Below are 72,089 nucleotides of genomic sequence, written 5' to 3'. Positions count from 1 at the left end.
CAAAGTGAAATTCCTTTATTTCCCAAGCATTGCTTGCTTTAAACATTTCTCTGCTATGCTGTGAGCTGTGACACACCAAACTGTTTCTAAAACATTATTTTGGTCTTTAGAAGGATCATCAAATCATAGCAAAGGATCAGCATGCCATTCTGCTTGGGGTATTTGAATGTTATTACTTCATTCTACCAAATTTAATCGTCAAATTTATTCATCTCATGAGACGTTAATTTTCTTGCAAGTGCAATTATATTTCACAGCAGGCCTGCTGATTAGGCAGACGCAGGGAAATAATTCATCAGGAAATTACAAAAAGAATTAATCACCAACAACTTGTATAGCAAAAAGCACTAAATGTGGGAGTTTTGCTAAATAATTTAACATCTCCATCCTTACCCAAACCCTAACGGGGAACATGCACATATTCACCAGCAAAATAGGAAGTACGTAACCCATAATTAAAGTTTACATTTCTAATTGTGCTGGAAATAAATTATTATTTAAATATATTAAATGACTGAGTTGAAGATGTCACTGATGGTAAACATGATGTCCCATAAGTTGCAACTTTAAAATCCTATAAAAAACACAAAGAAAAAAAATGTTATGTTACATAGATTATTGTTATTAGCTTGTACCATTTTGTAACTGGCACAGATTTAACTGCCATACATCATACCAGTCTGCTTAATTAGAGGAAGCTGTTGTGGTGCCCTAGGACTGTCCTGCAATGATTGTCAAATAATTGTTTCTCTTCATCCTTTTATCTATGGTAATATAACTTTGCAAAGTTTAACAGAACAAAATAATTGTTTTAAGAACAAGAGGACATGCAGAAAAATCAATACAAGAACTATGCCCTGTATTTTGATAGTAACAATTTAATCCTATACTTCCCAAAGGTAAATTCCTGGGGATGGAATGGTGCCTACTCTCAGATAAGGATGCATAGAATTGTAACCTAAGGCTCTGATCCTGGTCCCTCTGTACTTAATAGTATATAACCTCTAAGTAGAAATAGAAAGTGCTGCAGCTCACTTGCGATATTAGAAATACCTTACTATGTCTTATATTAGTTAAATCTTGTAACTTCTAAACCCTTTCTACAAGGTGTTAGAGTTCTATAAGTGCAACAGAATGAATATGCATTAAATACCAAAGCATTATAATACCTTTATAAAAACAGCTGGCTTGATCTTCAAAATAGTCCCTTCAGTCATAATCATATGCATCAAAAAATTCATTGTCTGCAGAATAAGGCTTTGTCTGTTTCTTTGCATGTTGTTCAATTTTATCGCCTTCTTTTGAATCTACAAAGTAGGTACATTTATTTATACATTAAATCAAGAGCTACACATTTGTATCACGGTAAAACAATATATCTTATATGGACAAAGCTTGAACAGTTATTTTGAAAGAATAACATGTCAGCCATTAGCAGCTGATCTTACAATACAACCTATTAACCATTACACCAATTGTGTCTTTAACTTCACAAAACAGTTCCATTGTATGGAACCTAATTGCTTCAGTGTTAACTAAAATAAATAAAATTTTCTATAATTTTAAATCAGATCAAATGTAAAAATAGTATATAACCCAGCACAAGCAGTCCTAATAAAATATGGAATTAGTTTTATGCAGTAGGAGCCTTGTTTACTGCTATCCAAAAACAATGGCCTTAAATACACTGTGGCATTGCATAGCAATATCTTTCCAACAATTAGAGTTTCAAACACTCAGCACTACAGAAAGTTAGGTATACATTTCTGTGGTTTAGGCCGAGAAGACTTGAATTAAATTATCATGGTTTCCTTTTATTCCTTCCTTTCCTCCAGGGACCTTGATGGTGGATGGGATGGACCTATTTAAATCTCAAGGCTGTTGACAGGGTAACCTAAACTGGGAGATGGTTGATGGATCAAGAGTAATAACAAAAGCAGCTTTTAATGTTCTTTGTAACAGTGAGACTGCCACTAGAAACATTAGCTTTATCTTTAGATTACTCTTTCCCTATTAAATCTAGTGCATCTTATCCCAACTTCCCATGCCCTGACACTGTAGATTTTCCTAGCCCTGAATCTATTTATGGTAGAGGAAAGCAGTGTAAGTAAACAAGGAATAACATGCCATGGCAAGAGAAAACTCAACATAGGGCTTTCATTTTCAGCCAGAGGCTAAAAGGAATATTCCTAATAGTTAATTCCACCCAGAAATACAAGAATGGCAAGAAATTTAAGCCTGGACCTTTATAGAGCAACACTGTGTTCACTATGCCATACTGTTTTCCAACAACGCTATGGAGTAGGGATTTTAATCAAGTTCTCCATAATTTCATTCCTATCCTTACTGTTTGCTCTGTACAAGTGTCTTATTTCTAATAAGCCTTCTAATAAATAATACATGATACAGAATCCTCAGAATCCTAGAACTGACAGCTCATTCATTATCCAACACTAATTCATTTCCAGGTTATTGTCTCCACTTTTCCAAATATTTCCGTGTCCCCACAATTAAAAACATAATCACACAATCCTTTTTTTAAGGTCAAAGACATTGATTCTTCCTTCCCCTATGCTACAAATTAGCATTCTTTACATTCTGATCCCTATGTATATTTACTTGGTAGTAAAATCTCATATGTCCGAATGGGACTTATTCTGCAATATGCATAGAATTACAACTATGGGGTACACTGTCACAAGAACCCAAATAGAAAAAGATAGAAGTTGTCTTATTTTTAAAATTGCACTATGCTCTAGGGATTGCATAAGATAGACAGCTGAAAGAAAGAAATGATATTTCTGATCTAATATGTGGAAGAGCTCAGTGAAAGAAGGCATATGCCCATCAGGAGAAATGTGATTGTATACATAATCATATTCTGAGATATGGCATAACTATTATTGCTGAAGTTCTCAGCCTGAGGCAGACTTGAAAATGGTCCTAGAACATAGCAATGGAAATGAAAATAGGATCTTCTAATGGAGAGTGTTAGGCAATTCTACTGGCACAGTACTACTGAGATATTGGCAATATAAAGAGAATAATAATACATAGGAGGTACCTTTTAGGCCCTGTGATTGCACCTTTTCCCTAAGAAAAGTAATTGAAAGCACAATGCATTTTTTCTCATTACCTTCATGATACTCAATTATCTACCTAAAGTTAATCAGCCAAGAAATGAAAACTATATGTGAGAGAAAGAATAAATAGGCTGTTGTCATTATTTCATGAATTCTAATATAGCAATGGAAATTTGGGTATTATAAAATTAACTTTGGGGTATTTTCGCATTTTTGCCTAAGCTACAGAACCAAATGCACTGACTAAAAGCAGAGAAATTTTAACAAATGCAATAATAATAATAATAATAATAATAATAATAATAATCACCTGTGCCAGAAGACTTCTACATGGAGTACATATGTGAATATATGTATGTAGTCCAATATATAAATATACAAAGGGACAGAGTGATAGAGACAGAAATAGACAGAGGTCAGAACATTTGTTTTCTGGAACAATTTAAGCGAGATCCATTGTTAGTAGCTCAATAAAAGTCTTATAGATTTACCAAGTTACTGTAAATGGAGACGAAACTGTAGCATGAAGGCATAAGCAGAAGTGCAAGGAATGGGGCAGTTAAGAAAGATAGGAGTCTACTCAAGATTCGATATAGTAAAAATATTGGATCTAGTGAGGTAACACTTGTGTTTAACTATTTATATAGTTAAGCATGTAAGCAGTATCATCTGATGTGATAATAACCCCAATGACTCTAAAATATCTCATTTTTCATTGGAAAGTGGACATAACAGATTGGAGGTACTGCAGGAACTGGCCTTGACAGTATTACTTCACATGCTATTCTTGAAAGAGTCAAGTTTCATATCAATGCCAGCACAAGAAAAACTTGTGACTACCCCAGCCTATGCTAGGAATGATGGGGATCTGCAGTCTCATAGCAGACACTGGATATGGCTCACCAGCCACCTATTGGCTGTTGTTTTATGAAATCATTAGACTATTTTGATTAATGAATCATATATACATTTTATCATTAGCAACAAGAGAGTGAGTGAACAATAAAATAATTCTGCCTCAAAAGCAATTAGCTAGCAGGTCATAAGCCAGCAATATTTAAGCAAGTGATGAAGAATATATTAATATAACCAAAGATCAGAGTTGCATTTCAATTCACCCATCAGATGGCACATGAGGCACAGCAGCATGTGTCTACTCCACAGATACTTCAAAAGATTACTACACAAGAGGGGGGGGGAAGGAAAATGACTGTCACCACTCAGAGGCTCCAAGTAGTGGGGCACAGGAAGACAGGTCCATGGAACAATATGCATAATACAAGCAGGAGGAAGCATAGTGTAGTGCTGACTAGAAGAGAGTTTATCTTCCATTTCTGAGTGAGGTACGATATGGTGAAGGCAAAGACAGCTGAACAACAGGGCATGTTTGTCTGGAATAACTTTACATATTTACTATATGAACAACTGAACCCAAACCTGGAAACCAATGCCAGCTGACCTTCTAACAATATCACAAATCACAAATGATTAGATCCAATAATTCTGTACATTTCCTTTTCACAGTTTGCATCACAGGCCTTTACATAAAGCATTCTAAAAGCCTAGTTCCATTAGGCAAGCATGAACCATACATACAAACCAGGTTTACTAAGTAAGGGACTAGATGGGAGAGTAGGGAGCAAAAAAGAAAAAAAAAAGAAAGAAAGAAAGAAAAAGACAGAGACAATATTAGCCAAATGGGACTGAACATATGAGGTTTCAGGGATGTACAAACCACTTGATCAGTTGGGCAATTATACAATGAGTCCAACATCAGTCATCACTGTCCTTATTGGGGTGGAGGTCCTGGCCCAAAGTATGGGGATTGGGTGGTTTTAAAACATAGGAGAATTACACTGTTCCACCTTACTTTCTCACTAGTTCCAAATTAACCCACATGGAACCTAATGTTGCAGCAGATCATCATCAGGGAAGAGTTTTCCCTTTCCCGTAAGGATATTGTCCCTGCAGGGCATAGATGCACAACATCCAAACTTCAAATTAAAGTCAACAGCACCCCTAGTCTCTCTATAGCAGTCAAGGACAGATTTAGCAGACGGTGCCAACCCAGGTAGCAAACAACACAGTGTAACATCTTGTGCATGCTATTCAACATCCTGAATGACCAATTCTTTATCTCCAACTCGATTCTGTATTATAGCACGTCCAGAAAGGCAACAATAGTCCATATGGTGCTCTGATTGACCACTATCTTTTTTTTCCAGATAGACACTATGAGTGTTGCATCCTTTTTCTCGAAAGAGGCAATTTTTCTACAGCTCCCTCAATTTCTTTACCATCCATTCTTGAAGAGGAAGTCTGAGGTACCTTAGCTGTGGAGACAAAGGTGGAGTAGGATTATTGATACTGCTTGAGCTCCTCTCAGTTTTTGCTAGGGATCCAACTACACTAACTGTTATCTCATGCTCACGTGCAAAGAAATGCAAACAGGTACATGAAATGGTGTCCAGGCCAAATGGCTGAGCCACTTAAAAGGTACAATGATGCATCTCACTGGGATACTCAACTCATCAGGTCATGATGAAGGACTGGCATTGCTCAGCAGCCTTTCTGAGGCTCCTGTTAATATGGAGGCAGATCAGTAGAAGGTATTATCATTTCCAGATGAATCTAAGATGGCTCTGTGGAACCAGTTCTGTTTATACCTATATAGAAGATGATCATCTAGTAGAACCAAGCCTTATTCAGAAAAGTTATGAAAAATGTTCAGCTGCTGAGCACCATTGCTCTTAAACAGTCCAATCCATGTACTCAGTGGATTTCTCTAAACCTGATACTCCTCTTGGCATAAATCTTAAGGATGGACTTGACACTGATGTACAGAACTGGTAGTTGCTGTGAACTCTTCATTATTTCATAACAGAGAAACATTTTCAATATCCAGTGGCAAAGAACAGACTAGACAGATATTTTTCTCAGGAATGAAGTCAGTAGTAGAGCCGACGCTGGAACCATATCTTCAGTTTGCCTAATGATTTTTTCATGATGTTGCATTTTCATCGTTGACTCAGCATAGATCTGATTATATATGTAGGATGTTCTTGATGTTCCTGAACAAATCTATCCTATCCCAGTGACAATGCTGAAATTGTCTCCCATATCTTCTCCTATTCATCTAGCTATTTCACAGAAGCAAATAGCATTTTTCTTTTTTCCCCCATAATATTTATTAGTTTCAATCTACAAACAATCAGCAAGCAATATAGAAATTTTAAATACACCAAAAAACAACAAAGATTAAAAATTACACTCCTCACATTGTGAGTGTGTGTATATTATCTTATGTCCAAAAAACACATATCTTCACGTCTTCTTCTGGTTTCTTGCTTCCTTCGACTCAACCAATAAAATGACTTCCTTCTTTATTTGGGGTTTTGAGTCTATTCACTTCTTCTACATATTCCGTTTCCCATGCTTCCATAACATTATGCTTATACATTAATATATTACAATAATTTATAACAATTACTTTCCATATTCTTTGCTTGCTTATATGTTATAATTAAACACAATCAAAAGTTATCAAAAGAATTCCAAAATATTTCTCATTTAATAATTATGTCTGTAGCATTTCCTCTTCTAGCACGCCTATATTCACTTTCCTTCTTAAATTCAAACATAACGTCAATTTCAATTCATGTTTTCCCTTTACAAATTAGCTATGGCAGGAGTTTCTTCCATTCTTCATCTGCTTACCTATTTTATAGCCGAGATAACAATTTTAAATGAAGGAGTAGTCATGTAATTACTCGTAATAAATCCTTTTTCCAAATCTCTTATTTTCCCTTCAAATTTCAATATATGATACATTTAGCAAATAGCATTTTTCAATGTTCAGAGGCATGAAGGTCTTAGAACATGGCGCCTTATTCATCTGCATCTTCAGGTTCTATTCCAGCTGTGTTCAGCAAGGTGGGAGAAGAGATATCCTATTATTATCTCAGTGGTCCAATAAACTGAATCCGATTAGATGAGTAACAGATGCATATATAATTATTTAGAAATTGCTAGTAGCTTGACTCAGCTTTTCAAATGATGGAGGAAGTTTGGCTGTGTTATGTCCTACAGGTTTTTCAGTGACCAGTAATGTTATGCAGAGCTTGGAAAGCTACTTTAAAAATAATTAATAACAGTTGTACTTCCAAAGCCCACCCAAGGTTGCCATCATATTTATAGCTTCCTTTAAAAAAAGTCTGGTTGCAGCAGCACAAGACAGAGGAGCTTAGTATAGCCAGGACTTGAAGCATGCAATATTCCTCCTCTACCATTTAGTGAAACCACATACTCCATTACTATTAATGTTATGACTTAAAGGCTACAGTCACACACTAAAAGTGAAGTTGTCTCTTATTAACAATTCTAATGTAATGAAGATATTACTTAGTTGAAATAGGAATTTATTTATAATTAACTACTTATTTCTAAGCTCTGGTGCTATGCAGCCTCATATCCACTTTGGCAACTACATAATATATCCTTGACTGATGGAATTTGAAGCAAATGACTGATTAAAATTATCTGGGACACAGAGTGAATAATCATTATGATTGTCATGCGAATCCATATGAGTCTGATTTTCTCTCATGTTCACTGACAGTGATTTCGGTTTGGGTGTAAGGCCTCACTTTATGATTCGCTTCCTGCTGATATCATTGCCCACTTTCTTGTAAGGATTTCAACATTCATCTTCTGTCCTTGCTTCTTTTGGTTATGATGTACTGCCTCATTGGAGAATGAAGGAGACAATGTTCTTTCAGTGTTCAAAACCCAGCAATTCAGTAATTGACAAAATGTGGCAATACTTCAGGGAGAAGACATATGGCCAGTGAAACAACTCCATGGCTTACATAGAAGTTTATCACACCAGGCGCTTCCATCTTCCAAACGTCATCAAAACGGGGCAGAAGCGTCCATGGTGTGACTGAAGGAAAACTGAAGAGTTTTCGTCATGGAATCTCCAGGGAATGTCAGGAAAACAGCCCTTTTCTTATTAACGGATTAAATCATTAATAAGAAAAAGACTGTTTTCCTGATGATTCCCTGGTGATTCAGTTATGAAAATGCTTCCGTTTCCCTTCGGTAGCACTAGGCGCGATCACACCATGGATGCTTCCGCTCCAATTTGATGACGTTTGGGCAACGGAAGCATCTGGTGTGATAAACTCCATGGCAATGGTACTTAAGAGTACTGTCTTGCTCCTGGGGTGTGTTGCTGATGCAAGCTGCTGCCTTTAATTGTCACCTCTACACTTGTGCTATCAAAGCCAGAAGTTAATTCACATACAAACCAGAACCTAACTGGTGTTAAGCCCTTCTGCCTTAAACCTATATGTAGTAATTATGTTTAATACTTACATACAATCTCTGTTACATCCAAAGCAGCTAACAGTTGAATGTTACTACAAAGTGCCCTACCCTTCAAGTTCTATTAAAAAGAGATTTCACTTACCAGATATATATTGATTCAGGCCATGGTTTCTCCCCAAGGACATTTACACAGCACTTCCTCCATTATCTTAGAGGCATCTCTCCACCCCCCCCCCCCAGACTTTAATTGAAGTGTTCCATTTATGATCTCTTGCTATTTTTACTATTACTATATTTTTTGCTGTTTCATTACTGTTCTCTTTTTTCTTCTCCTGTTATTTTATTAAGAATTCTTGTTTAATTTTGCACTTTGAAATGTTTTAATTAATGTTTTTATTTTTTTACTGCTGTTAAACAACTTGAATTTTGTATGCTAGGAGTCAGGATGTATTTTAAATACACTAACATTTGTTATTGTTCAGTCGCTGGAATGTTCCTGCTAACAAGCAGTACAAGAAAGAAAAGAACAAAACACAGAAAACTGAAGTTCCAGTATATGAATATCTGCTACTCATTAAGCCCTAGCCTGGGGAAAAATAACAACCAAACCGCATCAGACAAAAAGGCACATGGATGTACAAAAATGGCAGGTACAAGGCAACCAGAAGTTTTTTGACAGAAAAGCTTACTTCACTTTCTTCATCCACTCTTTGTCCTGGTTTGGAAATCCTAATTTGTCAAGCTAGCCCACTCATTCAGCCAGCCCACTCTATGGCAGAACATAGATGGGCCAAACTGAATCTTCTCCTAAATTCTCTAATGTCATCAAAACCTTGACTTGAATAATGTTGTAGGCAACAGTAAGTACCTCAGAAGCAGCTGAAAAGTTCCTGACTCTCCATAGGCAGCATTATGAAACCAGACATTGCCTACACTGTAAGAGGATGTTCCACATGGTCCTTCTTAGTAGTATAAGAGGAATGCATCAGACTATCTAATAATGTTTGTGCCTATTACCATGATAGACTCTTCTGCAGATTTACTGTTAAATTTCTACCTCTTGCTTTTGGTTGTGAAGAGTGGCTTCCAGCCAAAAGCATTTTCCCCACAGTCTTTCCCTTTATGCAGGTACATATCATCTCATGTATTGATGACAGAGTTCTCTCACCAAAAAGAGTTCCAAGAATGTCAAGCATGCAATGGTGCCAGGAGGAATTTGATATTAGATGATATAATGGAGTGCCATTGTTTAGCATCTACATGAAATCAATGGGAGAGATCATCCAGAGGCATGGGATAGGGTGCTATCAGTATGCCAATGACACCCAAATAAACTTCTCCATGCCTTCAAAATGCTAAAGATAGCATGTCTCCTCTGAATGAATACCTGAAGGAGGTAATGGGTTGGATGAGGAAATGAATTGGCAGCCAGTGAAAGTATTTTAATATAGGTGTGATCCTCTAGGGATAATTGTTGACTGAAACTGAATCCAGGCAAGACAGAGGTACTTACTGTTAACAGTCCTAAACTGGGATTGGACGTGGGTCAACAGGTCTTGGATGGGGTTACACTAAACCTGAAAAGGGTATTCACAGCTTGGGAGTGCTTCAAGATCCATTGCTCCCTACAGATGATAGTGCGCATATTGGTAACCTCAAGGCACTTCCACAATTGACTACACGTTTGGCTACCTCTGTACCAAATCTGGAAGCTTCAGTTAATGTAAAACATGGCAGCCAGAATAGTTACTGGTGCATTTATGAGTGATCACATCACACCTATATTAAAATACTTCTACTGACTGCCAATTAGTTTTGGGCAAGGCACAAAGTGTTGATTACAGTCCACTCTCAGTATTGACGGACTTGCTCTGAGGATTCAAGCATCCGTGGACAGCAAACTCGGGGAGAGGAGGAGGAAGTGGCAGAGGAAGAGCAGGAAGTGGTGGTGGAGGAGGAGGAGGCACCAGCTGCCCACCGGCTGCAAAATATACCATGTATAAGGATGCTGTGGAAGGTACCTGCTGCTCAGAGCCCCCCAATCTGGAGCCTTGCTTCCCCAATGACTGGCTGTGGCACCCAGGGGGATGGGAAGGAGGGGGTGGCTGGGCGACCCCTGGGACATGGTCAGTCAGGAGTACCATTGAGTACTATGGGACTTGAACATCTGTGGATTGTGGTATGCACGGGGGGGGGGGCATTTTATTACCTTTAAAGTCCTACGTGGTTTGGTTCCAGCTTACTTCTAGGACTGCCTTCTCCCATATTACCCACCCTGTACACTCAGGACTTCTCCATGGCATTTAATTAAATAAGCTAAGACTAGGCTGGCAACTGTTAGCCAGAGGACTTTTTCTTCAGACAACAATGAATTGCTGGAAGAAATTCAGCAGCTGGGAACACTGTCTGAGTTTAAAACAGCATTTACAGGCCTATCTCTTTCAGCAGGCCTATCCAGATGGTTCTTAAAGTATGAGTTTTTAAATTATGTGTTGATTTTTTTAAAATTATGAATGTACATCCTTTTTAAGCTGATGTTATGTTGTTTCAAATGAATATGTATTTTACTTGTTGTTCATGTTTTTAACTGTTGTACCTATTGCCTTATTTTAATCTGTTGCTCCCTGCCTTGAACCATAAGGAGAGTAAGAAGTAATAGTAGTAGTAGTAATTATTGTTGTTGTTGTTGTTATTATTTACTGAAATGCAATGCATTTGTCAAAGACAAATATTTCCCAAATTAATTTCTTAAGCTTTTGTTTTCAGAAAATGGAAGAAAACCACAACATAGTGCTCCTTAATGAACACAGCTTCACTCCCACCACCATTATATCATTTCTTCTGCTTGCAAGTGGGTGTTCACTATCTTCCAGACTGACAAAATGGGTTTTAATAGCCATGACAGGAACAAAGATAATCATTTTTGAGAATGAATGAGATAACTGGTGTTAGATTTATGTTGAATGGGTCACCAGATTTTAATACATAGCTGGAAAAGATTTCAGAAGAAATAACAAGCATTTAGCACTGTCTGAAACAATATGAAAAGTACATGTCCACTTACAAAAATACTTTTAAACAAGAACTGCTCTACAGTGCTTTTTAAAATCATGACACTACAAGTTCTTCCTCTCACAGTGGTTGACAATTTTTAGCAGGGTATCTCTAGGTGTTAAGCTAGCTCTTATTAAAAATGAGGGGGGGGGAATGCAAATGTTCTAAACAGTTCTCACTGGTACATATTGCAAGGGACCAGACCTGCCATATATGCTGTATGAAAGGCTTATAAATTTATGGGTGTACAGGCCCCTATTATACCAACTTCTAGGAAGTCATACACATCCCTATAATACTAACATCTCTGTTTTGTAGTTTCTAATTGTTGTATGTAAACATGGTGAAGATGATGTTACTGAGGTGTGCCTTCAAGTCATTTCTTGGCAAAATATGTTCAGGGAAGTTTGTCATTGCCTTCCCCTGATGCTGAGAGACTTTACCAATGTCACCCAGTGAATTTCATGTCCAAGCTGGGAATCGAACCCTGGTCTCCAGAGTTGCAGTCCAACACTCAAACCACTACACCATGCTTGCTCCTGGTACTGAAGATGGTATATAAATCCTAAAAGACTCGAACAACTTCCCTCAAATAATATGAGATCAAAAGTTTTTCGTGTAAAATTAGAGTGTTATAACCACCCGCCTTGAGTCTAGAATGTGTCTACACTCCTAGTGAATTCTTTTTTTCATTATTATATTACTAAAATTTCCATACTGAATTTTGAATTTAATTGCTAGGCACCTTGAAAGGATTTGTATTCTGAAAGATGACATACAAATAATTTAAAGAAATAAAAAACCTCACAGTCCAAGTCACTTGTATGGGTTATTGCTATTTCCCTTTCAGTTTCCTTTGTCTGAATGTATGTGTTGGCAGTTGACCCAGAAAAAAAAAACTTCTAGTAATCTTGTTTGGATTATTTACATTTCTTTGGTCTGATGCCATGAAGGAGGTGATAAACTCCAGTGTGTGGTTGTATCTTTAGTTTAAACTAGGGATTTCTAAAATAAAAAAAGGCAAGATCTCCTTCTAGACCAGGGTTCCTCTTCCTGCAGCACTTGAGTTCCTGCTATCTTATGAGAAGGAGAGATTAGACAGGAGACAAATGCCCCACACTGTATATAATACAGTAGTTGTTTCCTACTGCGGCTAAATGGCTAGGGAATTGTTCTCTGATGTTCGTAGTGTAGGTTCAAGTTCCAGCTAAGAACCTCCTCACTTTTGCCCATAACATGAATTTTGCTGGTATGACAATGTTAAAAAGGTGAGGGAGCCATTTCCTCATTGCTCTCTTACAAGGGTCTAACTCCCACTTCCTAGTTCCCAGTCTGCTGTCCTATTCAGTGAGCTATTAGTGACTTTTAGTGAGAACTGTCTCTGTTAGATACTGTGTCTGTTGTCTGAAACAGCTCTAGTGGGATGCCATCTGTTCCTGGTGATCTATTTCTCCCGAGTGCTCTGAGTGCAGTTTCTGCTTCATTTGCTAAAAATTCTAGGTTCATCATCATCTTTTTATTTCTTCTATATATTCCATGTATTGTTACCATTGTCTTTTCTGTTTGGTCACATAATGTGTTCCCCTCCTGATCCTATAGCATCCCTGCTCTTGGTTTAAATTCCCCTTTGAGTTTTCAGATATTGTGGAAGACATCTATTGTTCTTTTTTTTTTGGTTGTCATCTTCTATTTCTCTGCATTGATTATTATAGTACTTCTCTTTGTCCCTGTGTACAAGCCTCTGAACAGTTGCATTCAGGGTTCTGACCCTATTATTATTCCCTTTTACTTTTGCTTTTCATCTATCCTTAACTGCTTGAAGAGTTTCATCTGTCACTGAGACTTCTATTTCTTTTTGGCTGCAGATAGTGTCTTTTTGTATTCTTCTCTGACAATGGTTCTGGCTTCATTGTGCAAAACTTATCTTTAAAGTGTAAATTTATGTTCTTCAGGTTGTATTATGGTGTAATGGCTGGTTTAGTGTTCTTCAAGGGTCAACAACATTCATAATATGGAAGAATATGTTCCCTCATTGCCAATCTTGAGAGGGGGCATGCCTTAACAGAGTAGTTTCAGTAGACTTCTAGGTACCATTTCCACACTGTCTCTGTTAGGTTCAGCTGTGCTTGCAAAGAATGATTCTGCAAATTCTGCACAAATAATCAAAGATTGTACACTATCGGTGCTTGACTCGCTACATGCTTTATCAATAAAGATTAAATGCTGACTAATGGAGCTCTAAACACCTTGAAGGCACTAGATCCTGTCTGATCTTAGAAATTAAGCCAAGGAACTCCAAGTGCTGTAGGCTACATTTCCAAGAAAAACAATGGCAAACCATCCCTGATTTTTCCTTGCCATAAGTCAACAGGTAACATATACACATACAATGAAGTATTCTTTTTTAAAAAAGATGGCAAAATGAGTAAATTTATAATTCACTGCAAAAGAAAACATGTTTATTATAGCAAGCTCAGATACTATCTAAAGACAGTAGTGTGGTGTAGTTTCCTTCTTTTGAGGTTTTTAAACAGAGGCTGGATGAATTGCTTTGATTGTGTCTTCCTGCATGGCAGGGGGTTGGACCGGATGACCCTTGGGGTCTCTTCCAACTCTATAGTTCTACGATTCTACAGTACTTTTACATGGAAATTCAGAGCAAAGTTCAGATCAAAATTTAAATCTGCTGATTAAAGAAAATGTATCACTTTCAAGTTATCATCCTCAACACCTAAACACTCAGAACTACTTCACAATCACATTGCACAGGTCACTGCATAACTAAAATGTTTTAAAATGTACACATTACTACAAAAATAGTGAAAACAAAAATATGCATTGCACACATATACCTATCATCTAAACATCACTGGCTACACGACCATGCTTAATGTGCACTCCCTAGCAAATATGAGTTTGAGTTTATGTTGAGATAGGGAATGTGTCACCCTCCCAAAGGTTTAGGACTACAACTTTTATCAGCCATTGGCAAAGTATGAGAGCTGCAGACCAAGAGGACCATTTCTCCCTGCTCTGCTCTATGTAAACTCTGAAACTACCCCAAGAAAGACATAATAGAGGTTTATAATAAATTAAGTGTAATGCAGAAAGGTAAGAAACTGGAGAAAGGGAAGAAATTTTTAAAATGATGAAACTAGATTTGAGATAAAACAATGCATATAAAATGTACAGCCAGGCATACAGAACCTATTACCAAAGAATGCTGTGATGATTACTACTACAAACTACTTACTAACCCAGAGAGCTAAGACCATAATTTCCATATTAAAAAAATTGTAAACTTCTGTCCACCAGATGTTGGAGATTAAATGAGCAAGGATGATTACTGGCATTTTGCCCCACTTGTGAAATTTATCCTTAGTATTTCTCTCGTTGCCCATTGTTGGTGAAAAGAAAGCAAAGCTAGACAGATACTGATCTGACCAAGCAGGGTCATTTTTATGTTCTTAAAAAATAAATAACAAAAAACTTCAATAATCCTAAAATAATGACAGAACTGATTAGCTGCACAATATCTATCATCTTTCGTGTTTATCTTGCAAAGATTTTGTGGTACTGAAACAGAAGGGATAACATACCTTTCTTCTTTGATTTAATGAAAAAGAATCCAAACATTTTTTTGAAAATGCCTTTTTTCTCCTGAAATAGAAATCATCATTAGTTAGGGTATCAAAATTATTGCAGTTCACAGAAAACAAGAGTATTGCTAAAGAACTACAATGTTTTCCAAAGACTATAGATTGGATCTTAGCTTCTCTAAGCTTCTCTCCTTCCCCTGCCTGCCGAAGCCCCTAATGTACTTGAGAACGTGTTTTGAAGGGGGCTTGAAGACCTTCCAGAAGAATATGGGATTGTGGTGGTGGGGTTGCAGCAAGAATGGTAAACTGGCAAAAACTAGTGACTCAGTGTCAGTCTTTCTGGTCAAAAGGGGCAATATCCAGGGGCAGATCCAAATCTTTAATGTTATTGGACAAGTGCAAGAACAAAACATTGTTATAAATCATCAAGAAAAAAATCACCAATATTCTAAAACCCTGGATCATCTGTCTGCATTTCAATTGAAGCCAAAGGGTTTATTTATTTATTTACTTCATTTGTATGCTGCCTTTCTCTCAGAAGGGACCCAAGGCGTTCCCAAGGCAGACAAAAGAAAGTTAAAAACATCACAATATAATTCAAAATAATTAAAACAATCTAAAAACATTATAAAATTGCATAAAAGATATACAAAAGCTAAAACACTCATGCTCCATAAAAGTGATGGTGGTGGAACCGAGAGAAAGCCTTCCCCCAAATATCTTAATGATTTGGCAGGTTCATATGGGGAGGTATAGGTCTTCAAATAATAAATAAAAGGTACTCATTTATATTTTCACAATAGAAGAATAATCCAACTAAAAATCTTAATTACTTACTGATAGGTACTATTTGGTTTCAATAGATCCATCATCCATGCTATGCATGCTAGAGAACAAAGTATCAGCCAAACTGGGATGCTCACTGTAGTGCCATTATCTGAGAGTGTTTTAGCGAGTTTAGTATGAGCTCTGTCTTTATTTTGTTCAAAATCCCCCATAGCTCAGGCCAAGATTACTCACACAATGGTGGAAAGGGAAAGAAAGGAAATATATCACTGGCTGAAGAGACTGCTAAAATATGGACAGCTTGTCCATAAGCCAAATGTCTGTTCTCTCTCTCGGAGTGATGAGTTGGACAGCAGAAAAGCATGTGCCTTATCTGGAGAGAAGGGACATAGGAATAACACAGTATAGGCACAGCATATGAATGAGATGACCATGTGGTCCAAGAGTGAGGTCAATATATATATTTTAAAACTGTGTGAAACAACAATCATCCGTAAGATATGGATTTTATGTCTAACTTTTTAAGCAGGATAAAAGTTGACAGACGGTACCACAGGCTAGAAAAATCAAGCAATCTAAATCCCTATGAAATTTCAGTATATTTCACAGATGTCAGCGTAGTAATTGCTATAATAAATCTGCTTTCATAATGTGTTAAACAAAGTGCACCTGCAGTTAAAAGTTATAAGATTTATAACAGTGCTGGATTTATTGAAGCATTCTCTCTCAGAAGACGACAAATTGCTAATGCATGTTTATTATGTAATAGCTAGTCTCTGTTCTTCAGAGCCCAACTGACTAATTCAAAGTGAAGTACTCTGAATAGGGGACACAGAAGATTGATAGTACTGTGATTGACTCAGAACAACTCAGTTTAAAGGGATAATTATTTAAAAGACTGTGTGGTGCATTCTTCACTGCAAGGGGTTAAGGTTAGCTATAAACTTTGCTTTAATGATTATATTTTGACACACCTTTTTTTTGAGCCAACAGAACAAACATTACAAGCATACACTATCCAGCGTTCTCTGAAACAAGTATATAACTACTCTCAATCCGAAGCATATGGGAAGTATTGGGCACACTCCATCTAAGAATAAATAGTACTTTTTAAACTGATGTAATCTTTCCATTATGTAAAAGTGTCATGTAAACATTACTATAATCATTTTACTTAACTTTTACTCAGGCACGAGATACAAGTATGAGATAAAAGTCTGAAGTGGCTATCTGACACACAGCTGGCTTAAATCCTATTGTCTTCTGAGTAAAGTAAGACAATTTAAGATTATAATCCTGTCACCTACACTTCTGAATATATCCCACTGAACGAGCTTTCTTCTGGGTACATATGCATAGAACTATGAATCCTCCTATGTGTACAACTGGAGCCTAAGATCACAGATGTTACCACTGCAGACTTTCCCAACTCATTCTTCTCCAATAATTGCTGATGCTAATAGCTCAGCCTTGATCAATATCAATCCCATCTTCAAGGGAAGATTTAAAATACTTAATTGTAGCCATAGAATACTATCAAGGAAGTAAAGACATGTTGTAACCAAAGAAGGGAAAACAATCAGTAAATCAATCCAGATTGGGTTGTGTTTTTTTTAATAAGTTATAATATTTCAGTGAGAAAGAAAATACTTCATCAAGCAATATACACTGTATCGACAGTTTTGGCATTATTAATTAAAGAAACTCCTTTGCTCATAATAGATTGCTAAAGTAAAGAATGATAATAAATTATTCCTATAGATCTTGGCAAACATTTTAACCCCATAGCTAATGCTTCATAATGTTTTCAGAGTCATTATCTTGCATGCTCTACAAATATTATTTACCGAACAGAAAGGTGTTGCTTTTTACCACTACCCTCCAGCATTTTTTAGCCACGGCATCATGATTTTCTCCCCTTAAAATTGACTCAAGTCTTTATGTTTCCCATAGTTTAATTTTCTTCATGTGATGATGTGTGGAATCTGCTATTACTCTGAAGCATGGCATACAGGTACATCACCAAAATGAGACTGGCCCCATCTGTGTAGTTTCAGTATTCATACAAATATCCAGGGATGTCACTAGGGGAGTGCAGGGGATATGCGCCATACCAGGTGATGTGTGGCGCATATCCTGAATAGGGTGACACCGCTGCTTCCCAAATGTATCTTGGCAGAAATGGGCTGTGGTATTCACCCACATCCCTTTAATACCCAAGAGCTCAGTAGAAGAGAAGGTGTGAGTGGGGCGAAGCACAATGAGCAGAGAAAGGAGACGTCTCAGGTTTTTAAAAATGTTCTTACACTTTTAAATTTTTCTTTTAGAAAAACAAGTTTTTTGGAGGCAATAAAGGAGGAGAGAGAAGCTATGACAAAGCAATTCCAACAACAGATGGAACTGGAAAGGAAAAGTTCAGATGGAAAATTCAGGGATCTACAGGAAAGCATTAAACAAATTCAACAAGATATACAAATATAATTTTAATTGTTTATGTCACATAACATTCAGCGATATATGGAAATTACAATTTACAAATAATATTAGTACCACAAACATTACTAAGGATTGGTGTGGTATGGGAAGAGGTCATTGGGAGTGGGTGGGTTGCACCATGAGTTACCACACTGGATGACACCAACCCTAAGGATAGGAAATATCACAACCACATGCAACTTGGAAGGAAAAGGGATTTATATTTGGCTAAATAACATACAGTATATACAGTAATATTTTATGCTGGGAGCCCTCCTGGGGGAAATTATGATTACTACCTTTATTTATTTATTGCCTTTCCCCCAAATCAGGGTCTCTAGTGGTTTACAAAAATTAAATCAAATACAGATAAAATCACTTGTTTTACTGGACATCAACCAAAATAAATATATGTAATGTAATGTAAAATCACTTGCTAATATTATTTTACTATGTTTTATTTTGATTGTAACCCGCCCCGATCCTTTGGGGAGAGGCGGGCTATAAATAAATATTCTTATTCTTATTAATGCATAAATAAAAATAAATAAAACATTACTGTTAAAATGCATTGAATTCATTGAATTAAAATGGGTATTCATGGAACCGAAACCATGTCAGTAAGCCTTAAAAGAAAAAAACAACCACATGGAAGTTTTGCACAGAATAAGTCCTGAAATCAGAATAGTTTTTGAAACTATTCAGTTTTCAAAGACCTTCTCACAGTGGGAAAAATTATTCATTACTTCCTTTAAGAAGAAAGTTAGCACAAAATTGCATCCCTAGTAAGAAGCATATAACCTTCAAAGTAGCAGAGAAAACTCAGGAGGCACAATTCCACTTTGAGATATATAGGTCTTCCCCCTTAATTCTACCATGGCATTCATTTCAGTCTGGCATTAAGAAATGATACATATTAGTTGCAAAGGAAAACACTTTTGCAATAGCATCTAACATTTATTCTTTATGAATTACTAAACTAGCTGCAGATGTTTCTTCTAATTACATATAAATCAAAGGAATATTGAATTGATCAGATCAGATTGCAAGCAGCCTTTCCTCTAGACATCTTTCTTTCCACTGTGAAGTTAACCCAGGATAATGTGAATCTGTGCACAGAAAAAAAGATATCTGAAAAAGATAATTCCATTGCTTCAGTGCAAGAGAGGGACAAAAGTAATGATTTTTTTCTTTCATTTGTAATTATAAATAAACACTTCTGAATAAATGCTTGCTATAAAGAAATAGGGTGACACTAATTTCTTCTACATATTACTTCAATTTTTGCTGTTTCATAGTTGTTATATACTGAAATGTCTGGATTCTGCACAGACCGTTTTCTCCTCAGCTGTTTCTTCTCCCTCTTCTTCTGTTTCTTCTTCCACATAATAACTTCCTTTGTCCTCTTCTGCAGACTACACAAAAAAATAAAATAAATAAAGTTTAATTCTTTATGCCTTCATTATTTAAAAAAACCTGCTAAGATGCACAACATTTTCTAATCTTAAATGGGGCTAGTTACACAGATCATACAATCCCCTGCTCCAAAACATCCACTGGGTGGTGGTCCATTTCTTGGCACAATTCAAACTGCTGGTTATGACCTATAAAACCCTATACAGCTTAGATCCAGTCTATCTGACAGACTGTATGTCCCCTCCCAGACCCTAAAAGCCACAGGAGAAGCTCTTCCTTCAGTTCCACCACCTTCACAGATACAGTTGGTGGGAACACAAGAAAGGGCATTCTCAGAGAGGTTAGAATAGCCCCCTCCTTGCTATCCTTCCATCAGCAGGCAAAGGTTTTTTTTATTCAGACAGGCTTTTAGACCTTTTGTGGAAAGGCATGTAAGAGGGTGTTTTAAGTGTTCTTTATCTTTTTAAAGTGTGCACTTTACATTCTTTTAATATTGTTAACAGTTTAATTCTATTTAATTTGTAAGACAATTTGATCCCAATCTTAGGACAGGGCTGTAAAAGTATGCGTTATTGTTTTCAGTTGTACTTTAAATTTCTCTATCTTTAAAAACATAAAGAATTTTAAATTGTTTTAATACTGCTAATAGTTTAATTCTATTTAATTTATAACCCACACTGAATCCCAATCTTGGGGAAAGAGTGGGATATACATAAACTTAGATCTAATTGCACTGCAGAAATAATGCAGTTTGACACCTCTTTAACTACCATGGGTTCATTCTATGGAATCCTGATGTTTGTAGTTAGTTGTGGCAGCAGAGCTCTCTGATAGAGAAGGTGAAATATCCACAGCATTGACCCATGGCAGTCAAAGTAGTGTCAAAGTGCATAATTTCTGCAGTGCAGATTAAATAATAATAAATAATAATAATTTAATTTATGCATAAACAGAATGTAAGAATTCATATTTCGATATTATTACTACAGGCTCTCATTTATGAACAAGCCACTCTTTACCTTCATTTTGGGCAGCGCCTTTTAAACGAGTACTAATTAAAGGGAAACTTACAAAGAAGCAATTAATAATAGTTATGGATATTCTTTAAAAAGTGAGGCACAGGGAACCCCAATCATGTGGGTCAGGAGCCACCCATGTTGGTTTCCCATCCAAAAATGCCTTCCTTCCTCACTGTGGAACAGGGAACCTCCTTCAACTGATTTGCATAAGTAAGCTAAAGGTGGTGGAATAGGAAGCATGTCTGTGTGTTTCTGAATGAATGGTGGGAGGATATGAATGAATGAATGTTGCAGACACAGGTTCACACATGAGTAAATGGATGGTGTGCACATCTGTGTGAATGCTTGTGGGAGAGTGGGCAACCATGCCTAGTTTTAGTTCTGTCTATTCTCTCTACTGGCATGTGGCTCCAAGGAGGTTTCCCACATGACAATCTGGACTCCATGATGGCTAAAGAGAATCTCCATGTCCACAAGCCAAAAAACAAAAACAAAAAAGCAATGTGAAGTCAAAGGCTTTCATGGCAAGCATTCATAGTTTTTTTGTGGGTTTTTTGGGTTATGTCGCCATGTTCTGGAAGAGTTTGTTTCTGGGGGGGAAACAACCAAATCTCCTCTGAATACTACATGCTAGGAACAGTGAAACACATTTATCTTCAGAAATGAGTATCTAGCCAATGTTAGAACTGACAGACCCTTGATCCACTAAACTAAGGTTATTCTTGTCAAATTCGTGTTCAAATTAACTACAGTGGACCCTTGGTATCCACTGGGGTTTGGTTCCAGGACCCCCCCCCCAATGGATACCACAGTACTATTACTTACAGTGGCGTAGTGGAAAGGTTTGCTTTTGGGGATTTCTATAATTTTGGATGGTTGAATCTATGGATAAAGGATCAGTGGATATTGAGGGTCAACTGTACAAATGTCAAGTTACAATAAACAGAGAGCTTTATACTTCCAAACCTGCTATTTGCACCCTAATAGTTTGAACTGGTGTGTCAAGAAGCTAATGCATAAGATGGGGCAATGACTCTTACTCTTCCGAAACATCACTCTATAATTTTTTCATCACTTTGTGATCTGATGAAGATCACACTGTCCTGAGGCTACTGGATGATCTTCAGGACCCCAACTGCTGTGTACAAAGCAGTACTACAAAAACAATTTATGAGTCAGAGAAAGGGGTGAGGAAGAAGGAAAGGACTAAGGAATACCACAGATTCACCTTCACTGTCAAAAATTTATCTATGTTTTATATGGTGGGATTTCTCTATTTCTTTTGATTAGTAATTACACTGTAAAAAAGAAAGTCCCTGTATTTATTATTTACTATTTTTAATTATTTTAAATGTCAAATAGAAATATATTTTAAACCAGAAAGAAAAATCTCACAACTGTGCCTCTTTAGCACAGCCTGAGCGTCAACCTTTAATAAGTGTATTGATCTCAGTCCATCTGAAGCTATGCTGATTCCTTCATTGGACTCAGCACTGAGGGCTTTGCTACAGGTCTTCTTACAAGTAGTAATGGCTACTGTCAGAATGGCTTGGTTTATTAGGGCGTGTTGCTTTTTTTCCTTTACAAAAACTGTCTAGGTCAAGATACCAATTTAATCTTCAAATATTGTTCTGCAGCACTGTAAACACAAAACACCTCTTCTCTCAGCCTCACATTTGAATAAATGTCTCTTCTTGGACAACCTCAGCTGGAACCTTGGGTAAAATAAATTCCAGTTAAAATTGCAAAACAGATGGAAATTTTTTTTAAAAAAAAAAGCCTTCTCACATACTTATCATTAAAAAAATTATAAAGATCCATCAATGAATTCTGATTATGTACAATATAATCTATAACACATAAACATACATACACACACACACAAACATACATAAACATACATGTTAAGGAAAATGCAACATGGGACATACAGTAGAAGAAAAAAACATGTATGTGAAAGTCACACCACTAGCAAGACAATTAAGAGCCACAAGGTGATAAGCAGTAATAATTAGAAGTCCTGAATGTCAAGGACAGAATTATAAAAGTACAATTGGAAACACTGAGATTATTAAGTGTACAAGGGAATGAAGATGAATTCTTAAGTATGGGTGAACTATGGAACCAATCAAAATGCATGTCACACTCACTGGGTAGAATGACTAGTGGGTGGTGTTTACAAGGCTATAATAATTGCTATGTTTGCCAATGTATTTTGTGGAGTGAGTGGGTAGTTAGTAGTATGGAGATTGTAGAGATGTGATTTGTGAGGGCATATATATTTTGTATATAGTAGATAGAAGATCTTTTATATAAGACTACTGAGTTGTCTGGTGTCTTGAGTGAGATACAAGAGCCAGCAGATCCTAGAGAGTTTGGGAACATCTCAGGAAGAAGAGTGAAAGGTTGGAGAGTTTGTCAGGTCTTCAGCTGTTCTCTGAAACTCTGCTGCTTGGAAGAAAAGCATTAGCCAATGACCAAAGCTGGTCAGCTCCGTGCATAACAAAGTGGGAGTTAAAGCCAGAGGTGAAGCTACACTCCCATCATCCCTGACTATGATCTCCGTCCATCTGAAGCTATGCTGTTCTTCATTTGGATAAAGCACTGAGTGGCTTGGGATCAGTCTTTCTTACAATAGATTAGATGCTACTGTCAGAATGGCTTGGTTTATTGGCTTGTTGCTTTTTTCCCCCTTTTAACAAACTGATCTTAGGCTCAAGTACCAATTTAATCTTCAATGTTTTTGCAGACTTAAACACAATACTACTCTTTTCTCTAGCCCAACATTTGAATAAATGTCTTCTTCTTGGACAACCTCGCTGGAACCTTGGAAATTAATTCCAGTTAAGATTTGCAAACAGATGGATTTTTTTTTTAAAAAGCCTTCTCACATAACTTTATAATTTAAAAAAATATTATAAAGATCCATACAATGAATTCTGATTACTGTACAATATTATTCTATACACCCACACACAAACACACATTTCTTACATTCTATGACATTTGTCTAAATACTTTAATAGCCACCAACCACTCTTTTCATTTCGCCTGGAAACAGCCGTGTACTTGAAAGCTTGAAAGCCAATCTCTTTTTGTTCTAAAGATATAAGCACAAATGGTTTTGTAAATTTAACTGGGAAGCTTATATGAATATGAAGGCTCCCCTGACTGACACCTCTTTTACAAAAAAGCACCCGCTGATTAAAAAAAAAGCTAATAAAAAGGGTCTGAACACATATACTCAAGGCACCATAATAATAATAATAATAATATAATAAAACTAATAATAAATAATAATAATAATATATTTTTTATTATACCGCTATTCCAAGATCATAGCGGTGAACATCAAGTAAGCTAATTTGCCCCCAACAGTCTGGTACTCATTTTAGCTCCCTCCTGGAAGGTGCAAGCTGAGTCGAGCTTGGGCCCTTTGTGGTCTTGAACTGCAACTGTGGTTTGAGTGAAGGCTGCAGTACAAGCATTTAACCACTGGCGCCACTTGTCAAAGATGGTCCTATTCTGTGAATCCCCCCCTCCATTTTTCGGACTTTGTTGAAAAAAATGTGCAAAAGCAAAGAACAAAAACGTTTGCGCTAACCCAATGTTTTACATTGAAACAGCATCTTAGCACAAATAAAAGGTTGTTGTTTTGGCACAAAATGTTTTCACAAAACAGGGTCAGAATGCAAAAATAATAATATGAGAAACTCTGATTTGCCGGCAGAGAGAAAACTTTCTAAATTCATCATTCTTGCATGCAGGGGGAAAAGAGAAATGATTTAATTCCTCGCTGACTTACATATTATCATGTATAACTTGCAAACCTAAACCAGGATCTCATTATCATTTGTGTGAATTGTGAAAAGAAAGTGCTAAAAATTCTAATAGATTGGGTTTTGTTTCTGTTTTTTGCAGAATTTGGCAGAAAAGCAAGTCAGTTAAAGTAGTGCTATCACTGGAATGGATTATCTAGCATCAAGAAAGTCCAGTGAGTTACCGTAAGTAAAACATTAACCCGAGATTTGCAAGACAATATAACAGAAAAGACATCAGAGGAAAATAAAGTTTCAGGCAAGCATGCAATAGCATACTTGCACTGCATTCCTCTGCTTCCATCATAATCTACAATGACCTCAGGCTGCAAGAAGATCAGGAGAGGAAGAAGATACCAGTTCCACTTGTGATAGATTCTAAAGTGCACAATTAGATCTTTGTCATTTATGTTAAATATTTTATATAGACCTGTGCTAAATGTTTGGGAACAAATCATTTTCAGTGCAAAAAGGGGTGGGGGCAGTACTTTTGGATGCCCCAACACCAAAAACGTACCATTTTTGAAGTGGCTTGTTGTCATTTTCAATCTGGAGGATATCATCTTTAGTAAATACAGTAGTTCTTAATCCAATTGACAATGGGCCTATCCAAACTATTAAAAAAAAGTAATATTTCTCACTACCCAAAGCCTTTTTTACTACCATTTGGGACTTCCTGGGTGATGTTTTTGATTCTACACAGACATCTCCAGACTTATAAGTCGGGGGTGGGGGGGGTGTTAAAGGAAACTGGTAGGCAATTTGGCCAATAAAGATTCAGATTTTATAAGGCTATAGACAATTGGCTAAGCATAGAACTCTTTGGTATCTTTGCTCACTGTTAGGTCTGGAGCCCTGAATGGGCATGTCTTCTTTTTTAAAGGTACAATATTCCAAAACTTTTACTGTTCTGACATGAAGATCCTGTGCTCCCCATCCCATGTAGAAAAGAGAAAGCACTTGAGCACTGTGTACTACAAGTGAAACTGAAGTTAAAGGCACTTTGGTTACTTTTTCTAATGATCTAGGAATAAAATTATTCTGTGGAAAACCTTTGGGTACAACCATCCCTGATTCTAACTGTGTGGTTAAAAGGGCCAATTAAACCTCTGTTATCAAATATCAAAGAGCACTGTTTAAAATTAATAAGTTGGTAGTATTGAAACCCATGAAATTGAAAGCATTTTCGAAAGCTTCATGTGGATATTACAGATGACAATGTGGTGAGCTGGAGTCTTACCACCATATGTGGTGGTGATGCCCACAAGTACTTCATTTCTGAAATTTTTCAGAAATCAGTAAAATTATGTCACAAACAATTTAATCACCGGAGTTGGGACTACTGTCTCTTTTTCATCATGCAAATGAGGAGCTGTGAAGACTGCCCCTAAGGGGTGGCCTGCAGCCGCCTCCATCTTTGTCAGATAACAACCGTACACCATGGCCCCGATCTGGCCTTTCTGATCTGGCCTTTCTGTGCCTCCAAAAAGCAGCTCCTTTTTGCTCCCTAGAAAGGGTGCCATAGCCACTGCACCACAGCTTTACGGCACTCCTTTGGTGCCATCTAAACACAGCGCCAGAGGAGCACCGTGACATCGTGTGCCATATGACAGCACGTGGCGTCATACTACCATGAGGCAGAGTCAGGTCATGTGTCATATGGGTGCTCCGCCCCAACTCCACCCCTAGGCTGGCCTTAATGGCTGGACTGCACAGCCCCTGAGTCTCTTTCTTATCTAGAGGTGATCGTGCATTTATGTTTGGCAGCACACTTAGAGACTGCACATAACTGGAAAGGCTTAAATACCCTGTCACTTTCTCAGGGGTTACATTGAGTCTAGAATAACATGCTAATGGAGAAATTAACTGAAAAAAGTAAGAGCTACTAGAGCTAGCCAAGAACAGTCTAAATTCTATGAGAATTAGTACGGGTTTATTAGTTATGCCAATGAAAATGCCAGTCTTCTCATTTCTCCTTCTTCACATGTTGATTTTTGGAAAAATACTCTAATATAATTGTCATGTCAGCTGGAGATTTCTTACTTGGATAGTCAAGAAACATCAGTTCAGTATACTATACCACATTGTACTGCATCTGAAATGCATTTTTGTTGGCTATGTTTACTTCATTGTTTCTGTAAAATCTTTTAAAAAAACAATTAAAAAACAACAACATCTGAAATTCAAATGGTTTTGCCTGGTACCAAACCTACTTCACTTCTCTCTCATCCCCAATTCCTTCTGCAGCCTCTCACTCCCCCCCCCCCCCCCCCCCCCAATTAATATTAATAGTTGGATGAATCTCAGGAGAGGAACTCCTGAAGACTGCAGCTAGGAGTGGAAATTCCCATCAGCAGTGTTTGGGTACACAGAATCATTTTCTGCTCTTGCACAGGGCAGTTTGGAGTCTGGTTAATGGAAGTGAAATGCAACTAGGTTTGGGTGAATGTCATTCTATCATTCCTGTCTGCTTTTTGTTTGTAATCACAGCCGGATAGAAAAGTTATTCTAAATCAGAAAAAAAGGCATTTACATTGAATCTACCTGGTCCAGAGGTACTTCCACTTGTATATTTTTGTCATCTTGTATCTGTTGAGCCCCTTCAATTTCTTTGGGGGACTGCTGAGCTTTATAGACACTAGATTCTGAAAATAAATGGCATTTGTTTTAAATTAACTACTATCTACCAATTAACTACTCTTAGCAAAATAATTACAATAAATACATTATATCAACCCTTAAGGAAGAGAGCAATTATTTTATTATGAACATTATTTGTATAAAGGCAAATTGTTGTTCAATTTTTGAGTAATGATGGCCTAATAAAGTTTATAATGTTGAAAGGTTTTATTTATATATTAAAGAACTTCAGTATTCATAAACAATACAGAAGAAATTGTTATTCAAAGTTTTAAGTACTGTATGAATTGATACAAACATAAACAATGGCTAAAATTCAGCCTCCATAAAGAGAAATGGCAATTGTGATGTAACTAATTTTTAAAAACACCTGATTTCTAAACATTAGACTGCTGTTAAGGACAAGAAGGAAATAACAGTTTTCTCATTGGTTGCTAATCCATCCTGCATGGGGCAACACAAAACAAAATGGACTGAAGCAAAATCGCTTTCAATGAGAAACTAATACTGTAAAGATTTACTGACTATAAACAACTTACTTCAAATCATCTTGAACAGCAAACATTACCCTCATTATTTATTTTATACTGAGATTATCAGGTGTTTTTTCCTATGTTGTATTCTGATACCATCATTTACCCTAGGGAGTAGCCAAAAGCATGGAAAATGATACAATTTAATGAAAAAACTATGACAGCCCATTCTACACTACCTACTCAGTACAATTAAACATGTCTCTGTGATGATACAACTCCTTAGATTGTATCTTTCTCTGGCCTTTGTCTGACAAGAAATCCTTGATTCCCTAACAGATTATTCAAGAATTCAATGTGTGCCTCCCACCTGACAAAAGTTGACAAAAGTTATTCCTGCTGAAATTTTGCTTGTTACATTGCTTTTACAAATGCTGGAGCTCCAATAGAAAATGGACTCCTGATGCTGAAAAAACCCACTATATTAATGCTGTCTGCTCCTCTTTTTGAGTCCTGGCATAGACTATAACTTCCAGTTTTAATATAAGTTTTTACCTTAATGCTAAGGGCGGGTCTACACCAGCCAGAATACTCTGGGCTGCTCCCCACAGTTCCCTGAGATCCCCCTCCCATTACCTCTGCACTCCAGGAGGCTGCCTACACGTGTGTCCTGCTGTGCTGGCCAGTACTGCTGCCATGAGTCATTCTCTCTGAGGTCAAGTACAAGGCATCTAGAGTCAATCACATAGCTGGGCAACTTGAAATGTCAGAGGGAGTGACTTGTGCCAGCAGTGGTGGCATCAGGTGGTACAGGACACATGTGTACACAGCTGCCCAGTGTCTCTCCAAGGTGCTCTGAACATTCCTGGAAAATCCAGAGCAAAGATATGTTTTTTAAATATAGTTTAAGTTTAAGGGATTGGCAGGCTGAATTCAGTACAGAACTAACTGCCTGTCATGAAGACAGTCCACACTGAAATTGGGGCTTTGTTCCTGCATCATGAAGATGGAGTACCATGAAGGCAGGGGAAACTAGTTCATTTGGCCCATTTAGACATGCCCTATGACTCTATCTCTCCAGGCCCATCGCATTTCCCCTTATTTCCCTTATTCTACCACTTCTTCTAAGCTCCCAGCTTTGCAAATCAGATGGCTGAACTCAGATTCTAGCCAGATGTTACCTCGGATGCATCTGCCTGGCAGTGTCAGCAGAAAAAACATGTGCTATAAAATCCTGATGTATCCCAAATTTGGAATGAATTCGGCAGCGGTAAGTCAGTTTTTTAAATTGTGTAATAATCTCCAAAGTTTTGTCACCTTGGATTCCAGGGAGATTTCTGGCTTGATCTGCTCTAAGACCCATTTATTTGTCTTTTTGGCTGTCCATGGCTTCCTCAGAACTCTTCTCCAGAAGCACATCTCGAATGAATTGATTTTCTTCCCATCTTGTTTCTTAACTGTCTGGGTCTCACATCCATAGATGGTAATAGGAAATAAAATGGCTTGTCGGATTCTAACTTTTGTGCTCAATTGTATATCTTTGCATTTTAGAATCTTTTCTCATTCTTTCATAGCCACCCTCCCCATTCTTAATATTCTGATTTCTTGGCTGCTGTCCCCACTGCTATCAATGTTTGATTCCAGGTATGAGAACTCTTTTACTATTTCTATTTCTTCATTGTCTAGGTCGAAATTGTTTAGATTCTCCATGGTCATTTTCTTAAATTTTCTTTATGTTCAACAGAAAGCCTGCTTTTTCACTATCTTCCTTGATCTTCCTTAATAACTGTCCCAGGTCTGGGGGGTTTTCTGCTAGTATTATGGTGTCATCTGCGTATCTAGATTGCTGATATTCCTTCCTCCTATTTTCACTCCGCCTTCTTCTGTGTCCAAGCCCGCTTTCCTTACAATATGTTCTGCATTTAAGTTGAACAGGATAAGATGCAGCCCTTCTGACCCCTTTGCCATTTGGAAACCATTCTGTTTCTCCATGCTCTGTTCTGATAATAGCCTCTTGTCATAAGTACAGATTTCTCATCAGGACTATCAGATGTGTTGGCACTCCCATGGCTTTAAAGACATTCCATTGCCTTTCATGATCTATGCTGTCAAAGGCTTTGTTATAGTCTATACAGCACATGCTGACTGTCTTTTGGTATTCCCTGGTGCACTCCATTATTCATTGTATGTTTGCAATGTGGCGCTTTGTGCCTCTTCTTTTTCTGAACACCACTTGGACCTCTGGGATTTCTCTCTCCATTTTGGTTGGAGTCTATGTTGCAGAATTTTGAGCATAATTTTGCTCATGTTGGAGATTAGTGCTATGGTCCTTTAGATGCTGCAGTCTTTTGCATCTCTTTTTTTGTGGATGGGGATGTACATTGATCGTTTTCAGTTTGTTGGCCATCGTTTGGTTTTCATATCTGTTGACATATGTCAATGTGGATTGAAACAGTTCGATTGAGATATCATCTGTTCCTGGTGATTTCTTTTTTTGCCACTTCCCTTATTGCAGCTTCCACCTCGCTTTTTAAAATTTCAGGTTCATCTTCATATGGCTCTTTGTTCCAAATGTTGTTCATGTTATCATCTCTTAAGAAGTGCCTCATTCATTTTAAGTTGTGCTTGGGCTTTCTGTCATGCCATCTTTTACACCCTTTATAGCCTCCTCTTCTATTTTGTTATTTTGCACAAACCTATCTGACAACCATAGCCTTGCCTTAAGACCCTAAATAGGAAGTAAACTCCACTGAATAGGGTTCAGGACAGGAATAAGATCATAAAAGGTCCAAGTAGCTACTATGTTATTTTTGTACTCTGTACAGTATACAAACAACTCCAGTGTTAAATAAATCTTAACATGTCATAAATAGCACCAAAGGTAGCCTATTACTTATTGTTTGTGAACAAAGGCCTGACAATTAAATATCACACAGTCTGTAGTCACTATTACTGCAATTCTAAAATCCTATTTAGGTATACAGTCTACAAAGATACAGTAATTACAACAATTTCAGAGCCAGGATACTGCCTGCTTAGGCTCATGTATTAACTGCCCTAGTCCAATATAATCTATGATTCTCCCTCCTGACAGAACTGGCTCCACAGTTTACTAGATCCTTGCTATTAATAAGAAAATAAATACCTACTAAGGAAAATAAAACTCAAATTGGTTTGCAAACACTTCATAAGAAGCAATTAAATAGCCTTGGTTGCTCTGATGCACGGGTTACACTGAGTACAAATATTATGGTGAAAGCAGTCATTGTGTACATTTTAGAATCAAAGAAAGATCAGTGGAGTATACAAAACAGTACACTAAATTCTAGCCTAAGTCCCAACTAGAGCAGTCCCAATGAATCTATGGGAACTTGATACATCAACATACATCTACATATGCATTCTACAAATCCAAAGGGTCTATTCTAGTGATGACTAAGAACTAGCTTTAGGCCAGTACATCAGTACCAAATCTGATCATGCAAATATGGAGTTTTTTTGTGTTACCATTATCAGATGACAGCAGTCTAGGAGCCTTTTCACGACTTGCCTTCTCAGGTTTTGCATGATATACTGAAGGCCTATCTCCTTCTCCTTCTCCTTTCAAAGGCTGAATGGGCGGGCGAGCACTGCCTTCTTTCTTAGATGGTTCTATGAGGGGCTGAAAGAAAGAAAAAACAATATGATCATATATTGGATCCATTTCTTTAGAGCTGGAATGAACTCTCAAATGTTAGAGAGGTTAAAATTAGAGGTTCAAAAATTAATACACTTTCACACTGCAAATGTAACTTTTGAAAAGTACATCTTTCTCACTGTAACGAGCATTAGATGTTGATGATTTTGCTTCTGCAATATGACCTGGACTAGTCTCAATGGAACACTGTTGCCTACTGAACTATGGTTATTAATTGGGAGTAGGTTAGGATCATAATACCTTTTAGCCTACATTAGGGATGTGGAACTAAAGGTTGGACTCTTGATCCCCTTCAGCTCCTGCAAACATGGCCAGTGGTATGGAAAGATGGAAGCAGAAGTTCATCAGCATCTGGAAGGCTGCAGGTTCCCTACCTCTGGTAAGAAGTAGACAGTAGAGCTCTTTCCTCTGTGGGAAATTAAGGGATCAGGATGGAGAGGTTTTCATCATAGGCATAGCTTCACATACACACCTGCAAGGGTCTTAATATCTTCAGGAGAAGGGTTTCTTTTAGTCCTGCCACCATCTCAGGTTCACTTAGTGAGGACACAAGAGAGAGCTCCCACCCTCTGAAATGCCCTTCCACAGCTGCCCCCTTCCCTGCTTTTCTTTTGTTGGCAAAGTCATTTTTCTTCAAGCAAGCTTTTAATATATAATCACCATTAGGGAGGCTTTTATATCGGGGGGGGGGGGGGTGCTAGTTATGTTTTTTAACTTTTGTTATGTTTTATGTAATTTTATGTTGTTTTAGAAAGATGATTTTAATTGTTGTTTTGAAAAATTATTGTTTTATTGTTTTTAAACTATCTTATCTGTGAGCCACCTCATATGCTTTTGTGGGAAATGAGAGGACACTCCTGTTTTGAAAAATCAGCTAGTAGACAGACTTAAAGCAAGAATATCAGCCCATTTTTTAAAAAAAATCAAAATAATATGCAATTATTCCAAACATTATTCCAAAGTGATTCCTAGAATGAAGTTAAGATAGAAGCCACTTTGACTGATCATGCTTTAATGCTTTCCAGAGGTGAAGGAACTGGATGCTAAGGAAGTAAATATTATGTCTTCCCTGACCCACCTAGCTAAGGAGGCTGTGAGACTCTCATTCTTCAGTTTGATTTCTTGAAGGACACAGACAAGGGCCTCTGCTGATGGAATTGTTTTTCAATGCAGAACTATATGCACCATCCTCACATTTAAGGTATGATAGTTCTTTTCTAAATCCCAGGGGAATTAGGTCAGAGGGAGGTAAGTAAAAGCTTTTGTGCTCTTGTGTCTGTATGTGGACTTGATCCTGAAATTTAATTTTCAGCCCCTGTTTTATTTAAATGAAAAAAAATTCATTTGCTGATAATGCTGAAAAACTACACTAATAGACCACAAGGCAAAATAAATGACTGCTTGGCTATAGGGGCAAAGATAGCTTGATGAACTGAACAAAATTTGGGTGGAATCTTTCACCTTTTCCTATTGGGATGGTGTTCATCACCACACAAATTGGTTGTGACCAGAGATCTAACTTGCCCTTCCTCTGTTCTCTACAAATAATACCTTGCTGTTGTGAGGGGGATTACTTTGTGTCTATTTTTAAAATCGTTTTTCCTGATTGACACTTAACGACTGAGCCCAGTCTACCAGGTTGATCAGGTGCAAGAAGTGTGTGTAAAGATTTGCTATACTGTAGAAAATGCATTCCCTCACTCCACTGGAAGACTTTCCACTGGTTTTTGCTGAATAGGAAAAGTCCTGCTTTCAGGGATAGGAAATAAGAAGGAAATTACCCATAAAAAATAAATAAAGTCAAAACAAACAAACAAACAAAAATAATCCAAGAATATCCTGAAATTATTTTACCACAATGGAAACAAGAAGCAATCTGCAAACACGTGGTTTCTAGTGCCTTCTTTTCCTTTTCATAGGTCTCACTCACTCTCCCTAATTACAGCACTTTGATACCACTTTGCTGTGGCAACTTCCTAGAGACTCCTAGGATTTGTGGTTAAGTGAGGCCTCACCAAACTATAAACCCCAGGATTCCATAGGATGCATCCATGGCATTCAAAGTGGAATACAGTATAGTTTTATAACTATGTAGTGTGAAACAACCCTACAGAGTTTCTCTACTAGACAGGCCAATTCCAAAACTGACTGTTCTCATCTTCTCAAGAGGAAGAAGAAACCTTCCAAGTGTCAACTCACTAAATTGCTCAGCAGGTCTACATGACAGAAACCACTAGCTTGTTCTGAAGTCTTGTTCTGAACCCATCTCTGGGTGTAACAAAACTGAAGGCCCTTGCAAAAGACGTTTGCCTGTTTTTCCAAGAGAAACTCATCATTAAATGAGAAGCTACATTCTTCACCACAGGACATGCTTATAATCTGTACATTTATTAAAATGTAAGACTGGCTAATGTTTGAACTTTGATGTAGCCTCTTCATGATCTTGACTGATGACCAAAAATGTTTCACATTTATTATGAGATACTGTTTTGTCCCTGGGATCACTAATCTAAAATGTCACCTCAGAAGCATGCATTCTTCTGTGAACTTTATGTATCTGACTTAATACATTAAACTGTTGAGTTTTATTAAGAAGCTTCTATGATGCATTTCTCTTCCTCACCCAGAGAAACAAAAGCTTCTCTTTAACATATATACTTTCATCCAGTTCTCAAAATTTTATATACATTTTGGGGTCAGTTTATGTTTCACATCTAATAACTGGTCAGACAAAAGTATTATGTAATAAACAAATAAAAATGAATATATTGAAGCATATACCACTATTTTCATTGAATCCTATAATATCACATTAACAAGGAAACTTTATAATATAGATATGGCATGTAAATATATCACTCTTCTTATTGCTGTTTCCTAAAGCCCTTTTCTTAAACTACTGTTTTATTATTCTTCCACTACAATTTTATGGCTCCAGTGCCTACTGCCAGAATGAAACAAGCTGGTAAACAAACAAGAATTCAATACAATAAATGCAACCTGTGCTTATACTGTACTATCTTTCCCTCTCCCACACCCACAGTACAGACAAAAGAACAGATATTTCCACTGCCTGAAGCCTGATACCACTTTATGAGACTGTCTAGAACGATTATCCTACCTACAGGTACAACAGATGCACTGACCATGACCTAAAATGTATCTGATTCTCAAACATTCCTGGATTTTCCAAGAGTACCTTAGCAGCATTGTAATATAGGGTAACAATTAAAGGAAGTACCAGAAAATGTGGTGCTGTATATAAATCACAGACCATGTTTATTATGTAAGCAACAGTTATTGTCTTCAAAAGTCTTCCCATGACTAGAGATAAAAGATTTCCATACCTGGCTCTCTTGCTGCTAAAACATCTGTGAAATGTCCTGAAAAGGTGGAGGAAGCAAGCATGTTTAGAAGCCAAGCATGCTTCTTCCATTGCCAGGGAACTGTCACTCCCTCTAGCATCCCTGAATTGTCGCAAGGAGAGCGGATTTCCTATGAATGCAAACTTTTTTGCTAATTTTGGTCTCAAAAGAAACAATGGCGGTTTACAGACCGCCCTATTGGGGTGGCCTGTTCCCGCCCATTTCCCTGTCAGATCGGGGCCTCAGCTACCACAGTGGTAGCCTCTGAGACCCCGATCCACTGCTTTCCAGGCCGCTGGGAAGCAGCAAAAGGCCATTTCCCCACAGCCTGGAAAGGGGTGTCCTTGGCGCTTCATGCCCCAAGGACACCCAACAGCAGCGGAGACAAAGAGAAAGGGACTGCTCAGCCCCTTTCTCATTTGTGTCACTGGTGCAGCCGTTTAAAGGCTGCGCCAGCGACACAAACCTGGAAGGAGTTCTATTTCGGAGCTCCTTCTGGCACCGAGGAAAGAGGGGCCCAGGCGCCCTTGCATGGCGCCAGCACGTCACTTCCGCACCTCTCCGTTTGGAGGCGGAGCATCGTGAAGTCCCAATGGCGGCCCCCATGTAGAATGGGCGCTGCCATTTTGTACGTACTAGGTATGTACTAGGGTTAGGGCGTCTGGAAAGGACGCCCTTTCCTAACCCTAGTACGTACCTAATACTTACTTTTGCCCGTCTGTAACGCGCCAATGAGTAATTTTAACAATTTTCATCTCAGTGCAAGAAATTCTTTGAAAACTGGGCAATTTTTTAAAGACAGTTAATATTTTGACACTTATTCTGTGCAAAATGTGTGTGTGTGGGGGGGGGGGGGGACCCAGCAGCATTTTGTGTTAGAATCTGGCTATAGTTCAGTACTTTTTTTGTGCAACATTTACATATGGTCTTTTTGCACAGGAAACAGGATTTTCTGTACTCGAAACAGCATTCCTGCACAGAAAATAATACTTCTGTATATTATCTGTATATATAAAATGGTGCTTCCTGCATAGAGAAAAAAGGACCACATACACATTTTGTCCAGAATTCCAAAGTGCAAAGATTATCAGTCCAGAATTCTCTTCATCAGGGTTTCCTGGCACTTGAAAAACATGTTTTTGAGTATTTTCTGAATTGAGCCATGACTCAATTACAAGATAATTCATAAAGTTACTTCTTTATATTATTTCTTGTACCATAAAGAAGAGATGCAGTGGCTCAGTGGTTAAGAAACTGATTCTAACTATCACAAGATCAACAGGTTGGCAGTTCAAAGCCCAAGTGCTGTGTGATGGAGTGAGCTCCTGTCACTAATCTCAGCTTCTGCCAACCTAACATTTCAAAAGCATGCAAATGCAACTAGACCAATGAGTACCACTTTGGTGGGAAGGTAACAGCGTTCTGTGCAGTCATGCTGTCTACATGAAAACAGAGCTGTCTTTGACAACCCTGGCTCCTCAGCTTAATAAAAGAGATGAGCACCATCCCCTACAAGTTGTACACAACCTGACAACCTCATCAAAGGGGAAACCTTTACATTTACCTTACCATAAATACTAATGTATTCATTATGTCATTAGTTTTGGGTGACTATGCTATATTTTATCAGTTTCCAAGACCTGATAAACATCTCTGCCATTCACTACTATTTTTCTGGAAATTCTTCTAGCTCTAGAGTCAGTGTTCTCAAGTTAAAAACTTAATTAAAAATACCTCCCCACTCCTGAAACTAACAAAAGTGTATCTTTGAATCCTTACAGTATTACAAATTCGTTATTCTTTACTGATTTTGGTTACTGGCTAGATAATTGAGAGTGACTAGACCACCTATGACAACACCACCTTTGAGACATATATCTGGGGTTGCTAGATATTTTTCAGTAATCCTGTATTTAAACTAAAAGATATAGCGTTTGTGGAAAGGTAAGATATACAAAGCGACGTCACAGATCTGGTCACCTCCATTTTTCCTCTGCACAGAAAGTTTTTGTTTTGACCCTAAAGCACTACTATCCATCCTGAATTCATGTAACAACATGGACTACAAACAGAAACATGCAATCAAGTAAACAAGTATAACTCCTAGTAATTTACCCACAGAACGTTACTCAACAACCAAGTGTTCTGTTGCATTTAACACCAAGTATTATGTTTCTCTTAAGTTACTACTTATCTGCTGCTTTTTGTCCAAAGCTCCTCAAAACACTAAACACAGGCCCAAAATAAAAATATAGGCCCGGTACAGACTGCCATTTTGTGGCTGCATGGGGCCAATTTTAGGGCTCAGGAATGTGGAGCATCCAGACTCTCCCAAGCCCTACCGCACACCCCCAATGCCATCATGGCTTGCACTTATCCACACAGGGGCTGCCGTGATGACATACATGCGGTACTGTCTCCAAATGGCACGGCTCCGCACATACATCATAGTTGCACACAAGGGTGCTAATGGCACCCCACGCGCACCCTAAGAAGAATCTGCCAGGAGCGGGTTCTTTTTAGGGCTCCTGGAGGTGGTGCCATTTGGTTGCTGTGGTCTCCATGTGGTGCAGAAAGGGGCAGTGTCTTGGCGCTCCTTTCTGTTCATCTGTATCCCTCCATAGTTACAAAACAAGCAAATCTGAAGTATTGAGTCTTTTTGTTCCTTTGATACCTTGTACTTTGATACCACTGGGCCTTTTTCTGCTTAGTGCAAAGCAATTCTTGAAGGACACTACTTACAACTAAGTACAAGCTTAATCCAATTGACAATCCCATACTTGAGTTCAAAAGGGCTTACTCCTAGGCAAGTGGGTATACAATTCTACCCCAAGATTGTTTTCAGACAGTGAAGTTTATCGCACTGGGTTCTCGGCCCAGCCCAGCAGGAAATGGAAATGAGTGGGGGACGGATTTTACCGCACACACCCGTCCCTCACTCGTTCCATTCCCCCTCTCTTCCCTGCCCCTTCCGTTCCAGAGGGGACGCTTTTTGAGAACTGTTCAGAACAGTTCTCAAAAATTTCCCCCTCTGGAACGGATTAAGAACGGAAGAGAGGGGAAGGGAACGAGGAGGGACGATGCGTGCGGTAAAATCCGTCCCCCACTCGTTCCGCACTCGGCCCTGCTCCCTTCCGTTCCGTTCTCAGAACGGTGGAAGGACGCAGTGCGATAAAGTTCAATATCGGGCAGTAAGAGCTGGGTTGGGGACAGCGTCTGAGTCGGCGTTTAGATGCCGCATGCCTGATGCCGCCACCATGCCGCTGGGAAGTCCGCACAGCTGACGCACTGTGGCAGCTTCACACGGCGTTTTGGCATATACACGCACTGCGACACAACAAATGCCGAAAAGCCACGGCAGCAGCACAAGGGGCCCTTTTTCTCTCGCCCCAAAAGGAGCAGCATCACCACTTGTTTTGGGGAACAGAAAAAAACTGGATCGGGGTCTGTCAAGCGTGTGGGTGCCACAGCTCCAATTCGGTGCACATTGGGGCAGCATGATGACAGTCTGTTTTGGCCTTATGTTTTCACAACAGAAGGAAATACTTGGTTTTTCTCCAAGAAGGAATCAGGAGAACAAATGGAGTGATTTCCAGCATATGTTGGAAGCCACGCCGGAAAAATGCCTCCCGCGCCCCGGAAGGAGTAATGGGGTGTGTGCCCCACTGCTTCTTATGGGGCTTGAGCTTAGACATTTTTTCTCTTATGCGGGGGGGGGGGGGGGGTGGGTCCGGAATGGATCCCCCGCGTAAGAAAAGGGCCCATTGTATATAGATGGATGAATAACAGTTGTGTTAAGCCCTTAGAATCTTTGTGACATCACTAGTACCAAGTGCCCTACTCACCCATGTCATCACTTGTCAAGGCATTAGGGCAGGGGGAAAGAGTAAGAAAGCATAAATACATATTTACAGAAACACAGTACTTGGATCTTTCAGGAAGTGAAAAACATAAAGCAAAACTATGTATGCCCTGCTATTTTTTTAAAAAAGTATTTTTATTAATAAGTTATTGTAGATTTTTATTAATAATTTATTATAGATTTTTTTTTCCTCATCAGAAACTATTTAACAGCATCAGGATGATTTTTCCAACCCATACCTGTTGTTGTTTCTTAAAACTGATTCATTGAATACTGTGTGTTTCACTCTTTAATGCTGCAGTTAAAATATCCAATAGTCAGGTAATTTCTAGAACTATTAGGATCACCCAGACGAAACATAGCCCAAAGCCAATATAGCTAGATTATAGTTTTAAAAATAAAAATACATTTGGAGATATTTTAAAATAATTGTTTTATTTCATATTGTAACTTTTGTCATAGAAAAAGGGGGGAAAACTAAAGTCATTGATAGCAATATACTTGTTTCTCATATTCCATTTTAATGGAATGTTTTGCAAACATCAGAATATGAGAAATAAAATGAAAATCATATATTATAGAGTAAAGACTGAAAAAAGTGGCTCATGTGGTCTTTTAGCGGACTGTAATCCCTCCTAGATCCATCTGGGAGAGGCGGGAAAATATAAATATATTATTATTATTATTATTATTATTATTATTATTATTATTATTATTATTTCCTATTCCCAATTTTCTTTCATGTCTTTAGACTTGGAAAAAAGTTTACATTCCAACTAATCATTGGAACTACAAATTGGAGCAGTTGGAGGCTTTTGATGCAGCAATTTTTACTTATTCATTATTTTGTAAAGGGTATGCACAATTCAAACCTAGCTAGGTACGAAGAATAATGTTTGAAACCATCACATCTAATGATATGATTCTTACCTTTTTTGAATGGGGCTTTTCTGGAGGTCCAAGAGAGTTAGAAAAATTCCTAAAATACAAGACACAATTTATCTAAAGTAAGTAAATAAATGTAAAAGCCAGTACAGTTGGTGTAACTGTCTTGATTTAACTAGCCCCTGGATAATAACAAGGAGTATTGTTATCTGTATTATATTACAAGTTCTGGTACAAAGACGTTACTATACAGAAGTAATCTAACAATTGGAATAAAGCTATTTTATAGGTGTAACTAGTAATGTTTCTTGTTACTTTTTAAACTTACCATATATAGTCATGTACAAGTCAATAAATTTTCATCTAAAAATCAACCACAAAAAACATGTAATGGCATTTGTATATGCAACTGTTTAAGCAATTTAAAATGGATGATATTGTATGATTTTGAGATTGCTAGATCAGAATTTGCAACACAATTGCATTCCAATGATGATCACCAAATAACCAACATATATAAAATACGAACAAATAAAAGAATGTGCCGTAAAATGGGCACAAAATATTGATCATATTATACAATATGCAAATGGACCAACTGGAAAATATGTTAATATTAATATATTAATAATCAACTGAATTAATCATTATTACTATTAGAAATCTAGGTGTTTTTTTTAAAATCTAGAATATATTGGGGAAGTTGAATTAACAGCCTTACTTCATTAGAAAAAAGCCAAAATGGAGCTGGACGGTAGTGGCTTTCTCCATGCCTATCTGCATGCCGTCATAGCACTTCTGTTTGCCTCCCACAGAAGATGATAATAAAAGCATATGTTTTGTCACACTGGGAAAATCCAATTGCCAAAAGGCACTCTTTGGGAAGAGAATGGAAGTGCTATAGTGGCATAAAGAGAGGTACGGAGAAAGCCGCTACTGTCTGTCTCCATTTCAGCTTTCTTTTCTCTTACGATAAATCTCTAAGTTAGTTTGATACCATGAACTAGAAAACCCCTGTCTTTATAACTTAGTACAGTGTGCCCGTGCCATACGCGGGTGCACTATACGTGGCATTCAGCTTACGCTGAAGCCACACGGCAAAAGGGAGAATGACACACACGCCTATGGTGCATGCATATGGCCGCACTGCAAGCATGAGCCCCATTATATCCAATGGGGCTCGAGCATATGCACTTTTTGCCTTATGCAGGGTGGGTGGGTCCAGAACAGATCCACCCCGTAAGGTAAGGGCCCACTGTATAGTGCTAAAGTGTGTAGTTTTTGTAGATGTAGAAGTAGAAATAGAAAAAGGTTGTTTTGTTTTCTTTGTAATGTTTTCAGTATATAATGGAAATAGTTGTGTTTGAATAAAAATCTATTTTTTTAAAATTGACTCCAACAACCTGGATCGACTTCTCCATGGGTCTATGTATTTTTGGCCCCCAAAACCTGCCCTCAACTTATACATGAGGTTGACTTATAAACATATATATATACATACTGTACTTGCTAGGCATTTTTAAAAGCATTTAGATATGATTCTTGTAAAATATGGGAAAGTTACAAAACATGCAGCGAGTTACAGAATGAGTGCTTTTTTTCCCAATTTGACAAGCAACAACAGTAATGTCAATACTATAAGTAACAAGAACAAATTACTTTGAAAAAGCAACTTATTGTACATACTCATGTATAAGGCTAAAGATGTCAGTCAAAAGCAACTCACAAAAAAACTGGGTCAACTTATCCACAAGGCAATGTATGTACTGTAACCCTTATCAAATAAGGAACCATCCCCTTCTCTGAGCAGAGTGGCAAAAACAGAAGCTTAATCTGCCCTGGGAAAATCTACAAGAAACACTGACCACCTCTAGTCTCTCCGCCGGGGCACCCCTTCTGTCCCTTTGGAACGTCTGGACAGGAAAATGGCAGTGCTAGTACCCTCCTCGTCCATCCAGACTTTAGCATGAGCACAAACAGCAATGCCTGTTGAAATTTTGTAAGTTCTTTTGCATCATTTTCCTTTGGTTCATCCTTTATAACCTTTGCTACATGCCTGCAGGCTTTACCTTTGACATATCCATGAGTCATATCCAAATCCACAATTCTGGCCCCTCAACTTATACATGAGGATGACTTATAGTTGAGTATATACACTAAGCTGTAGATTTAGCATTCTCTAAAACAAGGGTTTACAGCCAGATAGTCTGATGGTCACATCTGCCCCATTTTCCCCACACCCCTGGACCCCAAAGGCCACAGACATCCCATCCAACGAAATCCAAACTGACTAGATGACCTTTTGGCCTAAAGCAAGCTTCAGAACCATGACTTGTTTTATGCCAGAATTGCATCCGTTATGGTGCCAAATAGGGAAGATGGGTAGATGTTCCAGAAAGTTCGTAAGTACCACAGATGGCTTTTGGAATATGCATGTGGTCTACCAGCAGTATGATTCCCATCACTGCTACCAAGAAATACCATACAATAAATAATAGCTCATTAGGAGATGAAGTATTATGAGAACAGTACTGAAGTTCTTCTTTAGCATTTGTGTTTATTTTGGAAGAAGACCAAACTTGGTGGTGGTAGTGAGCCACCATTAGCGCTTCCAGTTAAAGGGCTGTACATGTTTGGGCTGATGCCCTTTCACATTAACCAATTACCCTGCTACAATTCCACTTTAACTGCCATGTTTCATCTTATGGAAGCCTAGGGTTGCCAAATTAGCAAAGAATCTTTACGATTCTTACCCAGAGGTCTCCTCCAGTGTCTCTGACCAAACTACAAACTTTGAACAGTAACATAGTAAAGTGGTACACAGAATACTTGTGCATCTCAATCCAAGTGGACCCCTCTTTCTAGAAAGCTTATATATTAAAATTGTATCCATAAAAATTGGGTATTCTAAGACAATCTAGAGAAGAAAAACTCAGTAACCATGATTTAAACAAACAGAGAGACAGAGAGAATGAATAATTGCTATGAAAAAATATCTAAGTCAAGACCTATATCAGGATAATAAGTCTTAATGAAAGTATGGGCAGAGTTCCAACTGGTCAGTCACCTGATGCATCACAACTAAAGGAGTCTGACAGAGCAGAAACTTTCTAATAAAATGACCTCACTGACCTTCAGGAATGGACATCTTGAGCTTAATCAGAGCAAATGGAAAGATATTAAAGCATGTACCCTGACAAGTGTTTCCTGAAAATGAGCTGCCCTCAACTCCAACCCCATAAACTAGGAGGAGATTAAGAAATTTGCTAAAGCAAAAATAATGTGATATCCTCAGGACAAAAAGCCACAGGCTTAGAAAATTAGGTTGGGGAATGAACATCAGACATCTGATTATATTCTACGCAAACCTTACAAGAGCATTAGTTTGGTATGCAGACACAAAATCTGATTCATGGATCAAGAAAACAAATCAGCATTGAGACAAAGATTGAGACCTGTGATGCAAAGATAGCTAATCTGTTCAGTATCACTCTAACTTTGTTCTTCAGGCAAAAATCAAATTGTGATGAAAAAATGAATCTGTTAACTGAATAAACAAAGGACTGGGGACAGAAGAACCACAGTGGAAAGTGTCTAAATATGAACAGGTTGCTTACCCATAACTGTGGTTCTTCGACTGGTTCTCTGTGTCCTCACAAGGACCTGCAGAGGTTCCTGTCTGCTGGAAATATAGGATATTGAGAGCAGAAAACAGAAGGGAGATAGGATGAGTTGTGTAGGGTACAGGTGACCACTTGAAGAACCATTACAGATAAGCAACCTGTTGTTCTTCATCATGGTCTCTGTGCCTCACACAATGGGTGACTGAAAAGCTTACCATCTGAGTTGCGACCAGTCACAGAAATAAAGATTGTCACATGATGCAATCAAGTTCTGCAGCATCCCTTGCCCTGGAGTCCCAGGGGCTCTGATTTGTCTTGCACCGATGGTACCACAGTGAAACCCCAGTAAACTGACTACTGGCCTCCAGTTGTCCAGACAAAAAGGACACTTGTTGTGTTTGTCAGACAAAGCAACTTTGCAGCTGCTAGAATAGCAAGCTTTGAAAGGTAGCATAGAGACCATAAAGGAAAGAGGTGAAACCAAAGAAAGGTTGGGTGGTAAAATGGTAAAATAAGATAGACTAAAGAAAAGGAAGTAATGAAGATTAAAAGAAAATAGATATGATGAGGGGGCTACCCAGCAAGAAACAAACCAAGGAGGTTTCTCTGATGGCAGACAACCCCACCCTGTCTGTTGTCTGAATGCCCATTGCAAAGATGACCTCCTTTCAGTCAGATTATCTAACAAATGAAAAGTAAAATGCTGGTTTTTTCCGATAGCTCTAAATAGAAATCTCTATAAAACTCATTCTGGATTTGTAAAAGTCATGCAGAAATCTTTTATAATGGGGTTTTCCTATGCATCTCACAACATAACATTCACTTCTGAATTTGCTTTAGAAATAATTCTAGCAATTAAGCACACATTTTACATTTTATATTAAAAAAGGAAACAGTTAACTTTATTAATTACATTTACATAAATGGGCATGGGAAATAGCAAAATAAGAAACAAACAGTGACAGTAGATGTAACTGGTACAAAATATTTATCACTGCGATGAACGAGAATCAGTATTATAGAAACTAACCATCCAACTTATTTAGTAACTCACTTGCACCTTTTAATATAGAAACCTGATCTTAAACATATTAAGCACGGAAAAGAGACTGTTGAGTGTGCTGTGAAGCTCTGGATTAAATAAGACTTAAATGCTTGGCATTGCGTTAAAGCCAACAGATTTCAATGGAATTCCCAAAATTAGACATGCACATTTCGACTCAACAGAACTGTACCAGTGAAGAAGCTGTAGCCCAAATCAAAACCCCTTAACCTAACCACAGCAAAGAGTGCTTTTTTGGCAGAGATAAAAAGGCCATTTTTTGAATCCAAGAAACATAATAAATACCAGATTAAATAAAGCAATGTTAAAATTGAACTTACCGCCGAATGTATTCTGGAACTTTAGCATGCTGCCAGTATGGTAAGTGTTTAAATTTCTCTTTACCACATCCAACATAAAACTGGTTATCTTCTAAATCATCAGGACCATGTACAAAGTGGCCATTTAAAGTATACAACCTGTAGGCAAATCATATTGAAAATAGTAAATACTTTATAATCATAAACATAATGAAATCCTTCCAATATGGACAATGACATAATCATCTTCATTCTATTTTTTGACCTTTGGTACATAGTGACTGTATTTACACTGCCAAATTGGCAGCAGTCACTCATAGAAATGAGAGGTACTGGTAGACTTGGGGAGCTCCAAAGTGTGAAGAAAAACAAACAATTTTTATAAGTGGGGGGGGGGGGAGGTCTAAAAGGGAGGGCCCCCTATCAAACAACATAATGAAGAATGAGTATGTTCAGTGGCCATTGTATAATGATTCACCATTGGGAAAAGAAGAAACAAAAGAGAGAGAGAGAGAGAGAGAGAGAGACAGGAAGAAAGATGAAGTGAAGGACAGAAAGATGCATGGATATAAAAGGATATAGCAGAAAATCTAATAATATGGAGATGTAGTTCCCTGGTTCACTGTGAGAAGCCATTTTACAATATTGCTGGGCACAAATGTGACAGCTGCCACCAGAGATCAGGAGAGAAATCCAAGATTTTAATGAATCCAGGGCTGGATGCATGTGTCCACTAATACAGGAAAACTTCCAAATATAGCAGCTCTTTCTCACTCACTGTTTCCTGGTTTGCCCAGGGGCCAATCAGATGACAATAGGAAGACCACAAGCAGGATATGAGAGCAATAGCTTTATACTGCTGTTAATTCTCAGCAAATGGTATTCAGAAATAGGCTACATATTGTGAAGTCGAAGGCTTTCATGGCCGGCATGATGCCAGCCACAGATGCTGGTGAAATGTCAGGAAGAAACTCTTCTAGAACATGGCCACAGCCCGATAAACCCACAAAAAAAATAAGGCTACATATTATTCTGGAGGGAACATGTAACCACTATGATTTCTCCACATCCTGTGAATAATCACGCCCATAGTTTAAAGAAGCACTTCCTTTTTATTGTGACAAACCTCACACCATTCAGTTTCGTAGGATAACCACAGGATCTAATATTATAGGGAAGGGAGAAAAACTCCTGTCCAGCCACCCATCCATCCATTATCGTTTTCTCCCAAACCAAATTCACAATGGCTTCTAGTGCAAACTAGCATACTTTGTTAACACCATAATTTTATGACATGCTGTTATGAACCTCTACCATGTCTCCATCACTTATTAGACTTTCCCCCTAAGCCTTTCTAAGTTGAAATGCATTGCCCCCATAGGCCTCAGAGCCCTGGTTCTTTTGGTCACCCTGTTCTGAACCCTCTTCCTGAAAAGGTGAATTCAGGAAATGGTTTGTTCCCTAACATTTTTCATCATGAAGACAGAAGGAAATAATTAATTACCGTATATACTCACCTATAAGTCGACCTCATGCATAAACTGAGGACAGGATTTTGGGCCAAAATTATAGATTTTGGTATAAGCCATGTATAAGTTGAGGGTAAAATTTAGGGGCATGTAACAAAGGATCTAATGGATGAAGCAAAGGAAAACAATGCCAAAGAACTTACAAAATTTGAGCAGGCATAACTGTTTTTTGCTCACCCTAAAAGCTGGATGGATGAGAAAGCAGAGGGGGGGCCTCTTGCCTTTTATCAGGGGATGGGTCCTCTTTTATAAAAAGTTAGTACTTACATTGGACATGGATATGTTGACTTATGTTATTTAGGTCAATTTTTGAACCTAAATTATACTTATACATGAGTATATACAGTAATCTTCTTTTTGACAATACACCCCCCACTTAGTCAGTTTCCTGTTATTGTCATATTTGTTTTTTTTATTTTTTATTTAATTTTTACTCTTAAATTTTTTGGCAATGTACTCCTCAAATTCTTGAGGAAGGCTTCTTATTGTTTGCTTGCTGGAGGTAGATCTTTGTGTTCCTTTCTTTTCTCATGGGGACTAGACTTCTACAAAGTCTTAATGCTTCTAATAAGTTACTTGACTCTTCTCAATAACTATGCTGGTGTTAAAGGCAGCTCATGGACTGAAAAGTGTGTTATCTCCACACACCATTTCAGAAGGAGCCTCTTCCCCACCATCACAAGCTTCTACTGGCTTTGATCACCCTGTTTTTCAACAAATCACAAAATATCTGGAGATGGTTGACCATCTTGACTTTCCCTTTAAACTTCTTTTTTTACCAGAACCTTCATTTCTGTGATGCCTCTTCTTCTAAAGTAAATCACAATTCTGCAACTGTCCTGTTACGCATATGATGAATTTGATAGTGTCATGGTTAATGTGACTCATACAATTTCGTATTTACCGCATCAAAATGAAACAAAAAGTGATGTGGACATTTTTTCACAATTGTCCTGACATGTCTTAACTTGTATGTTTACCTGCAAGTCACCTGTTCCTGGCAACTCCACAAATTTCATAGAGTTCTCTTAGGCAAGGAATACTCAGAGATAGTTTTGCCAGTTCTTTCCTCTGACATAGTCTACAGCACCTGGCATTCATTGGTGGTTTCTCATCCAAGTTATAACCAGGGCTTACCCTGCTTAGGTTCCAAGATCAGATGAAATCTGATGCCTTCAGAATATTACAATTAAAATATTAAGACCACTTTAATTAGCATAACAATTCCAGAAAGAGTAAAACAAATTAAAATATCAGACACTGTAGCAAAACAGATGGCCCCGATGGGGTGGCTTGGAGCCACCCCAATTAGGCTGGACTTGGGGGCATAGCACATGTAAATGCGATGCCCCCAAGCTGTCTTGAAGTTGGCTGAAGCTGACGGTCTGTTCCAGCCCTCTGTTATAGTAGCTGTATTAAATTACAAAGTGCACTGCTTACCTATGAACAGCTCCAGAGTGAGGAAATACTTTTTCATTTACCAGTCCAAGGACACCATTCCAACTTTTCAGTGTAAACTTGGGTATGAGAATTTTAATAGGTGGTATCAACATATCTCCATTTGTGAAAACACTACATTAAGAAGACACACAAGAAAGGGTATAGGAAAAGTTATTGAAAAAATTGTTCAGTGTGTTTCATTAGGGAATCTTGCAAGTTAGATTTCATTGGTAGATTTTAAATCTTAACTTATTCGGATAAAACATTTAAACTGATCAGATAATATTGTATAATTTACATGTTTCCACCTGAAATGGTATGAGAGACAGAAATGAAATATGTCCATTTGGAAAACCCAAGAAAGATACAGAGTTTGAAAATTCAATTACCTTCCCTCTATACCAAGCAACAATGTCCTCAACAATTCCCAGAGGAAATAAAGTACAATCCTTTTAAAGAGATAATAGAATCAATTGATTTCTCCACGGAAGCCCATATTAGAAAATGGTTCTTCCTCAGCCTGCAAAGATATGTGGAAGCAATCTGGGACTAAATCTGTAGTCTCAAGTATACTGACCTGGAAGTTCAATCAAAATGAAATCAATTGGACTTACTTCTGAGTAAATACGATTAGGACTGAGCTGCAAAAGTCTCCTTTTCAGAAAAAGAAAAGATCAGAAACTAACATCAAAGCTGTTTAAATGGCTATATATTTTTCCAGGATGGCTATTCCAGGTTCTCAACCCAGACAATTTTTCCCTTCAGGTATGGTGTGGGAAGAGTATGTGTATCATTCCTCTAGTATAAACAGTGTGCTCAAAAGATCAGGCAACCCAAGAAATAAAGCAACAAGGCTCACTGCAGTTAACATGGGTGTAACAATACTGGTGACCTTCTGGAAGGTGGAAAAGAATATTATTATAGTAATGTAAGCAGTGCTGGACAATTAAACTATGTGTACTTGACACACTGACATGCCTCCTGTTTTCACATCCTAGCCTATGTCTACAGTAGTGTCGCAATAAAACTATTTGCAACAACAGGGGGTTGCTACTTCATTATAAGTGTAACATTATCAACATTCAAATTGCATCCTTCATACAGTGACACACCAAAAATTACAACTTAGACGTCAGTTACTGAAATATATTGTACAAGTCTACTTTCAAAGAGGCATGCCTGGCTGCTTCACTGAAAACATTTTTTAACACAGACTGTTTTCAAAGGATATTTGGGGCCATCTAGTGGAATTGACAGTAGAGATACAAAATGTGGATCCTGTACTGAAATAATTTTCATTTTCAAATAATAATGAGAGCGAGTGTGGCATAATGGTTTGAATGTTGGACTGCAACTCTGGAGACCAGATCTCAATTCCTTGCTCAGCCATGAAACCCATCGGATGATCTTGGGCAAGTCGCATGCTCTCAGCCTCAGGGGAAGGCAATGGCAAATCTCCTTTGAAGAAATCTTGCCAAAAAAAACCCATGATAGGTTCACCGTGGGGTCACCATAGGTCAGAAATGACTTGAAAGTGCACAGCAACAAGAACAATGAAGGGTGCAAGAATGGTACCTATTGTTCTTAACAGCTAAGGACACCTCAAGTTAGTAAAGTAACTTATACATGTGGCAATGCCCTTTGTCTCTTTATACAAACACACACACATATATATACTCAAGGAGAAAAACTCTGAAAAAAATTAAATTTCTAGTCATGTGAAGTAACACCTTCACATAAAACTCTTAAGTACAATTCTGGAAAAGCACAAATTATTTACTTATTTCAGAAAAAAATTTATTGTGTTTTGTTTTTAAAAAGTTAGAGTAGCAATCCCAAATACAAGTGGTTCTGTGCTGAAAAAATCATGTAAACTTTTATTTGAATTTATTTCATTGTTATTCTGAAGAAACTATCATTTGACCATACTCTTTGCTGAGTAATATTGCTGTTGTGTGTCGAAGTGCAACTCCACATACACTTTTGAGTTGAAAACGACCACAACTATTTATTGTGCAGTTAGTTAGCACATGCATGGGATAGGATCTGGGCATCGGCCAGTCCACTTGCTTCCTAATGAGAGCAAACCTCTGGCCTCTGCCAGAGAATGAAAGTGGGGCAATGGGGACTCGACTGAACAGGAGTCCTCCCAGGTGAGAACACCTACGTGTCCTTGTAATGGTGCTGGAAACATGTCAATGCCTGCTTGGGCGAGCCATTTCTGTCTCACTCCCCACCTCAGATACTGTAAGGGAAACCTGAGCTGTACCCATTTCAGGGTACTTAAAACTTTTCCAGATCCTGAGCCCATGCCCCACCCTGCATAGTTGTGACAGAAGCACACAGAACATGAACTAGAATCAGTGAAAACAAGGAAGTAAGGCTAGGAGGGTGAACAGGAGCTCACGAAGAACTTGCCCTGGTTGGCGGAACAAGTGACAATATATGCCACTCTGTCCAACTGGAGTGAAGACCATAAAGCTTGCAGTATTCACTTTGGTCACAAAGGAAAGGCAATGATGAGCAAGCAGGCAGCCTGATTCTCAATGGCTCCCTGTCTTGTCACCTTCACCTTCCTACAGTGCTCCATAGGAAGAAGACAAGTCCCCACAACCCCATTTATCTATATAAGATAAAGGCTTTATAAAGGCACTAAAGAAAAGCTTCCTCTGATATGTTTCCCATGCACAAGGCAAACTAACTTCTGTACTTGTTCATTTTTATCTCACCCTTTCTCTAAGCTTAGGATAACTGATATGGTTCTCTCCCACTCTCTACACAAGGATCCTGACATGAGTTATGCTGAGATATTGACTATTCCAAACCCATTCATTTACTGGTAGTTCCATGGCAGAGCAGAGATTAGGCTTTTTTTCCGTACGGATATAAATTATTACAAAATTTGTTAATTACTTATTTTGTTGCTAAATAAATTAAAATATATCCTTACTTAATATTTCGTGGCTTATTATAGATCGAATGCCATTTGGAAGGTACTTGTATATTACTGTGGACTACTGGTCGAATCTGCAAAAAGAAAGAACAGTAACACAAAGATTACATGATGTTTACAAGATCTTGTTTACAAGATGTCATACTTAAAGTCAACGTGGAGACACAATCACATCATCATTTATGCACTTGATAAAAACTCAGATAATGAATTTGGAGAGATATGCCCGAACTCTAAAGGTCAAATTCATACCTGTTCTTTACTTCCTAAGACGCAATCGCAACTGCTTGCAAGGATGAACTTTGCAACAGATAATCTAGTAGTAAGACAAAGTTTTCCTGCTTTAGAATCAAACCCAGGCCAAACACAGCATTAAAAAATTGCTTTAATGCTGTTTAATATGGTCTTATAATTTTTAGGTATTGCTTTATTTTGAGTTATACACCACTAGACAGATGACATTTGTAGAAAGGCTTTCACTATTATTATTAAGAAACACTAACTCTCTTGCAATTTTTAAACCATTGTTAATGGCAGCAGCTGGAAGAGAGAAATATTGAGACTGGACCCATAAATCTGGCAAAATAGGGAAGTTAATCCTCTCCCCAATGCATTTTCCTATTTAAAATCTTCCTGATGGTGTCCCCATGACAGGTGTCATCCAGTGCATAGGGAGTGCCACGGGGGTCCAGCAGCCAAAAAGAGAAATCCCAGGGCCGGAGCAGCCAGAAAGGTTGCATGTGCACCCCTATTCTGGGTGTCACCCAGTGTAGTCCACACACAAACACATGTCACACCACTTGATGTGGCTATTTGTCCTTCCAGAGAACCTTATAGGTATCACAGGTGTACTTGCACATTTAGCTTTCTAGACAAACAGCAGCTGGGGGAGGGGTAATCAAGATAAAATAATTTCTAAATTCCTAGATCTCAGAGCTATTAACATTTTGTAAAAATCTGGGAAACGCTGTTTACATTACAACATTCTTTGCTAAAACTAAATTATAAAAACTGGCTGGCATTCAGCGTTTGCAGTGACTGGCTTGTAACCTAGAATGTGCAGCTGCTCTAAGGCTAGGTAATCATGCCCCCCTTTAACTTTAAGATGCAGCAGCTGGATCAGCTGGTGATCCAGGCACAAGGAAGATGACATTTCCACCCTCCTCTGATCAGTGAGCAAACCTGTAGCTATCAGAAGCAGGACCTGTGTTGCAGCCTCACTTGCTGGTCAGAGGGAATGGAAACATCCTCTTCCTTGAGCCCCAATCCCCATCTGAATGGAACTCCTTTGCCCAATTCAAAAACTAGCTCTTTGAGTGGAATGAGGGAAGGTTGTGGCAGGAGACATTACATAGTTAAGTCTTCTTAACTAAGCAGTTGACATAGGTCCAGTACAGACAGGGCTTGATGCACGTCCTGATGGTGTGCTAGGATTGCCTCGGGACATCGCTTACAGACGCTCCGCAACCCTAGCACGTATTCAGTATGTCAAAATGGCGGCGCCCTGTACAGATGGGTGCTGCTATTTTGACATGACGGACGCTTAGCGTCTGCACGTCACGGTGCGATAATGATGTTGCAAGTGTGGCATCAGTATCGCGCCGCAAAAAGAATCCACTTTTTGCGGACTCTTTCTGCTGTGCGAGGAAACTGTGCATTTGTCCGCTGCAGCTTCCTTGGGCAGTCTGTATTGGGCCATATGAATCTGGCACCTGTTTTTAATGGACTGCAGGAAAAGCTTTCCTATGGTATTACTAAACATTGTGCAAATCTATTGGAAGGATTAAGGGCATTGCAGCACAACGAAAAAAAGCATCTGATCTTCACTTTCAAAAGTGGGCACCTTGAATACTGTAGGATCCCCTTTTGGGAAAACACAAATCCAAATTCCCCTCAGGAATACAGTACGTATTTTTGCACAATTCTATAGATACTAGCCAATAAAAATGATTTAAAGAATGTGCATTACATGGTCTCAAGGTCAGACTAATAACTGTATCTGGAATCAGGAAGAAATATATATACATACACTAGCACGCATTCTCTTAACAAAACTAATGTGAGAAGCTCAAGAATACTATTAAAGGCATATTAATAAAACCAGCCTTTTAAAAGCTTTACTTCTGTCTCAAATTGGAGGAAACGTGAATCAGCAGTTGGTCCTCAGGTTTAAAAATCTAGACTCAAAAAATTCTAAATTCTGGGCTAAACAGAACTTGTTGAATCATTCAGAATGTTGAGATGTTACAGAATTTTATGTTGGCAAGTGGAAGAGTTTGAAAAACTCAAACCTGTTCCAAGATCCATTTGATCATCTGGTTGTATGTTACAAATGAGTGTAAGAAGACTTTTTGAAACTAAAAGAGCTATTTGCTGTCATGGAAAGGCATCCATCAAGAAAGGTTTATTACCTACTGCATGACACCTACAATAATCAATAAGTGTCAGTGGTCCAAAACACACTGCAGAAATAATCCAATTTGAGGCCACTTTAACTGCCCTGGCTCAGTGCTAGGAAATCCTGGAAACAGTAGTGCTCTCACAAAACTACAGTTCCCAGAATTCCCTAGGATTGAGCCAGGGCAGTTAAAGTGGTCTCAAACTGGATTATTTCTGCAGTATATTTTGGACCTGTATCATTATAACTTCCAAAAAAATACAGGAGTCAAAGGGGTGAAACAGCTGGACAAAATAAAGTGGTTTCCAGCTACTTTAAAGGCAGGGCATTTAAATGACGCATGCTTCAAAAGTGGCTGGAAACTGGACTGAAGCTGCACTCTGGGGCTAAAAATCAGAGCAAAAAGAAGCTGTAATAGTCCGACCCAAGGCAGAAAATGCACATCTTTCTGTCTGCATATAAATGCCCTGACATGAGTGCGGGATTGCAGCAAAGCAAAGAAATAAAATGAAAGTGTGACAATGCCAATGGATGTAATAACAATATACACAAACCAGACAGTCCAACAGGGGGCATGGGGTGAAGCAAGGGTGAAGGGAACATGCAAGGGGGGGCTCCATGATTGTGCTTTGCCAGTGTATCAATTGCACACCGATGCAGTGATGCCCTGAACCAGCGGAGGATTGCACAATGTGTGGCTGATCGAATGGACAGTCATGCAATGGGATAGCATCTGGGTGAATGTGAGAGATATTTGGATGTCTTAGGCAGTGTGTTTGTGTGACATTGCCTTGATTTTTCTAATGGGTGGAGTTGGCTGAGCACTGGACAATCAGAGAATCAATTAAAAATACTGGCCCATGCTCCATTCAACACTGAAAGATTGAACAGGCGTTACAAGCAATAAAGTTATGACCTTCTCACTCAACACAACATTTTTGTCATTTGTCCTTCCCATCAAATTGCAACACACTTGTCACCACTGGAGCACAAGTGGGAGCAATTAGGCAGAGTACACTATCATAGATTTTATCCCTGATGAGACAGGAATCCAAATCTTCTTGAATCAGTCTTGTACTATGTATTGATTATGATATTGTGACATCTGAAGGCAGTCATTAGTTCTTGATGTAGAGAGCCACCTTACTTTCATCTATCAATGATGCATCTTATGGTAACTATATTCACTCCCTTCACTTATGTACCAATGAACCAATCAATGGTGAAGATGTTTAATTTATCATAGACTTTTTAGCTTGCACACACATGGAAACAAAAACATTTTTAAAAAATAGAAATAGCTTTATAGTTATTTATAACAAATTTTACCTTTTTCATTTACAGAGTATTCTAATTAAAAAGTAGGATCCAGATGGCCTAATACACAACAGATCAAATGCCATCATAAATTCAGTGTGGCTAAACACTGCCAAACTAGAAAATGGTGACATTTCAACCATGTCTTGAACTTGTCCTTTTAAATTAGCTTGATACATGATGGGCTGATAAACCTTAGCAATTGCTTCCTCCTATTGTCAAGTATTAAAAATGGAACAGATGAAATACTTACTACTTCCTCCTTCTTTCTGTATGGTTTCTTTACCCCTATATTAAAATAACTGAAGAAAAAAATATGATTAGATTTTTAAAGAATTCAAAGGTATTATACATATTCAATTATAGTGTTTTCATCTAATACAGCATATCCATTGGTCTCGTATTTTACAGAAGCATTTATAGATTCAACAACTCCAGGGGTGGGAATCATACATCCCTATAGTTAATGTTGGACTGCAAGTCCCATAATTTCTCACAATCAGTTATGCTGTCTATGCTTGTTGGAAGTTGCAGTCTTCAGGCCTGACTCCTTCCTCTGTATTAGAAGCAACTACTGTATTAACACTTCATCAAATGTAAGGCCCCATTCTAGGACTCCTACCTCTGAACTAGTCAAATCAACCCCAAAATAGTTCTTTATCTGATCTGAACCATCAAATACAGGCATAGCTGAGTTAACAACGGCCTGATACAGACAGGCCAAAATAAAGCTGCTTTGAGTCACTTTGGAGGTATGCTGTTTAAATGATACATGTGTCCTAAGAGTCCAGAAGCCACACCAAAGCCATGCTCCATCATGTACAGTATAATCATTTCATCATAAATACCTAATTATTGGAAGGAAACCATGTAGTAAATTCACAATATTCTTCTCTATCAATAAATAGCATCTAAGTTTTAACTGAGTCTTTCTGTTTATTTTATATGACAAAAGTTTAAATATTCTACTGTCTTCAACCCTTCAGTTTTGTGAGGGCCAGCCAACACAAAACTTCACAAATCACTTATTTAAAAAAAAACAGTACAAATCTATTTAAGCTGCAGCTGAAATTCTGCATTCCATTCTCATTCTAAAAGTAGTGAACTTTGGGGAAGGAAGGAAATGCATTCAATTTCCTCTGTTCCCAAATACTAACAAGGCTGAGGAAATGGGAACATTTCATTGAGTGAATATTTCCAAAGAATATTTTCAAATTGCATTATCAGAAATTATGACAGAGAAGGAGAAGTCTTAATTAATTAATGCACTAATTCAAGGTTCTGGATAGAAAAAAAATGGCCTATACTTCTACATCGCCTGCTTAGTTCCAAATGTGTAACTAATGCCTTCTGGACCAACTCCTCCAAATCTACTTTAACAGGCAGCAGCAATACCAAGGGATCAAGGGCTGTTCAGCTATGGGAATGAAGGATGATGTTTCCATCCCCACATTGTCAGCAAGTGCGAATTATGGACAGAGGTCATGCTTCTGATAATTGCAGCCTCACTTGCTGGCAGGAGGGAAGTAGAAATGTTGTCATCTTGCTTCCAGATTGCCAGCTGAAAAGACCGCCATCTCTCAATGCAGCTGCTGCCTGATGAAGTACGTTTGAGATGCATTTATGATTGTGGCAATAGTGCCATGACTGTGAATATATAGTGTTAGTGAATATGGAGCGCTTACAGATCTGTAACCCCCAGGTATAGAATGCCAGCAGTAAGAATGCGACCATTAAATGATACGAAGCAATGTTGCTTTTGTTTCTTAAGCTGTTAGTGGAAATTCCCAGCTTTACATGGCTTGGAATAGTACTTAGCATGATAGACCATATCTGAGTTTTTTTCCTCATTCCTGTATCTTGCTTTCTAAAAGCCATAATACTAATTGCTTGGGTACATGACAAGTAGCATTGTCCTTTTAATTACATATCTAAAGCAACTGTCTCTAAAGCATGAGTTGATACAAAAGGCATCACATTGTTGGATAAGGAACCCATAAACCAGTCTAAGCATAAAACACAGGAGAGGACACTAATTAACATTCCCAATTTAAACAGATTTTATAGTTTCCACTTTCATTATTAATTACATATATAACACTGCAACCTGTAAAGAAGTTGCTTTCATCATAATTTTCCTAACCACAAGTATTATTCTAATTTTACAGAAGAGAAAGTGAAGCTAAAAGATGGTACTTATCCAGGACTCAACTGATTTTTACCATTCATTTATTTTTACTGGCTTGAATCCCAAGTTCGTTGAACAGAAGGAAGTTTTGTCCTTTTCCTTGTCTAATGGGTGTTAGTAGAGCTGGGCCCACAAGTATATTTCCCAGGGAAGTGAAGCAAATCAATTTTATTTTCTCAGCCTAATTACTACATAAGGGGGCAATTTCCAAGGAGTTGCAACTGGGAAATGTTAATCCTTCCCACATGAGGGAATCTGCTTGATTCTTCATTCTTTTCACCCTGTTCTTTCTAATACATTTCCTTGCCACCTTTCCACTCCTCCTCTGCCTCACTACTCAGCCAGCCAGCTTTTTGAACACCCATCCCCTCAAATGGAACTGTACACCATTTATTTTATATTGAATCTGATGTGTGGAGGTAACGATGATTACATATCACAACGAAGGGGAATTAATTAAATTTTGTAGCACGATTTGGTTGAGAATTTAATCAAATAAATTGTAACAATTATCTACACATTATTTCTAAATTTTACGCAGATTTATACTGTATATGGATTGTGCCCTGAATGTTTTAAGAGCCTTAAGGAAGGGGAGATCACCCCAAGTTCCAATTCCACTGTTATGAAATATGTAATTTATGCATTCCTTTTCTTTATTAAAAAAAAACCCTCAATATGATTTACACCACAAACTCATAAAGTGTAAAACAGAATCAAAATCAAAAATAAAATTTAAAACATAATAAATACTAGCAACGTAACAACAATTAACAATAAAAAGCAACAAGACAATCTATACCTTTCTATTTTAACACAGATACAAAAAATGACAACGCACTCACATTGGAATTCATCACTGTGAAAAGGATTGCCAACAAAAACGAAGGAGGCCAAGATCACCACTCTGAATTTAACATGTACATGTTAAAACTTGTACATTTAAACTATTAAACAGCCATCACCACAATTTGTTATTGTGCGTTGTTTCCAAATTATGGTGACCCTAAGGTGAACATATAATGGTATTTTGTTGGCAAGATTTGTTCAAAGTGGTTTTTGTCTTTGCATGAATTTCATAGGGTTGCCTTAGGCAAGAAATAATCATAGGTGGTCTTGTCAGTTCCTTCCTCTGAAATATAGCCTACAGTACCAGGTATTTGTTGGTGGATTCCCATCTAAGTCATAGCCAGGACTGACTATGCTTAGCTTCCAAGATCAGACATAATCTGCAGTGTTTAGGGTATTTGTGCCCTGTTTCTAATTCTCTTAGGGAGCTATAAATATGAGTAAATTTGCTCAGGACTGGTAAGAAAGACTTGAGCACCATCTTTACGTAATTATAATTTATGAGGTTCCTTACAACCCTATGATAAAAGAACCAGAGTTAAACATGGAAATGTCCCTGTCCCAAATTAAATGGGTGACACCCTCAACCTTCTGAAACTAATATAGGAAGATGTTGGACACTAACGTAAATACAGTGGGCCCTTGGTATCCACTGGGATTTGGTACCAGGACCCCTCTGTGGATACCAAAATCAATGAATGCTCACGTCTCATTAAATACAATGGAATAGTAAAACAAGACCCCTCATATAAAATCAAGTCAAAATCAAGGTTTACTTTTTGGAATGTATACTTTTAAAAATATTTTCAAATTGTGGATAGTTGATTCTTTATCCCTGGATACAGAGGGCACTGTATAGACTCTTTAGCAACATCTGTTGTTTTGGCCAATGGATGATGGGCCAAGCACCATCACCTCTTCGACTAGCTATTTGCAAAGCCCAGACCATGCTTTGCTATCTCTTTCCACTCTCTATAAAATGGTTTGGCAAGAAGAGTCCTGCAACTGTTCCTTCTTGGACAACTGCCCAACTCAAGTGGAAAGAGGCATATAAGTAAAAGAGAGATCTTTTTTACATGCCCGTCTTATCTTACTCATCCTGGTAGGAGAAGAAAGGACAGACAGAAGAGCAAATCTACTGTTTTAGATCCCTTTAAAACAGAAGAATCTAAAAGAGGAAGGCAACATAGGTAGAGAAAATGCAACAGGAAGCAGGACCATAAGCTTGCACCACGAAAGAGAAAATATAATTGCCTGTCCTCCACTTCAAATAGTTTGGAAAGCACTGTTCTAGACTACCCTATCTATTGGCGGCATTTCTACATGGTTGCATGCCCTCAAGGATGCCAAACCCTACACCTTGTTGCAGGAGGACTAGGCAAACAATACAGGTGGCCCCAAAACAAAATCAGAAAGGTAGAAGGATCTACTACGATTGTTGTCAATTGCCTTGCTGTAATTTCTAACTTATGGCAACTCCAAGGCAAATCTATCATGGCAAAATTTGTTCAGAGGGGGTTTGCCATTGCTTTCCTCTATGGCTGAGAGAGTGTGACTCACCCAAGGTTTCTCCTGGATTTCTATGGGTGAGTAGGGATTTGAACCCTGGTCTCCAGTCACAGTCCAACATGAGGCCACTATACCATACTGACTCTAGGATCCACAATACTCTTCGCAAAATGGAGTCCTTAATGTCACAGTGCCATTTCTCAATGGTACACTTGGGTGCCACATATGACACACAGATTGCTGTTGTGGAGCTAGCCCTCCACTTCTGTAAATTTGACTTTAGCTCATTTAATTATTTGCGCATTTGATTAAAACGTTCTCTCTAGGAATCTCTAGGTCCCCCAGAACAACTCTGCCAGAGGTTGACCACAGAGTTGTGCTGGAGGACCTAGAGATTATGAGAGAAAACACTTCTCTAGGCATTTGTAGGTCCTCCAGTGTGATTCTATGGTCAATGTCTGGAAGATGTTGACCACAGAGTTCCTCTGGAGGACCCAGAAATTCCTAGAGAGGTGTCCTCTCAGGCTTAAAAAAATAGTTTTTCATTTGCACTTTCATAATAGTGTTCTTTATTTGCACTTTGATGGGGGTCCTGTACCCCAACCCCAGCAAATGTAGAAGGCCCAGTATACTGTCAAACACCTTACTATTTAAGAATACAGGTGCAAGAGTAATATTTTAAATTTTTAATCTAGAGCGGGAATATCTCAGAACCTTCCAGAACCACAAGAACCCTTTTAAAAAGGGGGGAACAAAATTATTTGACCATTTGGAGGCTTGTGTCACCCAAGATCTGCCCGGGGGCACCATTTCTTGGCCACCTTCCTACTTACTTCAGTTTCTTAAACCTTTCCCGGCCTGCCACCACGTATCTGCCTCCCTGTTGAAAGTCGGGCAGGTCGGTGACCGAATGCCCTTGCCGAGGGGTGTAGATGTTCCTCACCCCGAAGGGCGTGGGCACCCCTTCGTTCAGCTGGATCATGAAGGCCTCGAAGTTGGGCACGTAGCGATGGTTGATGACAAACTTCCGACCCGTGTAGAAGGGGTCCCCATTCCGGTAGACCCAAATGGTCCGGGCGGGGGTGATGTCGGTCAAGCTGTATGCCTGCCGGGACCGGGCAGCTCCCACCATGGCTCAAAAGATGGAAGGCTGGTGATGGGGGAAGGAAGGGGTAGTGGTCAGAGCAATGGCCCCACAGTGCATCCAAAGCCAGGAAGAGCCCCAGCTGTGGCCTTCCCATTCACTTCCCATTCACCAGGCAAAGAGGACTGGAGGTGGAGGAGGCTCCAGAGAAGAATGCCTGACCTCAGCCTGGACCTTCCTTCTCCAAGCTCCCTACTTCATAGCCTTCCCAAAGTGGGTCCAGCCCACCCCACAGCCCCCCAGGTCTTCCCTCCAAGGGGTCAGCTCCCCCACTTGTGAGACCCCAAAGAGCTGGACGTCATGCCAAGTAAGGCAGGGATTGTGACTCACTCACAGCCATGAAAGCGCGCAAAGAGGGAGGAAGAGGCCAGTGAGTGGCCAAAGCGCCCTGCCCTGCCTCGCCTCTGCTACCTTTTGGAAAGGCGGCTTCCTTCCAAGGCTGAATTGACTTGGAGGCTTCTAAGGAGGCTTTGGAGCTCAGACTTTTCCCCTCCCTTTCCCCACCATTCGGAGCATGGCGTTACATTCAAGAGTGCTGCCCTACATTTGCTTTTCTTTCTCTCCTTCGAATGTCCAAAGCTCCTTCTTCCATTCTGAGAGTGGCTTAGAAGAGGCAAGAATTTATAGGAGTGTGTGTGTGTGTGTGTGTTTTGGAGGGTGGAGTTTCAGTCCTCCGTTGTTGCTTTGTTTTGGGGTTTTGTTTTTTGCCAGCCGCCTTGGGTCCCTTTCTGGGAGAAAGGCGACCTATAGAAATGAAAATAAAATAGATTTTTTTTCCTTGACGGTGCTACATCTTTCTCTCCTTCCAAAGGTCCTTCCATTTGTGACCATGGGATTTATAGGAGTGTTCTTTTTTGAGTGTGGAGTTTCTGTCCTCCGTTTTGTTTTTGTTTTTGTGAGTCGCCTTGGGTCCCTTTCTGGGATAAAGGCGACCTATAGAAATTAAATTAAAAATAAAATGTTTTTTTCCTTCAAGGTCCTCCATTTCGCCCTCTTCATGGCTAGGGCATCTGGTTGCTCTGCTTGTTGGGCAACAGCCCCTCCACAATCCTCCTCCTTTCCCACCAACTGGGCTCTGGGAGCTGCTTGCTGTGGTCCAAAAAGGGTTGTTTTCTTGTGTTCCCCCCCCCCCCCCCCACTAACTAGTTCACTGGTGTGTGCTTTCCAAGTCCTTTCCGACTTATGGCGACCCTAAGGGGGGGAAACTATACTGGGGTTTTCTTTGGCAATTTTCTGAGGCTGAGAGAGTGTGCCTCTCCCAAGGTCACCCAGTGGGTTTCCCTGGCCGAGTTGAGATTCGAACCCTGGTCTCCAGAGTCATATGAGTCCAAGATTCAGACCACTAAGCCACTCTGCATCTCTGTGGGAATTGTATGTGATCCAAAAAGCCATACAAACACACACACACAGCACTAGTTCATTGGTTTTTGACTTAGCAAGAACCTAAGGTGAACCTGTCATAAGACTTCCTTGACAAGATTTGTCTAGAGGGGGTTTGCCATTGCCTTCCCCTGAGGAGGCTGAGAGAGTGTGACTTGCCCAAGGTCACCCAGTGGGCTTTATGGCTGAACAGGAATCGAACCCTGGTCTCGAGAGTCATGGTCCAATGCTCAAATCCACTACACTCAGCACTGGAAATTGCCCTTCCCCTCCTCCTGACTGTTCTGCCTTCAAGTCTTTTTCGACTTATGGCAACCCAAAGGCAGTGCATGGGCTTTTCTTGGCAAGGTTTCTTCAGAAGGGGTTTGCCATGGCCTTCCTCTGAGGTTGAGAGAGTGTGACACACCCAAAGTTTTCATGATTCGTGGCTGAAATATGAATGGCAGGCACCCTGTTCTCTAGAGTCAGAAGTAGTCCAACACTGCAACCACTGGCTCTCTTTTTTGACAGAATACACACACACACACACACCTCAATTTAGGTACTTTTGTCAATTTCTGGACTTTAGGAATGTAAATAATATTTCAATATCAAAATCATAGAATCGTAGAGTTGGAAGAGGCCACAAGGGCCATTCGGTCTAACCTCCTTCTGCCATGCAGGAACTCTCAATCAAAGCATACCCAACAGATGGCCATCCAGCTTCTGTTTAAAGACTTCCAAGACTTATTCAAAACATGAAGCTGTCTTTTGATGTTTGGTGGTGGTGGTGGTGTGTCACCATAAGGGTCATTTCCAACTTGTGGCGACCCTATCGGGTTTTTCTTGGCATGTTCATCAGAGGGGGGTTTCCATGGCCATCTTCTGAGGCTGAGAGTGTGTGACTTACTCAAAGTCATCTAAGCTGCATCCGCACTACAGAAAAAAATCCATTTTGACACCACTAACTGCCATGGCTCAAGGCTGTGGAGTTCTGGGATTTGTCGTTTTGTTAGCCGTTCAGTCTTCTCTGTTGGAGAGCTCTGGTGCTACAGTAAACTACAATTCCCAGGATTTGTTAGCACTGAGCAAAAGCAGTCTTGAACTGGATTATTTCTGCAGTGAGGCTGCAAATACTGTCAACATGCATACAGCTGTGCTGTGACGTCCCAGTCTATCCTTGGTCCAAAACAACCTGCAGATATAATCCAGTTCGAGAACGCTTTAACTGCCTTGGCTCAATGCTAGGGAATTCTGGGAAGTGTAGTTTTGTGAGACATTTAGCCTTCTCTGTTACAGAGCTCTGGGGCCACAAACTAAAATTCCCAGGATTCCCTAGCACTGAGCCAGAGGAGTTGAAGCGATCTCAAAGAGGATTATTTCTGCAATGTGGTTTCGACCCTTAATATAATGGCACACAACAACAACAACCAGATATAAACACACACAATAATAATAATAATTTATTTGTACCCTGCCTCTCCCAACGGATCAAGGTGGCTTACATAGATATACATATAATACAACATAATATCCATAATAAGCAAAATAACCTAAATTTAACAAAATAAGTCGAGGTCAAGTTTCGGCACCAGAATTATGGATTTTGCTATGACCTGTGGAAAAGTCGAGGGTTAAACTCAGGGGCATATAGCAAAGGATCTAAAGGATGAAGCAAAGCAAAACAATGTCAAAGAACTTGCAAAATTCCAGCAGACATAACTCTTTGTGCTTAGTCTTAAGGCTGGAGGGATGAGAGAGTAGAGGGGTTCAGTGCTCCCAGGACAGATTATACTCTTGCCTTTGACAAGGGGGTCTTTCCTTCTTTTAAATAAGAGTTAAAATACACTACTTACATTGACCCGTGGATAAGTTGACTCAGATTTTTTGGGTCAATTTTTTGACCTAAATTTCTAGACTTATACATGAGTATATACAGTACACACACATATATATGTACACACATATGTGTGTGCGTGTGCATTTTAGATATAAAATAATATTAAAATGCATAATATAAAGTTCATTTTAAAATTGCAAATTTTGTTACACACACAAACACTTCACTTTTCTCCCAAGGAAAAACTTGTTATTTGCGCTCAAGCTGACTTTGCAAGCCCATGAATGGGAGACCTCCAGTCTTGCTGTTATCAACTGTCCTGCTCAGTTCTTGCAGTCTCAGGGCTGTGGCTTCCTTGGCTGGCTCAGGTGAAACACAAGGGCTAAATAAAGTGGTTTCCAACCATTTTCACGGTAGTGCATTCAGATGACACATGCTTCCAAAGCATATATGTATATGTGGTGGGATTGTTTTTTTGTTCAGAAATGTTGGGGTGAAGCGATAAAACAGATTAATAAAACAATAGGCAAGGATGTTCATTTGAGCAAAGGGAATAGTACAGTGGGCCCTTGATATCCGTTGGGGTCTGGTTCTGGGACCCCCGTGGATACCAAAATCCATGGATGCTCAAGTCCCATTCAATATAATGGCAATAGTAAAATTAATAATAATGTATTTACAGTATATCCCACTTTTTCCCAAACGATCAAGGCAGGTTACATAAAATACATGAAATACATAACACAACATAATCAAAATTATATATCTCTTATCCCTTACCTAAACTAAAATAGCATTATAATTACACTAACACCAAAATAGCCACATGATAAATACAGATTAAAATTCAATTTTAAAATAAACTAAATTTAAAATAGGCAGGATCGGGGAGAGATCTTTGGAGAAATGAGGGCAATCCAAGTCTATATGATGAGAGGTTAGTCTGGGGAAATAGTGCCTCTTAAATAGAAGGGCAAAATCAAGGTTTGCCTATGGAAATTTGCATGCTTTTAAAGTTTTTTCAAGCTGTGGGTGCTTGAATCAGTGGATAAAAAATCAGTGGATAAGGAGGGCTGAAGAATAAGGAAATGAATAATAATGAAGAAAAAGCAGTAAAGTATACAGTGGTCCTTTTGTATATGCAGAGGATCAGTTCTGGACCCCCTGTGTATGCGAAAATACAAGGGACCTCAAGTCCTGTTGATTCTAATGGCAGTGGGCTCCCATGCACACGGTTGCGTGTACAGTGTGCCTTAGGTTCGCCATCATGGATATAACTGATATAATAATGCCTTCATTTGGTGCCTCCCACATGATAGAATCATAGAGTTGAAAAAGACCCCAAAGGCCATCCAGTCCAACCCCCTGCCATACAGGAACACACAATCAAAGCACCATTGACAGATGGCCAGCCACACTATTTTTAAACATACTCCGCCACACTCTGAGAGAGTGTTTTCCACTGTCACAGCTCTTACTGTCATGAAGTTCTTCCTAATGTTGAGGGGGAATCTCTTTTCCTGTAGTTTGCATCCACTGTCCCATGTCCTAGTCTCCTATTTCACTGTTCCTATTCCCCCCCCCCCATAGCCCCACCACCATCACCACCACACACACACCAGATTGCACCAGGGTTTAAGGATATCACTGCTTAGAAGTATGTATGTCCTCATACCTTTTCCTTTCTGATTTTCACCTTATCTCAGGTTCATGTGGTCGCAATGGGCTTTCATTTTATGGAAAGCTGAGCCAAATGGGTTTAAAGGGATACAACAGACAGTCTGGTGTACAAGGTTATCCAGGATCTAGAGGACCTCCAGGCTTGTGTACAAGAGGCTGTAACTCATTTCTCTCCAACCATGTTGATTCCAAATCAGAACAAAAAGCTTTAAAGAATTGGCATCATCAAAACATTTGCACTCTCTGTGTGTGTGTGTGTGTGTGTGTGTGTGTGTGTGTGTGTGTGTTGGGACAGGGGTAGATGAAAAGGAGAAAAACAAAGAATGTGTGTCTTTGTAATGTGAATGTCCTTGTAATAGAGTTGCAACATGTCACTCTTTAATTCGGGAGTCATTTTGCTTCCTGAACTGCTTGTGTAAATGATTAAAAAACTTGTAATCCTCTCATTGCCTGTCCCAGGCCTAACAAGCAATTTCACATAATAACATATGTTCCAGTAGGCCTGCGTGCTATAAAATCAATCCCTGCAGTTACTTATTTAACACAGTGAACAAAATCCATTAAACCAAAAGGACAATAAGTATTACATTGAAACGTCAAACGTTTTTAACTGTCCAAAGGGGCTTTCTTTACATAATACATATTGTTATTGTCAGAAAAATGTCAGAGTTGGCTTTAATCCTTAACAATCTGCTACTAACTTGTAATTCATACAAGGTAAATATAATGGGTACAGCTAATTTACCTAACCCCTTATACTGAACATGAAATAATTCTCCTTCCTTTGCTTTCCATGTCTTCTCTCCTTTGTCGCAGGAGCCTGAGGGTTTTTTCCTCCTCATATTACTCACTAAAGATCTATATGAGAGCCAGTATGGTGTAGTGATTTGCATGTTGGACTAAGACTCTGGAGACCAGGGTTCGATTCCCAGTTCAGCCATGAAACTTGGTGATCGTGGGCAAGTCACATGCTCTCAGCCTCATAAGAACAACGGCAAACCTCCGCCAAACAAATCTTGCCAAGAAAACATCCGTGATAGGTTCACCTTAGCGTTGCCATAGGTCGGAAATGATGTGAAGGCACACACCACCACCAAAGACCCATATACATCAATGATTAATACAATAAACAAACAAAAAAGATAAAAAGTAGGCTTTTCACTTTTTTTATTAAATGGCTATGATGGTGCTCTCTGGAAGATACTTTTGCTGTTAGCTGAATCCTCCTCTGGCCACTAAATGTTCATTTTAAGGTGTGGAAAAACATGTAAAGCTAGGTTTGAAGAGAACGGAAAATCAGAGTGCTTAAAAATGAGTTTATACATTCTGTGATTTTGGGGTGCTGGGCAAATGGTCTTAATAGTCAGGGATGCTCCCTTCATGTGATTCTCTGTGGGGAGGTATACTGGCAAATACAAAATAGTACTAGTTGCCTCTGGTCTGAGCAGGGATGGTGAGATGTCAAACTCCTTTGAGGTAAGCCCTTCCCTTCCATGCTTGAAACATGGATCTCCTCTGCAACATAATAAAAGCAGTAGTAGTAAACCCAGTAATATGTTTATTATTGCTGGGGAAAAGCTCTTTTATTGCTTCTCTAGACAAGAAAAAAAGTATTTGAAAGTCCCAAGTTTTGCTCCTGTACACACCAATTTTATTTTGGAGATTATTATTATTATTATTATTATTATTATTATTATTATTAACCTTTATTTATGAAGCGCTGTAAATTTACACAGCGCTGTACATGCAATCTTTTTAGTTAGACGGTTCCCTGCCCTCGGGCTTACAATCTAAAAAGACATGACACAGAAGGAGAAAGGAGTGGTGGAGGGAAAGGGTAAGAGGTCCAGCAGTTCCTCTCAACCTCCGAGGCCTGGACCAAGGCAGATGGACTGGAGGGAGGGCTTGGCTATATGATGTTTTCCCCATCCCAAAGTATTCCCAAGAAACTCCCAGCATTACCAAGTACTTTTCATTCCCACTTCCCAGGTCAGTTTAAATTCACTCACTGTTTCCTGAAATGATAGGACATTGCCAAGGAGCATAGCCCTTTTCTTTCAGATTTCAGATTCAACTAATAATAATGATTTATTTCTAGCCCGCCCAATCATGAAGAATCCAGGCAGGTTACAACAATAAAATACATCAAATTACAATACAGTTTAAAAAATCAAACCCTAGACCTCCCCCCCCCCTAAGATCTGGCAATAAAAGAAAATGGCCATAATGCTTAACCAGGGTGGCCAGAGGTCCTCCTTTTCCAGTACATGCCCTCCATTTCAACCTTCTGTCCAGGAGGAATTCTAAAATGTCCTGCATTTTGAGCATGATTAAGAAGCATGAATATATATTTATATGAGTGTTTATTTGGGAATGTTCTGCATTTTACAGTGCCTTGTCTTCCTTTGCAGTTAGGACATCTGGTCACTCTGTGCTTTACTTGTGTAATATTGTAGTAAAGTACTTTGACTATAATTCCTGAATGATAATTAAAAAGGGCTTAGTGGAAACTGGTGAAAATTTCTGAATCATTTCTTGAATTTAGATGTGACACATGGGAGGGAGGGAAACTCAGGATAATTCATGAAAAAAGTTTGGATGCAAAATCATGAATGTGGAGGAAAAAATCAGAACAAAAAGAACTGGAAAGTTTAGGTACTTCCAGGGCCTTTTCCCCCACTTTCTAGATAAGCCTTTTTTTTCAGGCTCTTGGAATATGCCATGTTAAATGGATAGATAACAGTGAAATATTTGGTTCCCTGTGATATCTTGTCCACTGTGTGGCAGCATAGTACTGTGTTTTTGCTGTGTTGGAGCTTTGCTGTGTGCCCCTTCTGGCTGAAATTTGGGAGACCCAAACAAATAGTTACATACACAAATATTGCCTCCATTTAGATCTCCATAAGAGAACCATGCACTTTATAGCCTTTGGCATGCATTACGAATAATTGTCTTAAATTGATAGCAACTACAGTGACAGCTGTTCCTTCAGTGGAAGAGAGAGACAGTTAATCATGACAAGTTTCTCTCTCCTTGATAACATTTTAACTGCCTTAATTTGTTCTTTTTTTTTTTCTCAAATGGGGGGCTTGGTGATGGCTTTCTCATTATTTGTTACCACTGCTTTTTGCACTCTGGCAAGATGAGAAACAATAGGCTCTGGAATTATTCAAACATTTGGAATTAGTGGCCGAAATCCAAGTCAGATGAAAATGGGTATTTTGTCTTTATTACAGGCAGTAAGATCATGGCAGTGGGTGGTAGTTGAAATTCTCTCCATCTGCAATAAAAATTACCACCCACTTTGTTCTCTCTTCACCCCCTCCACCTTCAGTGTCCCATTGCTGACTTATACATTATACACATTGAAGACAGTGATTCCACATCAGTGAGTTGGAAGCAGCAGCAGCAAGGAAGACAGTATTCACCTCCCTTGTATCCCTATAACGCTGGTGTTCTTATTACAATTGGCCCTCCACATTTGTGGCTTTGACTTTTGCAGATTTGATTATTTGTGGTTTTGATTAATATATTCTCTCTAGGGATTTCTAGATCCCCCAATACAACTCTGCCAGAAGTTGACCATAAAATTGTGCTGGAAAATCTAGAAGTTCTGAGACAAAACACTTCTCTAGGCATTTTTAGGTCCTCCAGCGTGATTCTGAGATCAGCTTCTGGCAGATGTTGACCACAGAGTCATGCTGGAAGCTCCAGAGATTCCTGGAGAAGTGTTTTTTTTTTAATTCACAGTTTTTCTCTATTCACGGGGGTCCTTCACCCCTAACCCCAGTGAATGTGGAAGGACCACTGTACTGATAGAAGCGGAATAGTGTCATGGGAGAACAGGGTGTCATTGGTGAGCTCCACATCTTCTGCCACAGTTGAGAACTCTTTTTGGGGTGATATGTAGTGGGAAGAAAGGGGAACAGGTTCACAGAAACTATGGCCAGCAGGATGGAAGTCCCTTGACTTTTTTGTATTACGATGGGTGACAACCTCACCAGCTACACCCTTGAGGTTTTTCAGTTTCCCCTAAGCTTAGAAGAACTTCTCACAGTAGCTGGAGATGGGGGGATGGCTTTTCCTATAAATGTTGTATTTATTGTGAGCTATACCTGTTTTAATGCAAACTATTTTTGCATGGCTTGATCTTCAATGTGCAATTTAGTTCTATTAGGTTTACAAAAAAACCTATGACTGGTGGAGCTGAAAACAGCTAGGACTAATTTATGGAAACAGATCAGTACAGCTACCTGAATTTTTGGATTCTAGTGAAGTGTGGCTATTGATACTGTAAAATTGATGTTTGCAGTTCAAAATTCACCACTGTATTAATGAGCGAGAACCAGTAGGATGTAGAAGTTTGAGTATGGACTAGGGCTCTATAAGAGCAGGGTTCAGGTCAATTGGCCATGGACACCCACTGGGTGAACCTGGATAAGTCATGCTTTCTCATTCTCAAAAAGAAAGGTAATGCAGACCTCATCTGAACAAATTTCACCAAGAAAATCCCATGATAGGTTCTCCTTGAGGTCACCATAAGTTGGAAATGGCTTGAATGCATATAGTAACAACAACAAACTACTGCCTAGAATCCTGAAATACTTCAGCCACCACCAAATTGCCCCAGATTGGTTTTCCTTGTTTCATTAGACACTATATAATGAAAGCATTACTCTCATCTCACTGTAAACCATGAACTTTACAGTATTTAGTATAAGTCATAGTGAGCAGTTATCAGCCTACAATCTTCTCCATGCCTAGCTCATGGACTGTGAGTGACTCATTTTCCATGCTTCCTGATATTTCTTTATTTCATGCCACTGCTAGTTTTACTTTGGACACCTCTACATATTGTGATATCTTTCTTTTTGATAGATTCTAAAAACAACAACAACAAAAGCTATTTAGCAGTTGGACTATGATTCTGGAGATCAGGGTTTGATTCCAAGATCAGCCATGAAACCGACTGGGTGACCTTGGGTAAGGTGCATGCTCTAAGCCAGGGGTAGGCAACCTTTTTGAGCCGGGGGCCGGGTTGCTGTCCCTCAGACAACTGGGGGGCCGAAGCCAAAAAAATAAATAATTAAATAATTTTAAAATAAATAAATAAATAAATAAATCGGGTCAAATGTAGGACAAAAATTTCAAATGGAGGACACTTTTTTTTAAAAAAATGGAGGACATGCTAAAAATTTGCTGATTTTTTGAAAAATGTTAATATAAATTCATGTTTCGGAGGCTTCTATAGACAATTGCCCCCCTTGCCCACCGCTTGCCCCCCTTGCCTGCCTCTTGCCCCCCCTTGCCCGCCTCCTCCTGATAGACCAAAGGCCCCACGCCCTCACGCGAGAGGCCAAAGGGTCCGGCGGCAATCGGCGGCAGGACCGGGCTGGGGCCGGTCCCAAGGCCTTGCCGGGCCGCAGGTTGCCTACCCCTGCTCTAAGCCTAAGAGGATTAGCAATGGCAAACCCCCTCTGAACAAATCTTGCCAAGAAAACCCCTTGATAGGTTAACCTTAGGGTTGCCATAAATCAGAAATGAACTGAAAGCACACAACAACAACAAACTGAAGGTTACCAGCACACAGCCCATCGTAATGATGTAGCCTTTATCGCTGGCCTATTGTGATCTTCCAAGTCTCATAATCATTCAGGTATGCTGGATGTGGTACCAACTTCCATCTCCTTGTTTTTTTATTCTGAGTACTATGCTTTCTTCTGTGCTGTCAGCACCATTGTTTTGTACACTGGACTTTGCTAGTGTCTCTTTCCTTTGTGCAATTCCTGGCAGCTTCCTTCCCCATGTGGGACTCAGTGGCAACTGATCAGTTGTCTAAGTTCTCTTGGTCCTTGTCCTGAATTTGTTTATTTAATTGTGTTTCCATTTTGCCTGCAGTTCACAACTGCCTTTGATTATATCTCAGTTGTTGGCCACTATCTGTAACAGTTTCTTAGGAATTGTCTCCCACTACATTCTGAAGGATGCCTCTTTGTCATTCTTTTTTCACATAATTGTGAGTGTGTCCATGTCTTCAAGTCACCTGTTGATTTATGTGGCTCCTATGAGTTTCATAGGATTTTTTTAGGCTAAGAATATCCAGAAGTGGTTTTTGTCAGTTCCTTTCTCTGAAATATAGCCTACAGCACCTGGTATTCATTGCTGGGTTCTCATCCAAGTATTAACCAGGGCTGACCCTGCTTAGCTTCCACAATCAGACTGGATCTGGTGCCTTTAGGGTATTTATGCTGAAACAGACTTTATCTCCTGTACAGAGTGATGCCAAGTCTCCTGTCCTTGATATTGAACAAGTTGGTTCCTATTTCCTTCCAAGGGTAGGAGAGAATGCCATGTGGGTTCAACATCTCTTTTTGTTGTTTGTCACTGTATTCCCTGCATACTTCATACTGTTCTGCTCCTATGAATGTCCTCAAGTGGGTCTTCATGGCTGTCCAGAAGATGCACTCCTGCTTGTCTTAGGCACCAGTGTTCAGATGTGAGGCATGATGCCAGTTCATAATATCTTGCCTTAAAACAGCTGGAATCACTATCTTGTCTCCTTTAAATGCCTTTCTCTGTACACAAGGAAAAGACTTCAAAATGCAGGGGGGGGGGGGGAGAGGGCTTCTTTAGCATTAACTACTTACAGAAAAGTTGGTAGGTTGTACTACTGCCACTAGAATCTCTGCTCTCAGTGCAGCCAAGATGCTCCACCAGTGGTGAAGGTAACAAAATATATAGACCTCAGAAGTAGCAGTAGCATGGAACTGGTCCAGCACAGGAGGAGTGGCAGAGAAGCCACTCAAAGTTTGAGTAAGTTATGAAGACAGTAGGCCTAACAACTTTTCTGCAGGACTTAGACTAAATAAAGCACACTGTTTATATTAAGGCATTCATTGTACTAGTAGTGTCACGTGATACAATATGCCTATGAAATCCATGTCAACAAACAATATTAGATATATAAAATGTAAAAAGAAAAATACATAGAGAAGTAAATCCAGCTTGGTAAACATAGTCTGTACCAACAAGCCAATGTATTGTGAGAGCTGGTATGTTCTAGTGGTTTGCATGTTGGACTAGGACTCTGGGAATCTAAGGAGTTTATCATTTGGCTTTTGAATTCGGCTTACCTCTATCGGCTTAAAGCTTAATTTGGGCATCCTGATGTTATCAGAAGGTTTTTGCTGCCAAATCTGCCGCCCGAATACAGCCCGGGTCCATCCCCACTTCCAGGAGCCCTCTTTGTGGCTCTTTTCAAATCCAGGAGTTTTCTGAGTTGAGAAAATGGCTGCCAGAGCGCTCCTGGAAGCGAGATGGAACCAAGCTGGTGGCGCAGTGGTTAAATGCCTGTACTGCAGCCATTCACTCAAAACCACAAGGTTGCGCGTTCAAGAC

General features: G+C 38.9%; 1 protein-coding gene and 1 long non-coding RNA gene across 2 annotated transcripts; both read right to left on the bottom strand.

The window, feature by feature from the left end:
• Nucleotides 1-478: 478 nt before the first annotated feature.
• On the bottom strand, nucleotides 479-15,126 carry LOC121914738. Its single transcript, XR_006100573.1, has 3 exons — nucleotides 15,065-15,126; nucleotides 1,170-1,307; nucleotides 479-574 (listed from the first exon to the last, which is right to left on the bottom strand). It is a non-coding gene; the product is annotated as an uncharacterized LOC121914738 (long non-coding RNA).
• Nucleotides 15,127-22,430: 7,304 nt separating this feature from the next.
• On the bottom strand, nucleotides 22,431-60,250 carry DCDC2C (doublecortin domain containing 2C). The gene is made up of 10 exons (XM_042457514.1): nucleotides 60,147-60,250; nucleotides 59,502-59,818; nucleotides 54,376-54,424; nucleotides 50,405-50,481; nucleotides 47,455-47,586; nucleotides 44,507-44,644; nucleotides 39,546-39,594; nucleotides 31,199-31,352; nucleotides 27,123-27,223; nucleotides 22,431-22,475 (listed from the first exon to the last, which is right to left on the bottom strand). The coding sequence occupies exons 2-10, from the start codon at nucleotides 59,798-59,800 to the stop codon at nucleotides 22,431-22,433; spliced, it is 1,044 nt and encodes a 347-aa protein (XP_042313448.1). The 5' UTR covers nucleotides 59,801-59,818; nucleotides 60,147-60,250.
• Nucleotides 60,251-72,089: the final 11,839 nt, after the last annotated feature.

The sequence above is a fragment of the Sceloporus undulatus genome, chromosome 1, assembly GCF_019175285.1.
Source record: "Sceloporus undulatus isolate JIND9_A2432 ecotype Alabama chromosome 1, SceUnd_v1.1, whole genome shotgun sequence".
In the NCBI taxonomy this organism is placed as follows: domain Eukaryota; kingdom Metazoa; phylum Chordata; class Lepidosauria; order Squamata; family Phrynosomatidae; genus Sceloporus; species Sceloporus undulatus.
Note: the sequence above shows the minus strand (reverse complement) of the source record. Positions and strands in the feature narration are given on the sequence as shown.

Bases quoted from the DNA above. Each gene is read 5' to 3' on its own strand.
- DCDC2C (XM_042457514.1), bottom strand. From the start codon at position 59,800: ATGGTGGGAGCTGCCCGGTCCCGGCAGGCATACAGCTTGACCGACATC. The intron at 47,587-50,404 runs GTAAGGATATAT...TTCTTAATGTAG, and splicing joins AATAAGCCACGAAATATTAA to TGTTTTCACAAATGGAGATA. The intron at 39,595-44,506 runs GTAAGTTCAATT...CTTGTATTTTAG, and splicing joins GTTCCAGAATACATTCGGCG to GAATTTTTCTAACTCTCTTG.